At 40.3% G+C, this 68,065-nt stretch overlaps 2 protein-coding genes across 2 annotated transcripts; both read right to left on the bottom strand.

The window, feature by feature from the left end:
* Positions 1–16,355: 16,355 nt before the first annotated feature.
* Positions 16,356–67,473, bottom strand: LOC136872198 (uncharacterized). Its single transcript, XM_067146033.2, has 4 exons — positions 67,143–67,473; positions 57,858–58,091; positions 37,745–37,957; positions 16,356–16,533 (listed from the first exon to the last, which is right to left on the bottom strand). Exons 1-4 carry the CDS (start codon positions 67,471–67,473, stop codon positions 16,394–16,396), a joined length of 918 nt encoding a protein of 305 aa, XP_067002134.2. The 3' UTR covers positions 16,356–16,393.
* LOC136872494 (zinc finger CCCH domain-containing protein 15 homolog) lies at positions 28,673–29,821 on the bottom strand. The gene has a single exon (XM_067146302.2). It carries the CDS (start codon positions 29,819–29,821, stop codon positions 28,673–28,675), a length of 1,149 nt encoding a protein of 382 aa, XP_067002403.2.
* Positions 67,474–68,065: the final 592 nt, after the last annotated feature.

Raw genomic sequence — 68,065 nt, 5'->3', positions numbered from 1 at the left:
AGATGAAAACGATATTTATAGAGCGGAGTAAGGGCATGATTAAATCTTAGACGGATTGCATTGCTAGTAACTCTCTTATGCATAGATATCACATTGATCGGTAATTGTATCATCCTTGGCTCTCGTCATATTTGTGTAGCCTTTGTTTGATGTCATTTCCTGTCAGTTGACTAACAGTATGTTGAGTATGTTCGGTGCAAAATGGCTACTCACTGATACTAGGATCACTAGGAGGCCATGATAAATGTGCCCGAATGTGTCTACTTATTGTTTGTTTGTCCAACCCTTGTCCCGTTTCCCTACGGGGTCGGGTATGAGGTGAGATGAATTTGTCGTGGCGGTTTTTTATGACCGGATGCCCTTCCTGACGTCAACCTCATCAGAGGAGTTAATGAGAGATGAAATGAATGACGTGATATATGATAGTAGGGAGAGGGTGAAACCCGGTGCCGGCACATAGCCTACTCCTGTCGAATAGCACCAAGGGGTCTGCTCAAGGCTTAACGTCCCCATCCGACGGACGAATCACCATCAACAGCGTCATATGCCCTCACTCCATATGAGCACTGCGGAGAGGTTTGGAATTTAATCCAGGCTTTTGGCACGCAATCTAGTGATTAGAAATTGTATACCACCACCTCCCCTACCCTGCCGGCCAACATTCTGATGGTGAAAATTTTTTCGACCAACGGGACTCGAACCGGATAACCTCGGTGTTAGACCGTTTAGACTTCAGCGCCTTAACGATCATGGCCACCAGGCGGGCTAATGTGTCTACTTATTAACTAGTATTATTAGGTATCAGTAAAGTGCTTAGATTTTATAGATAACACTACCAATTATGAATAATTAAATTGACACTGTTCGTAAATTTTCCAAGATTATTATCAGTATAGTTTGACTTTCCCTTTGGACTATTTACTTTCACATGCACAGATCAAATTTAAAAAGTTGCAGTTTTTGCCGAGTCGGACGCAGAAATGGCGCGTGTTTCTATTGTATCAGACAAGGTCAGTCTAGGAAGGGCTGGTCACGCTACCATAATCCTTTGCGGCGGCGGCCATATTGGGTGTTAAATATCGTTGTTATGTGGGCGTGCCCATTGTGATGATGTAAGTTATTACTTGTATTTTGAAGGAAAATGGGATACTGTGTAGCACCAAATTGTCAAAATAAGGCAACTGACGGAATTAGAGTGTTTTGTTTCCCGAGAGATAAGCAAAAGAGAGCTCAGTGGGTACAAAACTGTAGGTATAGACCTTCACAATCGATTCTGGTGATAGTGGTGGTAATTATTGTTTTAGGAGGAAGTACAACTGAGCAATCATCCTCTATTAACACTAATCAGAGAGAAAAAAGTGAAGGGATCCAACGCTTCGAAATGAAGGTAAAGAAAAATAGAGAGAATAGGATTTTTACGATCTAATGGCTGAGGATGGCCTAATATCAATAGCCCGAAACTAGTGTCATGATTAAAACAAACTGAAGTACTAATTTTGTAATGTATTAAGTGGATTACCTCATTTGTCTACAATAAATAAAAGCGTAGCATTAGAAATTTCTTTCCGAATTTTGGGCTGGGAAAACTTGGGAGAAAGGAGACGAGCTGCTCAACTAAGTGGTACATTCTGAGCTGTCAGAGGACAGATGGCGTGGAATGTCATTAGTAGACGAACGAGTTTGAGTGTTTTTTTAAAGTAGGAAAGATCTTAATATGAAGATAAAGTTAGAATTCAAGAGGTAAAATTGGGGTGAATATTTGTTTATAGGAAGAGCAGTTAGAATTCCCAAATTTTTGCAAATATTTAAGAACCCCTCCCCCATGGCACAACAGCCCCGAAGGGCCTTGGCCTACCAAGCGATCGCTGCTCAGCCCGAAGGCCTACAGATTACGAGGTGTCGTGTGGTTAGCATGACGAATCCTCTCAGCCATTATTCTTGGCTTTCTAGACCGGGGCCGCTATCTCACCGTCAGATAGCTCCTCAATTGTAATCACGTAGGCTGAGTAGACCTCGAACCAGCTCTCAGATCCAGGTAAAAATCCCTGACCTGGCCGGGAATCGAACCCAGGGCCTTCGGGTAAGAGACAGACACGCTACCCCTACACCGCGGACCCGGCATTTAAGAAAAGATTCAGTAAAAGGAAACAGATAGGAAATCTGTGACCTGGGCGACTGCCCTAAATGCAGATCAGTGGTGATTGATTGATTGATTGATTGATTGATTGATTGATTGATTGATTGATTGATTGATTGATTGATAACAAGAGTTGACCAAGGGAGGTCGGATAGGATATATGAAAGTGAGGAGCCTTACAGAAGTAGGTGGAAGCAATGTTAGGACTCAGCTAAAAGCCCATTGGTCGTAAACCCAATCTGACAAGTTAGGAGCTCATGAGGCCCCTTTCAGTCGCCTCTTATGATTATGACAGGCAGGGGATACCATGGGTGTTATTCTACTGCCCCCACCCAGAGGGGAAATCTATTCTGGATTGTAACCACGAGGCCCTTAGCTGAATCTTGATATTGCTTTCGCTTACTTGTGCCATGCTCTCACTTTTTTCTATCCGATCCGACTTCCCCTGGTCAACACTTGTTCTTTTCCGACCGCGACGGCATTGGCGGATTCGAGGCCTAGGAAGTTTTTCATACCCACGCACTTTGTGGCCTTCATCTTTCTTTGGCCGATACCTTCATTTTTCGAAGTTTTGGACCCCTTTCATTTGTTTTCTTCTGATTAGTGTTAATAGATGTTGGTTGCCTAGTTGTACGTCCTCTTAGAACAATAATCACCACCACTTTGTACTATATAGCTGCATGGGTCATCAATAAACTATTTAAGAGTAGCTAAACACATCACTCTTGTTGCATTTGTGCAGAGTATTTTTGCCCTAGAACCCAAAGAAATTACCACATGCATTGATAACAACAGTTACGATACATAATTTAATTCACTCAACTCAAGAGGCATTCAGTGTTTGTCAATATACTTGAGGTAACCTTTTAGAAACGCAGTATCGGTAATTACGCTGCATCCGGGAGATTTTGGGTTCGAATCCCACTGTCGGCAGCCCTGAATATGGTTTTCCGTGGTTTCCCATTTTCACACCTTAATTAAGGCCACGGCCGTTTCTTTCCAACTCCTAGGCCTTTCCTATCCTATCATCGCCATAAGACCTATCTGTGTCGGTGCGACGTAAAACAACTAGCAAAAAAAAAAAGAAAAAGAAAGGGGGAAGAAAGAAAACGCTGAAGGTAATTTACTACAACTGTCTTTTAGTACTTTAAGTACAGTACGGCACTTCAAGTTCAGTACGGTATTTCATGTACCGGTAATCATATTATGACACAATTACTGTACAGATTTCTATGTTTCTGTCAATAAGATTACGTATTTGACAGATGATATTAATAAGACCAAGTTGTAAGGAAGTAAAAGATTCTTGTTTGAAAAAAAAATGAAATTCAGGCTATGTTAATTATCTTACTATTCAAATAGCTGTGAATGTATTCATGTCAATTAAGTGTTATACAGTTATATATACATGAACAGTAGATGCCCAATTACATTCTATATGAAAAATAGTTGGAATTTTGTTTTTATTACAATGTACGGTACCGAAATCCCCTAAATTCGAATACACTTGCCTTCGGTTATGTTCGCTTAAAGACCCAATATGGCGGCTCCGTAAGTACCATTCGTGACTTGACTTCCCTAGACAGACCTTCGTATGAGATGGGATGAAACAGACACAGCGGCGACAGATTTGCCGACTCGGCCTGTCTTTTCCTGGCGGTGCAACGGGCGTTTTGAAGAGTTTGTGCGCCCTCTGGCGCGATAGATTCAGCTGAATTTACGCGGCATCACTGGTATCAATTAAATAATATAATTTACTGCAGCCAATGGCCATACGTTACAATAAATAAGGAATAAATAACTAGTCGCATAATTCTTTCAAGGACTTCCTCTTTGTCACTTATCGAGATGGTATCGATCACAAGTATTATCGCAGACAGAGCATACACAGTTCACGATAGGTGTATGAAGCTTGGTTGTGCGGCAAACTTTATGGTGGAAACGATGTAATGCAAATCTAGTAACAAGATGACGTAACTCTTAGTTGGAAACTGACCATAGCGTCTCAGTAGAGTAAAAGTCATTCAAATCTCTGCTTTGTGTTCAGAACAGAAAAAAATGATCGCGCTACACCTCACTCCTCATTTCCTTAGTACGCCTCTTGAGTAATGCCTAGGCAGGGCTGTTGAGGATCGCTGACGGACTGAACATACATACATACATACATACATACATACACATGACAGGTAATGGAATTTAGGGCTCTTCTCTTTGGACTGCTGAGTATCATGTTAAGTAAATGACTACGCATTGAACACGTGCGTTAAATTCAAAAACACCCAACCTTCGAGCTACAAGAAATTTAAAAGAATCGGGTACCTGACTAGGAATAGAACCCGTGGCCACTTTATGGGGCAGCAAACAAGCATGACTGTACGTTCATTTCATTGAAAGACCTGGCATTAGCGCTATAAGGGATTAAAAAATCACCGCACGAATTGGGAACTGATAGGACTAGGAAGATGGCATAAGGTTTAATACATGTGCTTTACTCATAGGGGTCGGAACGCTGGAAGCTGAACTCGGAACAAGATGGCGACTACACAAGGGACTAAGGATATGGTGTACGGCTCAACACATATATTTTATTCATAGGGGCGGTAGCTTTGGAAGCAGAAAATATGGAGGCATGGCACTAGGGAGATAGTATAAGTCTTAATACATATGCTTTATTCATAAGTTGAACAAAAGTAACATTAGTTAACATACGTGACCTACACAGAGATCGAGTCTAGGGCTCCCTTGAACAAAATAAGAACGGACATCGAACTTGGAACTCTCTTCGACAGAAGCTCAACATAACCAGGAAATCGAATACTAGATTTTTCTTGGACCGAAGACTAGTGTAACCTAACAGCTCACTTCGCTACAGGGAAAAGGAATGCTAAAAATGTATTACGAAGCAAACAATGTCACGTCTCAGCAGAATTGTTTCTGCAAGCAGCAAGGGTTACTAAACTAACAACAATTTGCGAATGTACCTTTTTGTGCATTTAGCCATGTGCTCGTACATGCCATTATCCGGTCTGCGTGTGAAAAATATGCATACGTTTGAACTTTGGCTGATTGTCCTTCCCTACACCAGCTCGGGCATAACTTTACACACTAGCTAATTGTGCAGGCTTAGCCCCACGCTGACCATGCGTTAAAATAACGGGGTGCTCTTCCCTACACGAGCTTAGAGGCTACGAATTTTACTAATAGGACTAGGGAGATCGTGTAAGACTTAATACATATACTTTATTCATAGGGACGTGACGTTGGAAGACATCCTTAGGGGGCTTGGAGCTGAACTTAGGATCTTAAACAAGATAGCGACTACACATGGGACTAGGGAGCTGGTTTTAGGCTTAATGCATATGCTTTATTCATAGGGACGTAACGTTAAAAGTCACCCTTAGCTGCTTGGAGCTGAACGAACAAACCAACCTTCATAATGAATACTCAACATGCATGCACAATGAGCAAAAATCTGGTGCCAGAATTTAGTCCCACAAGAACTCATGGCTTATCACGTACCCTAATAATAATTTAGAGGATCCAACCCACCTTCGTACTGAATACTCAACATGCATACACAATTAGAAAAATAATCTGGTGTCGTAATTTAGTCCCGCAAGTGTTCATGACTTATCACGAACCCTAATAATAATTTAGGGGCTGCAACCTATCTTCGTACTGAATACTCAACATACGTACCCAATAGGAAAAGTTATCTGGTGCCTGAATTTAGTCCCGAAAGAGTTCGCGAGCCTTATAGACCTCAGGTTCGACTCCAGTGCTCCGACCCATTTTCGGTGCACAAGAGTGTAAGCTTAACGTAATAGCCAACGTTATTATGGCTAAGAGTGCAATCTTAACGTAGCAGGGAGTTGCGATAAATTATAAAATCCCAATCCGACTGGGAATCGAACTCGGCATTTTGAACAGAATGGAATTTTCACATAGATATGTCGACTCAAGGTGAAAATGAGAAATCACGTAAAACTATCTTCAGAGTGGGGGTTCGCATTTCCTGTCTCTTGTGTACAAGTTCATGGCTAAGAAGATTTGTGTAACTAAATCGCTCTCTATAACAAAAGAGAAGCGTGCTGACTCCGAGATGCAAATAGCTTATGTGAGACATGCTGGTGAAGGATCAAGCTTTGTAACGTTGACTTCGCCATTCAGTGCAAGGTTAGAAAGAGCGTTAACATAAGTCACGGAAATTAACGTGAGTCTCTTAGGTTAAACTTGTACCGTTAGGCCTCGAACTATGATCTGTACGGTTAACGCCCGTAGGCCTGCGGTCGGACCCGAGGTCTCCTAGGTTAAGCCTGGACACGTTGCCACCCTTATATAATGTCATGTGAGGTTAAGAGAGGCCTCAACTCAAACGTTAGGTGCTAAATGATGTAAACATTACAGCAGCAATTACAAGTCTCCAGGGATCAAATCTACAGCTCAGAGCTAAATGAGGGAACAATTAACTTTGTATTCCCTGTCTCAGCAAATAAGGTACTTTCAAGTCTAGCCAACTTGCTCGTATCACCAATTCATTTCTTTTCTGAGATATGCATACTAGGCTAAATGCAAAACAATGAACTTGGTATTTCATGTCTCAGCAAATATTTACAAGTCTAATCAACTTGCTCGTGCATACATTTTTTGCTGAAATGCACGTAATGTCAAGACCTCACTTAAGCTGCATTCTCACTCCGTATTCAAATAACGTACTTTGAACTACAGTTCACACTTAGTCTTCAGTGAAAAAATGCTCGCCATTGATTTTTCTTCTTATACTCTTAAGCTCTATAGTTCTGAGTTCAAGTAAGCTCTGGGTTGGAAACCTCGATCCGGCGATTTTTTCCTTGCTCAGAGTTAGATGTTTGAATTTTTGCTGTTATATATTTGAATACCTCCCCAGTTTTGAGTCCAAGCGAGCTGCAGGTTCGAATCCTATTCGGGGTGCGAATTTTTAAATTTCTTGTAGCTCTAACATAGGGTATTTTGAATTTAACGCACGCTTTCAATGCGCAGTCATTTACTTAGCATGATACTCAGCGGTCCAAATGGAAGAGCCCTGCGTTCCATCCCCTCTCATGTGTAGCTCAAACTTTTTTCTGTTCTGAACACATGTTTTAATCTCTAAGTGATGTGAACAATAATGTAAGCTACTATAAGTCTGTAGAGTTCAAATCTCTAAGCTCGAAATGTTACAATAAAAAATTTAGTGTTCTAAACGCCAAAAACTAATAGCGCGTTCCGCACTAGCTCACACGCTAGCAGCTTTGACTCTGCAGCCGCGCAGCTTCAAGACCTTGAAGTAGCTTTGCTTTCTAAAGTTTTGTCCCTATGAATAAACCACATGTATTAAGCCATACACCATCTCCCTAGTCCCGTACAACCATCGTTTTCCAAGTTCAGCTCTGAGTCTTAGATCATAGCTCATTCCCTTTTGCCCTTTCACCATTTCGCCCTTTAGCCATTTACCCCTTGCCATTCAGCCCCTTTTCCTTTTGGCCCTTTTAGTCTTAAGCCCTTTTTCCCTCCTTCCATTTAGTCATTTAGCCCTTCTGGCTATTTTCTCTTTAACCCTTTCGGCTATTTGCTCTTTAGCCCTTTTGCTCTTTTGCCATATAGCTCTTTTTCCCTTCTGCCCTTTTGCCATTTAGCCCTCTTGCCCTTCTGTCCTTTAGCCATTTAGTTCCTTTTCCCTTTTGCTGTTGAGCCCTTTGGTCCTTCAGCCCTTTAGGCCTTTTAGTCTTTAGCACTTTTTGCGATTTAGTCCTTTTGCCTTTTGCTATTTAGCCATTTTAGTTTTTTTGGTTTGTAGCCACTTATCCCTTCTGCCCTTTTGCCATTTAACCCTTTTGCCTTTAGGTGGTCGTTCAGCTCCAAGAAATAAAGTTGCCTTTAAGCGCTACGCCCCTATGAATAAAGCATATGTATTAAGTTTTACAGCATCTTCCTAGTCCCATGTGTAGCCGCCATCTTGTTCCGAGTTCAGCTTCCAACGATACGTCCCTATGAATAAACCCTTAACTGGTACGGCTGGGTCCTGAGGACCCCACGCAACTTTTGAATTTACGTTACTCTTCCGTCTGCAACGGTAGTTCATTGTTGTTCCATGTGAATTCATTTCAGCTGATGAGAAGCAGCTGTGAGATGTGGACGTGGTCAATTTTTTCTGCACACCCAGGTAAGTAACACAGGGCCCTCGGGACCCTGGGGGTACCATTAATGCAATATTTTTCAGGTATTCCCAAGTTCATGTTTGACATTTTCTTCTTTTACCACACACTTTCGCTTATAGAATGCATTTTCTTTACAGTTGTATAACTGAACAATGGCGCAGGCACATTCGAGAGATCGTCAGAGGCACCCAGACGATCGTGATTTTCTGCAGTTCATTATCAACGCCTTAGATGAGCCAGATACCAGTGCGGATGAAGAGTAGTTTTAAATAAGTGATCACAACACGGATACATCCGTTAAAGAATCTGAAGACGACGTCCAGGAGATTGAGGAGGAAGAAGATGTATGCGACTCGCGATGCTTGAAGGAAGAACAGTTTCAAATGGAGTTCGCAGGAACCTTCAAGAACAGGTAGGCCCTTAGCTCATAATATTGTTTTACAATTGCTTGGGTTAAAAGGAGCAGTGAAGGCTTTGGGGAACAAGGCAGAAGCACGTGAAATTTCGATGAAACTAATAACAGATAACATTCTCAGCGTCATTGTTCTTAGAACTAATGAAAAAATAAAATTGGTGCGTCCCAAGTACAAAGATCAAACTACGTCTTACGTAAAGGGTACAGACACTGTTGAGATCAAAGAGAAATCTTTCGACTAGTGATGTCATTGAAGCGCTTTCTTTTCCACCTGGCCTGTTTGCGTTTCGATGATGCTGAAACAAGACCCGAGAGGAAATCTGATGATCCAGCTGCAGCTATTTCAGAACTTTTCAAATACGTCATTAATAACTTTCAAAGCAATCGCAGTTTAGGTTCTTCCGGGTGTGTCGACGAAATGCTCATTCCGTTCAGGGGCTGTTGTAAGTTTCGCATGTACATGCCGAAAAAACCGGCCAGGTACGGCCTGAAGGTGGGTGATGCTTTGTGATGCACGGACATCTTATTGTTATACTGCATATCTGTATAATGGAAAAACTCAGATGGCTGTGGCCTGCGCCAAGAAAGCAAGAAGTACAAAAAACGAACTCAGTCTGTTATCAGGCTCACAAGCTGCATAGCCGTAATCAACCGTAATATTACAGCGGATAGCTGGTTTTCTTCAAATAGAGCTGGTCAATGTTCTGAAAACTAATAAGCTGACATATGTAGGAACAATGCCAAAGATACCAATCCAGTTCCAGGCTAATCGTGGAAGAACTGTAGGCTCATCTGTATATGGATATACAAATGATATTACCCATTTATCGTACGTCCCAGAGAAAGGGAAAGCTGTGATTATGGTTTTCATCCATGCATCATAACAGAGATCCTACAACTGGAAAATAACAGATTATTGCTTTCTATAATGACGCAAAGGGAGACGACTCATTGGATGAGAAATCATCTAAATATTCTATGAGTCGAAGAACTGCTAGGTGGCCAATGGCAATATTTTTCGCACTCCTGAATGTTGCGGGTATCAATTCGTACTTATTGTACAACTGTTTCCATGGTAATATACCAATTACAAGATTTGATTTCTGGAAGGACCTTTATAGTGAACTGACTGTTCTTCAGATGAACATACTTTCCTACATAAAAAATACTCCGAAGGAAATTAAGATAAGACTTGGAAGAGCTCTGCAAATGGAGGTGCCAGAGGAACGCCATGCTCAAGAACCCGAAACACATAAATCCAAACGCAAAAGGTGTTCCACCTGCCCATACAGCAAGGACGAAAAACGGCTATTGTTTGCAGGACGTGCAGCAAACCAATATGCAATGAATGTGCAAAAAAGGTGTGTAAAGTATGTGCAAATAGTGGGTGACGTAAGAAATCCAGAGACAACTACAACCACAAGTTGGTGGTTTGTCAGATTTTTCCTGTGAAGTGTTTTATACCATAAGACATTATTGTGAATCAATGTAGACATTGTTTTGTCATTATGTGTCATTGTCAGTGGCGTATGCTGAGTTCAAGACGTGGGCTACCACTAGACTTAGGTTACCCCTTTGCGGTGGTGGGTTTAGTGACTGACAAGCCTTTTAAGCGTTTTGAACTGCAACGAAGAACAGTTGCCTTATGGATAATTCAGGATAAACAGGGGCATATTTACCCATACTACATGGCCTTAAGAGTAAAAGAGAAAAGGTTGCACATAACCGGCCATTAACAAAAGGCAAGGAGGCGAAACTCCAACACTCCTTATAGAAATTACTAAAACCCTAAGTGGGCTTACGGCCCAAACATACAGAGGTTAATCCTATACTACAAGAGGGTGACTAAAAGAGGAACCTTTAAAGCCAAGACGAGATTTACAAAATTTAGAGTTTGGAAACTTTTGTCACCCAATTGCAAGGTTGAATAGGAGACAGCAGAGGATCACCACTCTTCTTTCCCTTACATTACATATTTCCCGGTAGGGAATAGAAACAGAGTCTTCAGACTTCGCCGAAAATCCTACATTTAAACCAACAGTTTACAAAATAACATTAAAAGAAAACGGCTAAAACTTTCCCCTCAAACTACCCGCAGGCGCTATCACATGTTCAGGAAAATTCTGCCATTACCTTGTATCGCTGGATATTCTTCAAGCAGGCCGCGTCCCTGCCTCCTAGGCCTCCGTCAAGTCACACTCCCAGGCACTGGAGCAATTCAGACAAGACGGCCCTAAAATGCCCTGCTTATGTAGTTCCATAAGGCGAAGCTTCCCGATTAAATTGAACCACACTTTGCTAATAGGCTGGATTCCTGTACACAACCCCGGTTTTGATTGGCTAGTGAACATATTTACAAGCATCTGATAGTTAGATTACAGTAGAGGTGAAGTGCTGATAATTTCGGTACATTAAAGAAAAACAGTCTGCAGAAAAAGGTTTACTAACAACAAAAATGAAATTTCTTAAGTTCTAGGTTTGTTTTTAGTGCGTGAGAGTGAGCTTGCAAATCGATGCTGGAGCCATCTAACTTTAGAAGACGAAATTCTTTGAGAGTTTACAAGTTAAAGTCCGTTGGCATAGATGGCTGTAGACAAGGCGCGCAGTTTAAATAACCGGGAACCCCTGGTACTATTATTATTATTGTTGTTGTTGTTGTTCCGGGGATTCCGTGGTGGACAGAGGTGAAAGGAGGTGCGGGCATGAATGGGTCAAGATATGACAATCAGAAGATTGATTTAAAACTTTAAAATTATGGTTATATTTCTTTCTCAGCTCTCTTTTTTCTTTCTTCGGAAATAGGAAATTACAAAATTCAGGTACAAAAGATCAAAAGATAGGGTAACAATTTTAGAATATCGAATAACAACAACCTTGAGCTTGAGGCTCACTAATTAAAAATTCTCCAACGGGCGCTGCGGCTCCTTTCAAAAAAACAGTCAAGAAGACGACCCTCCCAATTTCGTTTACAGAGTATTCAAAATATACAATGTTTCAAGAGTACCTTTTGCTCCACAAAATTATCTAGGAGTCTAGGAGACTACTCTCCGAACATTACGCCATTACAGCCTTAAAAGGCATCCTTTCACATTTACATAACACCCAGAGCATCTTCACTCTATACAATTTATATTTTCAACAAAATGTCCAGGCCTGTCAAAGGCACAACCTACATTTTACAATTCCAACAGTATTTACTGTCTTAGATTCTGAACAGTTTAATATATTTACACAGAATGAAATAGAATTTCACAGGGGTATCGAATACCTAATCCGCCGTGCCTTTATGTCAAAAACAACAGGTTAAAGTTACTGGCCCAAAAATTAAAATGACGTGGAGGCGAATACTTGCACTCCTTGAAATTTGCAATTAAAAGATAAAACCCTATTTGGGCTTATGACCCGAAGTTACAGAAGCTAAGCCTATACTACTGAAGTGACTAGATGGAGAGGGCACAAAGGGTCTTCATAGACCTACGTGTGGAGCTCTGCGAAAACAGGGCTCACCCATTTCTTATCTATCTATCTATCTAGATGGAGAAAATTTAAGTTATAAAAGTTACAGACAGAAAACGGTTACAAAGTCATAGTCACCTCAAAGTCAAGTTGATAGGAAACTCGAGAGGGTGTCACACTGTCTATTCCCGAATTTCGTCTAAGTTCTTTCGACTAGTTTGAAAGTTACATTTTAGAAAATTACAGTTACATTAGTGAAGTTTGGAAACCTTCCTCTCGAGCTAGCTTTCAAAGACTATAATTTCTATAGGACTGCCATTACCTTGAGCTGCTGGTCTGCTCGATGATGGACGAGGCCCCCGACTCCTTAATAACCACACACTGTGACTTTAAAAGGGTCAAAAATACTTGTAACTATATATGGATGATAATCTTGAATAAAAATAAAACTATATTAAAATGAAATACAACAAAATGCTCAACCGTCGGACTATGTACTCACACTTAATACTTACCTGATTACTTACACATACAATAGTTGATGGGCGCCAGCTACAAATAGATGTAGCGATAATAGAATGAGAGTCCTGAATATCTCTAGGGCGTGAGGTAATAAGCTTACTTTTGACAACATAACATATAAGTTAGGTTCTGGGAAAAGAAGATTGGCGTTCGGTTCCCCCATTAAAATGTGGGGTTATCTGATCTACTATAGAAATGAAATAATCAATTATATTTGAGACTATCTTAGAGGTGAAGCTTCCACGATATGAAGAATTATTAATTTAATTTCCGGGTTGAACCGTGTTGTAGTTGTCTGTACATCACGTAGTTTGCCGACGTTTCAAATACATTGCAGTATTCTTTGTCAAAGCGACTGAAATACCCCTACTCGATCCGAGGTAATCAGTCTCCCAGGCAGCAATTTACACTACTATAGTGGCCCTGACCTTGGCCTTTTATATCCTAGCCTTTCTGGCTGATGTAAGCTCTGGCTGTCTCGTGAGCATTCTGGAAGTTATGTGTCACAGCCAGGTACCTAACATAGTGGTACTATGCGCAAGTAATAACGACCCATGGTATTCCCCGCGTGGTGGTACTAATCACAATTAGTTTCATGGTTCTAATCCAAACATCCCTTGGTCGCCCCTTTTAGTTGCCTCTCACGACAGGCAGGGGATACCGTGGGTGTATTATTCGTCTGCCTCCCCCCACCCACAGGGGGTGTGTGTTTGGTCCGCGAGAGGTATTTTATTTCCCTCAAGTCCGCTGGCAAACCGGTTAGGACCCCCCTATCTGCCACCTGGGACACGCCACGTGGGAGTATCACCTTTCCCCTTGCTATGCCTGCGTAGCAGGTTCGTGGATGACACTATCTAAGCTCCAATTAAGATGTTTCTTGAAACACCATATGTGTTTTGCAAAGTAACAGCTAGGTCATCAGATGAATCAGGGACGAATAAGGAAGAAGAAATAGAAATACAATAGTGCGTTTTAACCCCACTGTCAGTAACCCTGAATATGGTTTTCCGTGGTTTCCCATTTTTACACCAGGCAAATGCTGGGGCTGTACCTTAATTAAAGCCACAGCTGCTTCCTTCCCATACCTAGCCCTTTTCTAAGCCATCGTTACCACAAGACCTATCTGTGTCAATGCGACGTAAAGCAAATTGTGTGTCTTCTTCGTGAATAGTCGAAATCTTCTTCTGAAGATGAAAGGCATAAAGAATTACACCTTGATTTCTTGATATGGCAAAAGCCGAAAAGCTTATTATCATGTCTGGTTTAAATATTGACATATCTCTTGTATAAATGGGATAGAACAATTCTTAAAACTGAAAAAGTTGGCTTCATGGTTAGGGTCATGAAGCTATGAGCTTGCATTCGGGAGGTAATGGATTCAAACTCCACTGTCAGCAGCTTCGGAGATGGTTTTCCATAGTTTTCCACTTTCACACCAGCCACACGTAGCTCGACAAGACTACAACAGGTGGACCTCTAGGATTGTTCACTGGAGACCATGGGAACACAAGAGAGGCACTGGAAGACCCCAGAAGAGATGGCTCAATGACATAAAGCTGTTGGCTGGAACATGCTGGTTCCAAGTGGCTCAAGATCGAAGACGTTGGAAGAATATGGAAGAGGCCTATATCCAGCAGTGGATTGAAATAGGCTATAAAAGAAGAAGAAGAAGATGCCGGGACTGTACCTGAAACTCATGAACTCTTCCTTCCCAGTCTTAGCCCTGTTCTATCCCATTGTCACCATAAGACCTTTCTGAGTCAGTGCAACGTAAAAATAATGACAAAAAATAAAAATTCTTAACTACTATGTATTTGGTTAATTTATTTAAGTTAAATTATGTATTGGTCAATGGTCATATGTAACATATTTGAGGCAGTTCTGGATGAACTGAAGCCTGTAATAACATGTTATCCCAATTAGCTGTACGGAAACTCGCACTAGTATTGAACATTAAATTTCTTAGTCCAATATAGAAATTTTCTACTCTGGCCTTGCAGTCTTCTTTTGGTTTACCTGTATATTATCTTTATATCACAACAGTTGTATAGGTGAGTTCTAGATTAACTTATAGGGATAATCATCTGGCAATCAAGTATTAGCCAATATCAATCTATGAAACCAGAATCACAACTGCTGAGATGAAATTTATGAGATGCACAGCAGGATATACTTGATGGGATCATAAAAGGAACAAATATGTGATGAAAGAACTAAAATTAGAACCTGTATAATATTATTATTATGATTATTATTATTATGTTATTTACTTTAATTCCCAATAAATACAATTTTAACAGTTTTCAGAGACACCCAGGTGCTGGAATTTCGTCCCGCAGGAGTTCTTTCACGTGCCAGTAAATCTACCAACATGAGGCTGACATATTTGAGCACTTTCAAATACCACCGGACTGAACCAGGATCAAACCTGCCAAGTTGGGGTCAGAAAGTCAGCGCCTCAACCATCTGAGCCACTCAGCCCAGCAGAAATATGTACATCATTGTCGAATGACAAGGAGGAGCCAAGGTAATGAAGGTGTTAGTTCTCTCTAACAGTGTGTTGTTGAGATGTATCTTACTTGGAATTAGTGCTTTATCCTTGAAAAGGAGTAATTTTTTTTTTCTGTAGATATTTCCATGTCATATTCATTGGCGGAGATGATGTATGGTGCATTGTAAGTCATCCTCTGTGCTGGCAAATAGTATTTGATCATCAGCATACAGAAGCGTGTCTAATTTCAGGTAACTGTTGGTTGTGATACTACCGTGCGGGAGACGTCTCCAGTCTTCATTCATGTATATGATAAAAAGGAACCGAGATGACAGGAAGCAACTATATGGCAGTGGAAAAAGTTACACCATCCTGATCATCCACAGAATCTCCCAATCCATGAGGTCCTTACTGACCTACCCCCTTCTTGTCTTATATCAAGGAACCCAATATGGCATGACATAACTGGCTTCAATATCCAGGAAAAATGGCGTCAAAGCTGGAGCTCTGCATGTGTGAAACACCAATGTAGCTTTGTGTGCATCCAAGATCCCACAACTGGACTCCCAGGATTTCACCTGAAGGGACAACAATGGTCTAAACTCAACTGTTTATGAACAGGTCACGCTAGATATAATGCCATGCTACATAAGTGGGGACTTTGAGAATCCTCTGCCTGTGACTGCGGAGCCCCTTTCCAGTCACTGCAGCACATTATTGAGGAGTGCCCTCTGAGGAAGTATGATGGACCAGCCCAAGATGTCATCAGTGCTACACACCCCCTCCCCCCTCTTAGAATGGCTACAGAAACTGGACATTGATTTGTAAATGTGAATGCTACCAACATTCTTGTCCTTGTATATATTGTATTCTTTCCCTTTTCTATACTTGCCATATGATAAATAAATAAATAAGCAGTGGGGAGAGGCCACAGCCTTGGCGTACTCTTCTGTTAATTATTTTCCAGGGTGAAATTGTACCATTAACCTCGACTGCAATCAAGTTGTTTTCATATAATTTTGCTCCTGATCCAATCAACTGTTGTGGTACTCCATCCATATGTAGGGTACTTATTAATTTTGCTCTGTTTATTCTGTCAAAGGCCTTTTTGTAGTCCACAAATGCTAAGTGTGTGGATATGGTTTTAGGTATATAGTAATTTATTTATAATTAAGCTATTATACAGGTTTCATTTCTTATTTACCAATATAAGAGTTATTATTCATTTCACTGACATTGCCTTGCTGATAAAATTGGAAATCTTTCGGACATTGCCCATTTTTTCGTTCTTGGGGATGTAGTTTCTTGGTCTCTTCCCAGCACTCCAGTTTTCTTCCTGAAATATGATTTCAGAATGTAATTAATATAATTCCATCAGAAATGCTAATTTTCTGTAAAAGAAACAAAAATTCAGATGCTCATATCTACATACAGGAAATTATGCAGTAATTATGGTTTGCAGGGCTTCTTGTACTTCGTAAAATTCTACTCTCTCAATTACCCTCTATTGTTCTTATTCCGGGGTATTCTGTGCAACGCAGAGGTGAAAGAAGGTGCTGGTGGGAATGGGTCTATCTACGATAGTCAAAGATTTATTTAAAACTTTAAAATATTAAATCTTAACAAACAACAAGATTTCAGGTACAGAGGTAGTTTTGTACAAAATACGTAGAAAAGCAGAAACACTAAGAATTGGTAAGTTATGATTTCAGCTTCAAGCTCATAATTTACAAAAGTTCCAACATCTCTAATGTTGCATTTAGTTAGATAGGCAAGGAGACGAATCTCCCAATTTCTTTCACAGGAAATTCAAAATCACAATTCTGAAGAGCACTTTACTCCGAAGGTTACAAGATATGGCCTTCCAAAGGCACCCTTCAATATCAGACAAATATCTATTACATTACAAAAGAGCCTCAATGTTCTCTAATTCAACCAAGGAAGCTGCGCTGCCAAATCCTAACGCCTACTCAAGGCAACTTTTAACCTTTACATTTGCTCAATAGACTTTACAATTTCTGGCCTCTCTAGGCACAACCTAAATTAACAAGACCATATTGGTAGTCTTTTAAGTTTACATGAAAGAGATATTACAGGGGTATTGAGTACCTATTCTACCGGGCCTTTGTGGAAAACAACAGGTTGAATTACTGGCCCAAAACTCAAAATGTATGGAGGCAGACACTTGCGATCTTTGAAATTAAGAGGTTAAAACACTACTTGGGCTTGTGGCCCGGCGGTGCAGAGGCTAATCCCAAACTACTGAGGTGACTAGATGGACAAGTTAATTTACAAGTGAAAAACAGTTACAAAATTGTAGTCACCTCAAGATTAATTGAAGGGGAATTCAAGAGGGTAATGCACACTCTATCCCTGGTTTTCAGTTTAAGTACTTTTGACTTACTTGAACTTTTATATGAGAAGAAAGAAAAGTTTGCATTTTAGGAAATTGACTGTTACATAGTTAAAGATAGGAACCTTCCCCTCGAATCAGCTTGTGGAGGTAAGTACTGAGATAGAAATATTGTGGCCATTACCTTAGCTGATGTTCTGCCTGCTGAAGAATGAGGCTTCCGCCTCCTCTCTTAGCACACACACTCAATAGCACGACGATCAATAAGACAAGTTGGCTCGAAAAGGCGTCAACTTTTATACCCGAGAGGAAGGTTTGAGAAGGCTCTGGACTAAAACCAGACACACCCTCTCATTTTTATTGGACAGTCGAAAAGTTACAGCCTATGATTGGCTGAAAATTAAATACACAAAATTTGTGATTGGTCCGAATCCAAAGTTGGCGGGATCAGTAAGAAGTGTTGCAAACCTTGATATATCAGTAACACAGAAAGTCAATTCAGTTTAGAAAACCTATAAACACAAAATTTCCTTTAAATTTCTAGTTATTCCACCACTTTGCAGTAGAGTGCATGACATCAGTTTTTAAACAGAGACATCTATGAAGAAAAGTCCCAACTTTATGAAATAGCTGTTGTAAACTTTGATACACCCCCCCCCCCCAAAAAAAAGACATCCAGTCAGTTTAGAAAACCATAAAATAACACATTACTCTATCACTTTATTAGTGACATCTGTTGATCAATGTCCCAACTTCTTGCACTAGTTGTTTCAATTTTTATGTGATAGATAGAGTCCTTGAAGGCACTTTATCTCCCGTATGCAGTTATCAAACTGTGCCTCTTATAATGGGCTTCTGATAAGTTCACCTGCATACACCCCAGCATCAGTGGGTAGGGTCTGATACATCTCACTCTGATGAGTCTAGTGTCAGACCTAAGACGAAACGCTGGTTAATAGAGCAAACGCCTGAAAAGCCCTACATCTGAATTTTGTTCCGACTTCATTTAAATGCACGGGGTTGAGGTGTACCTCTTGGTACAGACCTGCCCCCAAAGTCTCTCTTCACAGTTAAAGTTGAAATTTACTTGTTAGAAAAAAACTAAGTTGTGACGGACATTTTCTTGAAAAGGTTCATTGTTAAGAAATTACATTGAAAACAAGTCTTGAAGTCTTCTTATAGTCATAGAGGTTTGGATTATACAGTTCAAGTTTGACGGCAAGAGCGGCCGCCGCTGCTGATTCCCGGGTGGGGTCCCCCAAGTACCCTCAGATACACCTCTCCCGCTACTATGACAGGGGTGGTCCTGGTGATGGTCGCCGCAGACCAGATGTAGAGGTACTGTTCGAAGATGGGTTGGCGGTAGGTTTACCACACCTCAGCCCTTGCCGGAAAGGATGGAGCTCTGGTGCGCCGTTCAGAAGGACACTGGACCAGAGTGGAGTGGGCCTTTACCCCACTCCGGCATCGCTCGCCAGATGTTGAGACATGGCTGCCGATGGCTGAGGGGGCACCGAAACAGTAATTTACTCGGTGACAGAGATTGTTTGATGGAGATTGAGAATACTATTTTTTTAAATTGCAGGTTGTGATGAGGCGGGCGGCATAGAGGAGGAGTGTGTGTTTGTTGGCATGGATTTGGAGACGGGGGCTAGGTAATGGCCACCAGGCCATGGACAAGTGGTAAATTTTATGAGAAGGGAAGGTTGTACAAGATAATTTCCCTTGATGTCAGGGCAGAAGGCCTCCATATTACAAATAAGTTACCACATTAAATTTTAAAATTCAACACTTACTCTACGGAATATAACCTTTTCTTACTGCCAAGCTTTAGTGGCCTATGTACTACCACGAGGAATTTATACTTGTTTCACCTGAGAAAGGTGAACCCTAAATATCCTCTCAGTGGCTGGGTTGCTGACCAATAAAGTGACAGGAGTTAAGAAATCCAAAATAATACATGGCCCATGAAATCTGAGGGCAAGCTTGCCCGCAGGTACAAAATTTTTAACCATAACCTGAACCCCGACTTTTAAATTGGTGGGCCTCCGTCCACGATCATATCTTTCTTTAACCTTTTCATGAGAAGTTTTAAGGTTACTTTTAGCCTTTTAACATAGATCTCTAATATTATCGGGATCTATTGTCTCTGGCATTATCTCATTAAGTGACCAAAGATTAGAGAGCAGCATGTTGGGAACCAACTTGAACATGAGAGATGCCGGTGTAAACTTGTGGGACTCATGAACTGCCGAATTTAAGGCAAAAGATAACCAATGCAACAAAGTATCCCACCTGGAATGATCTTCATGATGAAAAGCAATCAACGCCGAACGAAGATTACGATTGACCCGCTCAGCCAGAGACGGTTGAGGGTAATAAGCAGTTGTTACATGTGAAATAGACAGTCGAAACAGAACTTTTGGAATAAGTTGGATGTGAAAGCCTTAGCATTATCGGAAACTATGTATTGACAATGACGAAAAGAAGCAAAGATAGTATTAAGACAAAAAATTGTAGACTGAGCGGTGGCCAGCTTAGTCAGAAACCATGAAAATCTAGTGAAGGCATCTATACACACCAGAATTAATTTATTTTCATTCCCCTTTGATTGGGGGAAAGGTCCAATGTATATAGACGCTCCATGGGGCGAGATGCTTGATGCAACGACCATAGGCCTAGCTTAGTAGAAAATGTGGGCTTACTAAGCAAGCAAGATTTACAAGCTTTAACTATTTCTCTAATTTCACCATCCATACTCTTCCAAATAAACATTTCCCTGATCTTTTCCCAAGTTTTGAAGATGGCTAAATGCCCCCCTAATGGGGGTTTCATGATATTATTTGAAGATCATGGGCACAAGCACAGCTGGAACCACTACCTTCATCTTCTGATCGTGCCTCGAAGGGCAACATAAAACCCCGTTCCTCAATACATAAGGGACAACATGTTCCCCAGAAGAGAGGGTTTCAATAACGGGAGCCAGCACTGGATCTTCGCATTGGTATTTCTATACCCAAATAACATAGGGGCATCAGTCAGAATAGCACTAATACATGAAGGTATGGGCGTGGGAAGAGAAGAACTGTCTTGCTGTTCACTGGTAAACATGTGGCTTAGTCCATCAGCAATTACATTTTCTGATTCACTAATGTGTCACACATCAAATTGGAAAGCAGAGATCCTGATGGCCCAACAGGCGATACGTCCAATACAACGAGGCCTAGCTAATACCCAACTTAAGGCTTGGTTATCAGTCTCTAATTTGACATGTTCCAGATAAAGGCGGAACTTCTCTAGGGCAAACAATACTGCCAAACCCTCAAGTTCATAGATTGAATATTTGGCTTCTTGAGCCGATAAGGTCCTAGAAGCATAGGCGATGGGCCACCTTCTGAGTTCTGGCCGGGAATCGAACCTGGGATCCTCTGGACCAAAGGACAGAATGCTAACCATTTAGCCAGGGAGCTGGACATTTCCTGACTGGTATGTACGTGGCAAAAATCATCGCTTATTTTCAGTTGATATTCCAGCTGAAAACAACGTTGTACAAGCCTAACAGACAGCTCCCAGGATGCCTAACCTCCAAAGAAGAGAGGCAGACAGGACACTTACCTCACGGGCTAGCTCTATGTTGGGATGGGTACCGTACTTAATTAAAAATTCACACGTTAAATACAGTCTCCATATTTAAATGCAGCATTCGAGCAGCTATTGCAAATGCTACATCTGCAATGCAATAGAACACAAGAAGAGTAGTGGAATACAGTTTCAACATCTGTCGCACCATTAATGGTGTGCACATCAAGGTGTTTTAGATATATAAAACAACATTTTGAGTTTCACTATTTGTAGTAACAAACTGCCAATAATTATGTCTATTACTTCTCAAGATATTAATTTTTATTATTATTACAAGACATCAGATTTGTATGCAAATGCATATTATGTTTTTTTTGCAGATATGTAGACTTCCAAAACTGAGAAAGAAGTGTGTTTGAAGATGAAATTGGACAAATTATTAAGTTTAATTGTGCATGTGTTTGAGATTAGTGCATACATTTCAAATTTCTGGTTTATTGTGAACGTTCTCGACTTTTATGATGCATATTTTAACACATTTTACAAGCAGTCTTCAAGAAAATCTACCGGGTAAAGTAATTAATGACATGAATTTTTTTGGCAATGAAACGGTTCAAAGGGAACTGGCACTTATCAAGACACACTTCCAAATTATACGTGTGTTGCATCTAGGTGATTCACTTGACATTATGGAGAATGTTAAGTGCGAACTGGAAGGTATCCCAGGAAACCTCAGATTCCATCTGCAACAAAATATCGTGATGTTCTTAAACGAATCTGGGCTACAACATCATGGTAGCTATAAACAAATATTTGGCTGGTACTAATAATATGGATCTACCAGAATATTTAACATTTAACACCCACACTCACTCCAGAATTCAAGTACTGTCCTATTACATCTGTAGATGTAGATAGATCATTCTTCGCATTGAAGCTAGTTAACAGACAAATGCCACAGATTTATACCAGAAAACTTGGAGAAGACTGTTGTAGTATACTGCAAAGCAAATTACAGACAGAAAAAGTAGGACTTGCAGGGTAAAATGAAAGAGGAATGTGTATTTATGAGTGTTTCTTCATGTTTGTGGTTTTTTTTTTTTTTTTTTACACGGTTTCCTTACAACCATAGTAATTGATAATCATGTGTATTAATTCACTGTGTCTTATCTAGGAGACATGTGCATATTGTTTTAACAGTGACCATTGATAGAATGATACATCTCACAAACTATGCGCAGATTGTTTGTACTAGTGGAACAGCCACAGCTTTAAGTAGTGTGACTATTTGTTTTTATTAGACAGATAGATAGATAGATAGATAGATAAAGCCTTTATTTTCTGTGGTGAAGTTAGGGCTCTTGGCCCTTTCTTACACTTAACCACACACATATTGTTATTATTCCATATAATGACATTGATTAACTTAAAATACCAAGAACTACAAATAACACTAATTTTTAAGACAAAAATATGAATATATACACGCAAAGAAGAAAGAAAGAAAAAGTAACTGCCTACATAATACAGGTTTGAAGAAAAAAAAAAATTTCAATACACAACGAAAGAAATACGAATGTAAAAATACTAGTAAGCTTAATGAAAATATTAAATGAAATTTAACTAATTGTATCCTTGCATGACTAGATCTAAGTTAAATACTGTACTTACTACTAGCTATTTTTAGGCTACTTCTACTTTGTAAATACAATATGGATGTTTTTAATTTAATTTAAATTATCATATTAAACCAATATTTAATTTATTGTGCCATAATCTCATATCATTTTCACACACAATCACTCGTTCCACTCATACAGGTACTGTACCTTGCTGGAAGCACTTAACGAGGAACTGCCGGTAGGAGGTTTTAAATATACTTTTTGATGCAGCATCCTCGATGTCTTTGGGAAGAGCATTCCACCATCCCGAAGCGGTGATAGTAAATGATCGATGGTATGTGGTTGTTCGGTGGACAGGTATTTCTAGGAGGGACACTGAGCGAGTAACATGGAGATGTAAGAACCAAGGTGACGAAAATTGCTGGAGAGATAAGCAGGGATGTCTTCTGAAAATACCTGGTACACAAGAGTATTTGCATGTAGTTTACGCCTGTCGTCAGTTGTTTGTTCATGATCATGATTTTATGTATTGGTGTGGGTGAATCGCATGAGTTGCATTTAATACAAGTGTTTAACAGCATGAAAACAAGTGCCTATTTAAATGCATATTTCACCACTTTTTGCAGCATAGTTGTATGCTTATTTTGGCGATTCATAAAGCATATAAATCCCATGTCTAATTATTACACATTCAAGCTAGACACCCTGAACTCCCAATATGAATTTGTCAATAGTACAAGAATGAGAGCTTCGAAGGGCTGGTATATTTCACTTTCCCTGTGTTGTGAATGAGATGGAGCAGTACCGGTACTCTTATATTTAGAAAAAGAAAGGGCTCTGCACACAGCTAAATGAAAGCCATTATGCTGTGCAGTTGACAGTGAAGTGTCCAAAAATCTTGTGTTGAAAGGCATCCCCACCACTGCTCTCTGACGCACTTAGCTCTATCTTACTTTCTTACTCTCTCCTCCCATCTGATTGATGCTCGATCTACTTAAGGTATGGTCTATTTTGTGCATGATGCACTTTGAATATACATATAGCACTCTTTATGTTTATTTCTGGGTTTGTCATCTTGCAATAATACCAGTAATTTCAAGAACTGTCCAACTGATGGAAAGCCTTAAAATGCTTTTCAGGTTTGTGTCCATCAGACCCAACCGTAGTCTTAGTTTTGTATTTTTCAGGAACACAGATAGGTTCTACAGCAATGACGAGATACGAAAGGGTTAGGAATGGGAAGGAAGTGACCGTGGCCTTAATTAAGGTACAGTCCCAGCATTCTCCTGATGTAAAAGGGGAAACCACGGAAAACCAAGGACCAAGTGAGCCGCTGCGTGGTTTGGGTCACTTAGCTGTCAGCTTGCATTCAGAAGATAGTGGGTTCGAACTGCACTGTTGGCAGCCCTGAGGATGGTTTTTCTATGGTTTCCCATTTTCACACCAGGCGAATGCTGGGACTGTACCTTAATTACGGCCATGCTCGCTTCCTTCCGATTCCTAACCCTTTCCTATTTGATCATCGCAGTGAGAGCTATCTGTGTTGGTGTGACGAACAGCAAATAATAATAAGAAAAATAATAACAATCATCATCATCTAGTGAGGGGAAAGTATGGATTAATGCAGGAAACCACCTCTCTGCGTAAAAAATGTCCCGTTGGCGAATATTACGCTGAAAATTCAGGAGTTCTGATTTCAAGTGTCTTTTACCATTTTACATATATTGAACAAGGAATGCAGTTCGGTTACGAAGAGGTCTCCATTTTAAAATATGAAGAAATAATTAAGTCTTTTGTAAATACTGTAAGCTTCCTTTAAACTGCGTGTGTTCTTTATTCCCCAACCACAAGTCTTCCCCTCCCCTCTACCCAGGCTTCAGCATAGGGTTTACGTTCCATTGTGCAGTGAACACTGGCATGGAGGCTCTCACATGTGCAATGTGTACCATGTGAGTAGCCCTGCTATAAATAAATAGAGGGTTTTATATTAATATATATGAAAATATTGTTTTCCTTTGAAATGTACCTTAATGCAAAGAAAGGTACAGTTCATCGGTAGTCTGCTTACCCTCCCTTGGCGCCATGGTGTCTCAGTTGACAACAGTTGACAGAAAGTAGCTACGGTTTCTAGGAACAAAATATTACCATTCTGCGGCAAGCTGCAGTGGAACACCTAGCAACTACCTGTGGGTTCCAGTGCAAGTTCCACCCCTGGAATACTGTGGAAACCATGTTTAAAAATTAAAGTTAAGGAAAAATGAGCAATGATCATATGACAGACTGGGATGTAGCAAGTAACATACATATACATACAGTACACAAACATTAACTCTTGAAGTAGTGGAAATATATTTGTTTAATTCACCACATAAAAGAATAAATCTATAGGTCTATATGTAAATGTCATTGTATTTGGATATGTATGTATTACATCTCCGAAACCACTGGAGCGATTTCAATGAAACTTGGTATACTTGTGACTTAGTATCAGGAGACAAACCTCGTGGGACAAATACAACCACAAGCACCCTTAAAGGGAGGAGACAAGGGAGCTGAGTTATAAATATAATAAAAAACAGTGTCAAATCCATATTCGGGTTCGCTGAGATAAGTAGTGGTGGTGGTGATTATGACACTTCGAAAACTGAAGGTATCGGCCAAAGGAAGACAAGGGCCACAAAGGGCATGAAAATGAAAGACTCCTTAGGCCTCCATACGTAATACCATCGGGGTCTGAAAAAAACAAGAGTTGACCAGGGGAGGTCGGATAGGATAGATGAAAGTGAGGAGCCTGGCACAAGTAAGTGGAAGCAATGCCAGGACTCAGCTGAGGGCCACATGGTCACCAACCCATGCTCCAAAGTCTAGAGACCCTGAGGCCCCTTTTAGTCACCTCTTACAATAGGCAGGGGATACCATGGGTGTTATTCTACCACCTCCACCCACAGGGGGAATAAGTAGTAACAATGAGGATATTTTTAAGTCAAAGTTCAGCCCCCTTTGGGTCGGGGGAGTGAAATATAAAAGTAATCGAAGATAATGTTGAATCCATAGTTCTCCGGGTCACTGAGATTAATAGTGACACTCCAGATTTTTAAAAGTCCAATTTCAGCCCCGTATGGGGTAGGGGCGAGGAGGGAGTGAGAGAGAAAAATAATATAATCTACCGGTATAGTTTTTGGGGTCGCTGAGATGAAGAGTGACTCTATGGACCCTTTGGGGTGGGGGCGAGGGGGTAGTGAGATATAAAAGTAAATTTCTTAATGCAATCTTTTGATCAATAAAGGAGAACCTCCTTCCTTAAGAGAGTCTCAGCCCTCATATCCAAAGGTAGACTTAGATCCACAGGTAAAGAAAGCTCACCTACTTTTCACACCATTCACTTTTGACCGGATCAGTAAAATTCTCAAATACCATAAAATCAACACTGACTTCACCACCACTACAAAAATATCCCAGCAGTTCTACTCAGCTGGGGATCAATTCACCATTCTGTGGTTTACTGCATTCCTTGTTCTTGTGAGAAGTGGTATATAGAAACTATCAAGCATAAGATTAATGTCAGAATAAGGGGACACAAGCATCAACCTTGGAAATTTGTTGTAGCTGAGCGTGCACTTGTGGACCACAATATGAAAGTTATGGGAACTGATTTTCTTGTTACTACCCACCAGTACCTTGCTTGTTTACATCAAGAGGAGACTGAAATAGAAAAATATTTCAGAAATTTCATTCACAAGGAAAAAGTTCTGATTTTAATCAGTCTGACTTCTAGAATGCATGAAGAAGCAGTCTTTCTGCCAGAAAAGAATCTGCACCGTGAATGCTTCTACCACTATCTATGCAAGAGGTGAATTCCATCAAAATGCCCAATTATAGATAACGGTGTAGATGGAATGTCAACACTATGACTCAATAGGTTTGGGAGAAAACTCAAAATTAGATACCAGTCATGAAGCCTACGTCAGTATAATCTATATATATAAAATAAGAGTTTTGTCTGTACATTGCTCAGAATTTGCAAATAATGGTATTTCTGTATCGGTCATGTCCATAGTAACGAGAAAATGCACTTTTTACTTTTCCGTAATTTCTGTCTGTCTGTCTGTCTGTCTGTCTGTCTGTCTGTCTGTATGTATGTACACGCATCACGAGAAAACGGTTGAAGAGAATTCAATAAAAGTCGGTATGTGAAGTCGGGGGATGAGCCTCTACAATCTAGGCTATAAATCATTTTACCCACGCTGAGTGAAATGGTAGTTTAGGGGAAGGCCTAAAATTGAATTCTCAAGTATTTATGTTATTAGTGGTCTAATGAAAATCGGTATGTGAAGTCAGGGGATGAGCTTCTACAATCTAGGCTATAAATTATTTTACTCACGCTGAGTGAAATGGTAGTTTAGGGGAAGGCCTAAAATTGAATTCTCAACTATTTATGTTATTAGTGGTCGTATTTTAAAGAAAATGGGTATGCAAAGTTGAGGAATAAATTGCTACAATCTAGGCTGTCAATAATTGTATTCACGGTGAGAAAAATGGTAGTTTAGGGGAAGGCCTAAAATTTAATTCTCAAATATTGTTGTTATTAGTAGTCCTATCTTGACGAAAATCGGTATGCAAAGTCAGGAAATAAATCGCTATAGTCTAGGCTGTAAATTATTTTATTCACGCTGAGTGAAATGGTAGTTTAAGGGAAGGCCTAAAATGTAATTCTCAAATATTTCTTATTAGAGGTGTAATCGATGAATGCTACATAGCTAAGGTTATATAGTATTAAATTTCCTATTATTCATGTCTTATACATTATTACCGTACTGGCTATGATCACAAAGATATTCTTGAATTTGGATTTTTGTTACTAAGTCCATATCAGCGCCGAGTAACGAGAAAATGGGTAAACAGTATTTAATGAAAATCGGTATGTAAAGTCGGAGAATAAGAAACTACAGTTTACGGTATAAAATATTTTACAAATCACAGAGTCAAAAGAAAACTAAATGTGTAGGCCTACAATATAGAAAGCTCATAACACTGATCAACAATAACATTACATTGACCATTGTTTGTCGTGATGTGCTTTGTGTCTTCTGTTGCCCCTCATCTCCGGTAGATAGGATTACTGCTGCGTACAGAGTAATTTTTATTTGATTTACGTCGCACCGACATAGATAGGTTTTATGGCGACGATGGGATAGGAAAGGGCTAGGAGTGCCTTAGGCCTTAATTAAGGTACATGCCCAGCATTTGAGTGGTGTGAAAGTGGGAAACCACGGAATACCATCTTCAGCGCTGCCGAAAATGGGGTTCGAATCCATTATCTCTCGGATGCAAGCTCACAGCTGCGCACCGCTAACCACACGGTCAACTCACCCAGTCGTACAGAGTGTAACAGCCTGCCTGAATATTGATGGGAAGTAGCTGGGGAGTTAGATAACTTTCTTCTTTAGCATGCCATTCCCCTGGTTTATACATTTGCTGATACTACTGGTACGTAACACACTGGGTCATCTTAGCATTCGGGCTATTCAATCTATACTCTGAGGACTATTAGATTGGCACCGCAATCTAACCGCAGCACTGTTCGTTATAAAACGTGCAGCTTTCCATTTGATCGAGTATTTTATATGATAGAATTGCTTTTAATCGCTACATTCATACTTACGTTTTTGTAATGACCTATGTTGATTTCAGTTAGGAAAACCACAAAGTCAGTCTTTCTGAGAATCCCGTAGCGAAGCACGGGTACATCAGCTAGTAAACATAATAAAAGTAGAATTTTCACATGCAATAAGCAAATATATATATACACACTCAATAAAAACACTTTTACACTTATACTTTCCCTTTATTTCATTGATTTCACTCAATAGTCTGTTTATAAAGGAAACCATTCATCAGGGGTATAAAAAGGCAATACATCAGTCATTCACACTGATATCTTTTAAGGCTTCATTTAATTCATCCATATTGATATCCTCCATAAATAGATCTATGTCCACTGGTACACTGTCCACATCACCCTTTCCAGATTTTACGATAGCTTTTCCATTCACTTCATCATCTAGTTGGAGTGATTCTAATTTCCAGTCATCAAACCTGATTTCATGGAACTCCTCTGTGCTTTCATCCTGTTCTAGATGATGTAAATCAAAGGTTTCATCACCGTCCTCAACTTGATCCATTTTAGCAAGGTCAGGATTGAAAAAGAACATGTCTCGACCTGAAAGATTTGCATGACGTCCAGCTTTGTAGTCAGAACGCTTCTTTTCCTCTAGTTGTAAACTTGCATCTTGAAGTTCCTTAAGTTTACGCTTCTTCCAGGCAATGAATGTATCCTGAGTAACTTTGGTCAAGTTTCCAGTAAGGGTAGCCATCTCTCGTTCAATCAAGTCCTCAAGAGATTCCTCATCTTTCTTTTCTTCCTTAAGATCCCTCTTAAGCATAAATCCTGGAGGAAGAGCATGCCTATAGATACAGCTGGTACCATTAGGACATGTCCAGAACCAGCCATATTTTCTCTGTTCGACGGCATCAAGAAAATACTTGCATATTATAGTAGTAGGAGGCATCTTCTTCTCAGACTCACCATGTTTCTTCTCCACTACTTCCTGCAGCTTGCTTTCATCCCAGTTTTCCATCGTATCCTCATCATCATCTCGCAAATCAACATAAACACTGCGCTTCTCTGATTTACGTTCCAAATTGAGATCGTGAGAAAATTTGCAACGTTCACCCTTGGTGCATTGTCCCTGCTTGTAAAAAGCACACAATACTGATTTCGGATCGGTTCCTTTCTCTACTTTTTGTGTAGTAACCGGGCGGAAAAGAAGATTCATTTCTTTCTGTTCCTTGAGTTTCTTTTCCCGTTCAAGTTTCCTCGGGTCATCGCTTTTACTGGTATTCGCCTTACCACCGGGCTTTGCTTGATGCTGGATTTGTTGAATGAATCTCTGTTGCTTTGCACCTTTCTTGTTCTTCAAACCAAAAGTTTTATCTTCAACTACTTTCTCCGCTTTCTTTTCCACGACCTTCTTTCCTGGTTGAGAGGATTTTGATTTCGGCGGCATTTTGTATTTTACCGTACAGCCTACAAAAGTTAACGGGTTGAAAAATAGTCTTCTATAGGTAGTTGGACTACATTCTCAACTGGAATCACATCCTTGAAAGCGTTCGGTCTTCATTCCTACGAATATCATTACCGTACTTAGAAATAATACGCACTCATTTTCATCTCACACAATATGCAACAATAACAGAACAATATCACCACTGATTTCAATCCGTTTTGAATCCAACAGTCTGATAAGGCTAAAAAATAACCAACATTTTGATTACCGGTACTACATCATCTTGCTTAGGTCGAATGATGCGTCAACCATATGGTCCAATGAGTTTTACGATGCTCAAGTCAGTCAAACGCCGTAAACTATTACCTCTTTGCACTGAACTTTGAAGCAAATAACGCGATAACATTGCAAAGGATAGGCTAAAAGGAGGCGCTCGCTGCTTGAAGAACCTTGCTTGTTACCACTAACAGAACATGTAGGTTTACGTACACATATAAGTATTTTGACACTTGGCTGTTCATTAAAATCACGTGTGTGCTGCTCATGATTCAAAAACAGTCTTTGATTAAAAATTCTGCGTAATCGCAGGTTTCCTATAGTCCTAGTCATTTTATCAAAATTCCATTGTCTTTTATCCGACGTTCAGTAGCATACTGAATTTTTCGGACGAGCCATTGTCGACAGCATAGGTTAATAGTATTTTGTTCTTATTTCCCTATTGTTTGCCATACTTAGTGGAGGCGTGACTATTTAAGTTTACTGTGCACTTTCTTAGCCACATTCTTCAATTGTGTTGAAATATAATTATTATACCAACAATGATTTATAATACGCTACATTGTTAATATCAATAATAAATGTTATGTCGTCGTTTATATTCTCTGTGTTTTATCTAACAAGGCTGTATTTATAGCTTAACATTCCATATAGTCCACCTATGTGGTCTAGTGGTTAGTGTGATTAGCTGCCACCCCCGCAGGTCCAGGTTCGATTCCCGGCTCTGCTATGAAATTTGAAAAGTGGTATTAGGGCTGCAACATGGTCCACTCAGTCTCGGGAAGTTAACTGAGTAGAGGGGGTGCGATTCCCACCTCAGCCATCCTCGAAGTGGTTTTCCGTGGTTTCCCACTTCTCTTCCAGGAAAATGCCGGAATGGTACCTAACTTACAGTAAGGTGGTGGTGGTGGTGGTCATTATTAGGGATCCAACACTTCGAAAAATGAAGTAACGGCCAAATAAAGACAAGGGCCACGAAGGGCGTGAAAATCAGTGGCGTATGCTGGTATCAAGACGTGGGCTACCACTAGACTTAGGCTACCCCTTTGCGATAGTTGGTTTAGGGAACATCAAGCCTTAAGCATTTTGAGCTGCATCCAACAGCCAACGGAGCTGCCCACTGTGTTGTCAAGGCTGCTTCACAAGCTACTGTCCTGGTCTCTGCCACCGCCAATACTCAACACCTGATCAATCGAGTTGGTAGCCTAAGGTTTAGCAAATTGAAGTCCAGCTTTGAGGCTAAATGGATAGAATGCTTGCCTTTGGTCCGACGGCCCCGGTTCACTTTTCAGAATCAACCCCCTCATACTGTTAATTCACCTGGCTTGGGAACTGGGTGTTTATGACGTCTTCGCCATTCACTTGATCCTTATTAGGTCACCACCAAGCCTATGTAGATGCCATGCACCATTATTATTATTATTATTATTATTATTATTATTATGATTATTATTATTATTATTATTATTATTATTATTGTCATAATCGTTAAATAACAATGTTGAATTTTACAGCGGTCGTACCCATCGTTCAATGGTTAATTATCTTCCTCGGAAGATCAGTGGTGGTGTCCGACCTATGATCACGGGTTCGATTCCAACCAACAAAAGAGAACACTAAACCTGAAAGATTGCGTTTCATTTTAGCAAATCTACCATAAAAAGAAAACTATATTACTCCTATAACAGCAGCCCTGCAGTGTCTTCCTACAAGGATGTAGAAGTAAACAGGAGTGAAATACCAGCACTCCGTTATCTATATATTTAAGACAGAAGGATGAGGTGAGGAAGTACTGTATATACGATGAGTAACGCATGGTGGTAGCAGTGGCGATCTGACGGACCGAAGCCTAGCACAGCTATCCTCCGCCGGTCCCCGCGCCTGTAGGCAGACAGCAGCAAGCCGCGTGAGGCGAGTCGATGGAAAGGGGCGAGAGTCTGGGCTGCAATATCAGTCTCCGAAGCCTTGTTCTCAGAAATACGTGCGACGTGTTTTCTCATTGCTTTCAAGGTTTGCAAATGGAACAATATGTCAGATGCTTACAATATAATGTGCTTTAGATTTCCATCGCTCGCATTTCAAGTTTGGACTTCACTGATAGCCTTGGTAGCCCTAAGTATACGCCACTGGTAAAAATGAAAGACACCTTTGGCGTCGAGTGCTCTAATACCATCGGGGTCGGAAAAGAACAAGAGTTGACCGAGGAAGGTCGGATAGGATAGATGAAAGTGAGAAGCCTGGCACAAGTAAGTGGAACAATGCCAGGACTCAGTTAAGGGCTCCGTGGATGCCACCCCACGCTCCAAAGTTCATAGCCCTGGGATCCCCTAACCGCTTCCTTCCCTTTTCCTTGCCTATCCCTTCCAATCTTCCCATCTCCCCACAAGACCCCTGTTCAGCATAGTAGGTGAGGCCACCTGGGCGAGTTACTGGCCCTCCTCCCCAGTTTTATCCCCGAACCAAAGAATTACGTTCCAGGACACTGCTCTTGAGGCGGTAGAGGTGGGATCCCTCGCCAAGTTCGAGGGAAAACCTAACCCTGGACGGTAAACGGATTTAAGAAATAAAAATATTTCATCTAGACCCGTTTTTGAATAAAGGTACAGTAACTCAGCTTAAGCATATCTCTTGAACCAAACCAATTATCAGATTGTACAGATGGAAGTTAAAGATTAGGCTATCAAAAAATAACGCCACTGTGCAATAAAGGAAACGAGGCTTAAATGTTGGAGGTCAGTCTCATTTGCCATTTGAGAGTAGTACCTATTATTTCAAACTGAAAAGAAGAGAATGGGGAGATACTCTTTATTTCTAGAAATGATGTCTTCTTCTCTCTTACATCGCACAGACACAGATAGGTCTTATGGCGACGATGGGACAGGGAAAGTCTGGGAGTGGGAAGTGGCCTTGGCGTTAATTAAGGTACAGTCCCAGCATTTGCCTGGTGTGAAAATGGGAAACCACGGAAAACCATCTTCAGGGCTGCCGACATTGGGATTCGAAACCACTATCTCCCGAATGCAAGCTCACAGCTGCGCGACCCTAACCGCACGGCCCCTTACTCGGTTCTCCTTTCTCTTGTTAAATTTCCTCAGCACTGTCTATGTCAATCATTAGTGTGCTTTGCTTTAATGGACTGGGACTCATAATGGGCGCTTCGTAATTTCGTAAAATGCTGTTAATACATACAAGTATAATATACAGTATGTTCTCACCCAAACCAAACCCCATGGTGCAACAGCCCCGGAACCCCTGTGGGTGGGGGCGGTAGAATAACACCCACGGTATCTCCTGCCTGTCGTAAGAGGCGATTAAAAGGGGATCCAGGGGCTCTGAACTTTGGAGCATGGGTTGGCGACCTCGGGGCCCTCAGCTGAGTCCTGGCATTGCTTCCACTTACTTGTGCCAGGCTCCTCACTTTTATCTATCCTGTCCGACCTCCCTGGTCAACTCTTGTTCTTTTCCGATCCCGACGCTATTAGGTTTGCGAAGGCTAGGGAGTCTTTCATTTTCACGCCCTTCGTGGCCCTTGTCTTCCTTTGGCCGATATCTTCATTTTTCGAAGTGTCGGATCCCTTCCATATTTTCCCTCTGATTAGTGTTATATAGAGGATGGCTGCCTAGTTGTACTTCCTCTTAAAACAATAATCACCACCACCACCACCACCAACAGCCCCGAAGGGCTATGACCTACCAAGCGGACGCTGCTCAGCCCGACGGCCTGCAAATTTTGAGGTGTCGTGCGGTCAACACGACGAATCATCTCGGCTATTATTCTTGGTTCCCTGGACTGGGTCCGCCATCGCACCGTCAGATAGCTCATCAATTTTAATCACATAGGCTGAGTTGACCTCAAACCAGCCCTCAGATCCAGGTAAAAATCCTTGACTTGGACGGGAATCAAACCCGGGGCTTCCGGTTAAGAGGCAGGCACGCTACCCCTACACCGTGGAACCGGCATTGTATATTCTCACGCACACATTAATATATATATTGCTATTGGCTTTACGTCGCACCGACACAGATAGGTCTTTTGGCGACGATGGGACAGGAAAGGGCTAGGACTGGGAAGGAAGCGGCCGTGGCCTTAATTAAAGTACCACGGAAAACCATCTTCAGGGCTGCCGACAGTGGGGAATATGTATATTGATATCTACTGTAACTTATGCCGGAACCTGGCTGCATTATATGAATAAAGGGAAAGGAAACCCCTAAATGCCCGACGCCTACAGATGTATTGCTCTGGAGAATGCCATCTTCTTCTTGTTTTCCTACCGCTTTTTCCTACACCAACTACGTAGCACATGTGGATTTGGCCCTGTTTTACGGCCGGATGCCCTTCCTGATGCCAACCCTATATGGAGGGATATAATCACTATTGCGTATTTCTGTGGTGGTTGGTAGCGCGGTATGTTGTCTGAATATGAAAAGGAGAATGTTGGGACACAAAGACCAAGTCCCCGAGCCAGAATAATTAATCAGAAGCGATTAAAATCTCCCACCCGACTGGGAATCGAACCCGGGACCCTCTGAACCGCTGACCATTCAGCCAACGAGTCGGACCTCTGGAGAATGTCATATTTAAAGTATTCACCAGGTAGGTGCACAGATTGCACGACAAAACTGACAAGAATAAACCTGAGGCCCAATTCGACGTCAGGAAAAAGGAGGTCAATACTACACGCTGCAGCTAACCTACTAAATGACATTGAACAAGCTCTACGCCATCGACTACAGAAAAGGCTTCGATCTTCTGGACGGAGAAATCATTGTAGAAAAACTGGAATGTCTAATTGGGAAAGATAACTACTGATGCATAATTATCAACAATATGCTGGCTGTCGGCAATCTTGAAGACGGTTTTCCGTGGTTTCCCATTTTCACACTAGGCTGTACCTTCATTACGGCCACGGTCGCTTCCTTCCCGCTCTTAGCTCTTTCCTATCCCATCGTCGCCATAAGACCTTTGTCTGTCGGTGCGACGAAAAGTAAATTTAAAAAAAGTATACCGGCAATAAACGAAGTAACCATCCTCAACAACCTAAGAAATTCATAATCCAGACCAAATGAGTCTAACAGGGGTCTCAACGAGCCCTTTGTTGTCTAATCCCGCTGTGGGTGTGAGCGGTAAAATAACACCCACGGTAGAAGGAATAGAATTAAGTAATTTAATAGATATATACTTACCAGAGTTGAATCATGGCGGAGAAATGATATAATGGATGCACAAATTTTCTCACGGAACTGGAGTGTGTATCATAGAGATAGGATAGGAATGGTAGGAGGGGGAGTATTCACTCTGGTGAAAGAAGAATTTGTAAGCTACGTAAAAGTTAAAGATGACAAACATGAAATTCTAGGTGTAAGGCTCATCTCTAAAGATAATAGGCAACTTGATGTATTTGGAGTGTACAGGCCGGGAAAGGGTAGCGCTGAAGCTGATTCAGAATTATTTGATAAGATAATCAGCTATATGGGAAACGATAAGGAAAGGAACGTGATTGTTGTGGGTGATCTCAATTTACCAAATGTCCATTGGGAAGGTAATGCGAACGAAAGGAAGCCTGACCAGCGAATGGCAAATAAGTTAATATCCAGCTTAACCAGCTTTTCCACAAACAAAAAGTACGTGTTTCTTTATTTTTAAAGGAGACTACAAATACCAATTTTCACGTCTGTAATATGTTACGTTTATGAGACATAATGCAGAAATACTAATTATAAAAACTGTTCCACTCCTTGGCTGAGTGGCCAGCGCTGAGGTCTTCGGTTCACATGGTTCCGGCTTCGATTCCGGGCTAGGTCAAGGTTTTTAATCGCGTGTGATTAATTCTTCTGGCTTGGGGACAGGTTGTTTGTGTTTGTCCCAACATTCTCCTCTTCATATTCACTCAACACACCACATTACCAACCACAACAGGAACACGCAATAGTAATTACATCCCTACAAATATGGTTGCCGTCAGAAAGGGCATCCAGCTGTAAACAGGGCCAAATCCACATGTGCGACACAGTTCGCACCCGCAACTCCACAGGTGTGGGTAAAGCGGTAGAAGAAGAAGATACTCATTTTAAAAATTCACCCGCTTTTTTATTCTTTTCACCGCCTTAAGTGGATTTTCCAAAAAAAAAGTGTGTTCACTTTTAAAGGAGATTCCAAGTACCAATTTTAACGTCTGTAACATCTTCATTTTCTGAAATATATGTATCCTCATATAAATAATTCAACTCCTTCCTCACTACTCCCTCCCCCCCCCCCCCCAAGTGGATTTTCTGAAAACGAACATTAGTGTTCTTTTATTTTTAAAGGGGATTCCAAATACCAATTTTCATGTCTGTAACATGTTAGGTTTCTGTGATATATTGTACATAATTTCGCTGCTTTAGAATCCTGAAGCTGACGTTGCCATGGTTACGGCAGTTGCATTACTTGCTTTATCCGATTCCTAGAGCAGGTGTAGTGTGGTGCCAATATCTCCGTGACGGTTGGTTTTAGGGCCTTAAAACATGGTTTAAAACATGAGCTTTGTCTCGTCCATCTACGACAAATTTGATATTTTGCCTATATTAGCCCAATTAATTTTATATCCCCCCACCCCCCATGCTCCCCACCTCCAATTGTTTTGAAAATACAATACAGCCCATGTTACTCACTGGAAATGTAGCTTTGTATAGGTGAAGTAATTTTTAAAATCGGTTCAGTAGTTTTTGAGTCTATCCGTTGTGTATGTTCAGTCTTCAGCCCTAAGGCTGGTTGGATCCTCAACAGCTCCGCCATCAGCTGTCATAGATGGCCTAGGCATCACTGAAGAGGCGTACTAGGGAAATGAGGAGTGAGGTAGTTTCCCGTTACTTTCCTCACCGAGCCAGAAGTTGCTATTACATATCAGTCTCCCAAGCCCACTGAAATGCATGCACCAACCGACCCTATGAGCAACATTTTCACACCATTCATAGCAGGGACTGACTGCAGAAGGAATGGCATTACTAGCATCGCTCATACCTCAGTCACGTTCATATTGTCAAAGCCAAGTATAAGACTGAGACAGATCAATGAAAGTAACAAAATTACTCTAGCCCATACCAGAAGACATAGTGCACTGTAAACACTAGGTCCTGCCAGCAAAGGCAAGTCTATCCGTTACAAACAAATATACAAATTGTTCCTCTTTATAATATTAGTATAGATATAAATAGACATTTAAAACCAAATATGTATTATTTACAACATTTTGATACTTCAATTTTAAATATCCCAAACTATGTACTTTGAATAACAAAAAAAAAAAAAAAAAAAAGGTTATGCAGAATAAAAGATAAAAGAACACATACGATTAGCCGACAGTCAAAATCCATCCCATCTCCTTATTTCCACACATCGTTCACCAAACTCCTAAATCCCTCACTTAACCCGCCTGAATCTCCTGGCGAGAGAGAAGGCGTTGCCTTCTAGATAGCCTGCCTCACCCTCCAGGGGAGGAATGAAAACTTGCTTAAAATAATCACTACCGTCACCTTCTCTCTTTTCTGGGTGTAAAAGGGCAAGTAATGAGAACGAGACTCGAGACTATATGGCAATTTTTTCACACAATGAAAGCTCTGTATTCCTCGTGAATCATCCGATAGATATTAGAACATGTTACTTACTCATTGTGGGAAGAGAGTGACACATGGTGACATTGGTTATGCTCCTATTGGTGTTCCCCATGACAAGCTCACAAAGGAAGGGCAATTTAAGTCCGCAATTAACAACTCGCCACTCTCGCCTAGTATTCAGAACAACACAGTCATTAGCTTCATTTAGAACACGGGGCTCCCTTGGTGCCCAGGCACGATATTCCACGCAGTTGAGCGGTGCGCCTGCAAGCAAAAATAGAAATAATGAACTAAGACAGTGCGATAAGATCCTAGTGAAAATGTTGTTGTTAGAGTCAGTTAGTGCATGCATTTCATTGGGTTTGGCTCAGCGAGGAGAGCAACGGGCAACTGCCTCATTTCCCTACTTGGAGGACTTTTCTCGCCTTGTATTATCCTTCTTTTTTTTAATGTTGGAAACATTTTTTAGCCGACAAGTAGGAGGAGTCCCCATACTACGAAAAAACGTAAAATTAAGCAATTTCCTCAATTGTGCCGAAGGTTGAAGGGCTATATGGTCCGGAAAGGTTTCAAATTGCGAGTCTTGGTTAGCTCTATCTATATATTAAAACAATTTATGAAAACTCTAGTCAGTAGGTCCGGCCATTCTACCCGGTCGATTTCCTTCATATTTTTTTTTTAACTGAAAGGTATTCATGAACAGATTTGTCATCAGGTACTATAAATCACTTAACTTCCGCCTTCCACAAATTATATGATTTTATAATTTTCTTGTCTCTTTGAAGCAATCGTATCTTTGGTTCTAATTGAGGTACGGAGTTCGTTTTGCCCTAAGAACACTCAGTGGATCAAGCTCTTTCGTTTTAGCTCTTAACTATTCAAATTGGTTGATTCTGAGGAAAGTTATGAGTGCACATTCAATTTGACACCACATTTCTTCAACAATTTTTATCATTGAAACAATCATACCTTTCTTTCTAACTTACTGAGGTATGCAGTTCGTTTTGGTCTAAAAACACTCAGTGGATTAAGCGCTTTCTTTTGAGGTTAATAATTTTTTAATTTCGTGTGGCTATTTCTAGCCGAGTCCAGCCGTTGTAAGGCAGACCCTCCGATGAGGGTGGGCGGCATCTGCCATGTGTAGGTAACTGCGTGTTACTGTGGTGGAGGATAGTGTTATGTGTGGTGTGTGAGTTGCAGGGATGTTGGGGACAGCACAAACACCCAGCCCCCGGGCCATTGAAATTAACCAATGAAGGTTAAAATCCCCGACCCGGCCGGGAATCGAACCCGGGACCATCTGAACTGAAGGCCAGTACTCTGACCATTCAGCCAACGAGTCGGACTTTTGAGGTAATAACTACTTAAATTGATAGATTCTGAGAAAAGTTATGTTCAATACATTTCCAGTGTCATTGAAATCATTTAAGAAAAGGCTAGGAAAACAGATAGGGAATGTGCCACCTGGGCGACTGCCCTAAATGCAGATCAGTATTGATTGGTTGATTGATTTTGCATGACGAAGATCATTGAAGGACTTTTTAACAGTTCGGCGCGTAGTGTTGTTCCAAGAAGCGTTTAATTCAATTTCTTTATGTGATGCATTTTCAAGTGTTTTGTGGATATAATGTTACATTCTATTACCACAGCAGATCATGTGCTCTATTTCATTAACTCGAAACTTTGCAAATACTGTAACCGTACAACAGGGTTACAGATTCCATTCATTATTTATTATTATTATTATCATCATCATTATTATTATTATTATTAACCCGATTCATTTGATTTTTTATATTCTGTTTCTCATCATTTAGACTGTAATAATTAGGTATCACGTATATTATTGTATTTCATCATAGGTTAAGTGAATATGTTTGTAATTATTCTGTATTGTAGTAAGTGAGATTTGTTGGTTTCATATTGTCATGCTGTGGCTTGTAACTTTGGCTAGATGAGCTGGCATAGTATTTTGCAATCGAGGCTATGTTTAACTGGGAATGTTGTGTACAAGGAGATTTCCCGGTGACGCATTCGGCCTAGTCATTTTCGGACCGCTTGGGTACGCTTAGACAACACTTGACTGATGACATCAGTGCGTGGACACGTGATTGCGACCAAGTGTCAGTATTCGCCAGCTACGGTATGTGGAAGTGGAAGGGATGAACAGTGAGTGGGGAGATGAGTCGTCATCGCGAGGTTATATAAAGTCGAGGCAACGGTGGGGAGAGGTATTCTGTTCTTACTCAGTTCATAAGCAGTTCATATCGTGCAGATCATATGTAACAGTCAGATGTATCAAATGGAAGAAGTGGTCTTAGTGTGATGGTCAGAGCTAAGAGTTGTGTTTGAAGAGGTAATCATCGAGGAAGTCTACAAGTGGTGCTTGTATCCGAGCAGAGACGGGTACTATGCTGATAAAGAAACATCATCTTCTTGTGAGGATGGACTTCACAAGATGTTTCAATAATATTTTCCAATTATTTAAAATATATTGAGTGGACGTAATTACATCGGAGCTCCCTACACGCGTACATGGTATGTAGGCCAACTCCCTGTTATATAAGAAGATTACAACAGACGGCTCCCGACTTCAGCTCACAGGTTTTCCCAAGAATTTCAAGTTCAACAGCGGTGTATGCAGACAACAGGTAATTAAAGCATCAGACATGTTATGCATTCATAACATGAAGAAGAGTGTAATCAGCGGCGATATCACATCTCACTTCAAGTTCATGCCAATAGCTTTTTTTTGTTTAGCTTAAATTTTTCCTTTTATTTAGTACCGCAAATCTCACGATATATTTCTTTTGTTAAATTAAAAGACGTCAATGATTGTTCATGGTGACGTAAATTTAGTCATAAACTCAGTTTTATTTTTAATTATAATAAGTGATTCCAGTTCCATGTACAATCCTCAATTGTGGAAATGCAACAGTAATTTAATATTGTCCTGATCCATATCCCTGTATATTGCCAGATATGTGAGTTTATCACCTCACGCCTTGAGATAATTGATATAAGAGGTATGCTCTACCGAATTTTGTTGTTTTTCTTAAAAAAGCAACTGGCGCTCAAACAAATGTTATGTATATTGTGTGAAGGAGATGTAAGTATAAGAGTAGTGGTCGGAGTAGCCACAACGTGGCGCCCAACGTGGGGCTCGAAAGGTTCAGAAAAAGTGTTTCTGAATGGCAATATACATGGATCAGTTCTTTTAATGAGTACGCACATGTTAAATTCACCGAGTAATGTTAGGAAGGTCATTTTGTTGAAGTTTGTATTTAAGGGGTAATGTCAGAGGAATTGCAAGGGGAAATAGCTTTGAGATCGCGAAAAATTAGTAGGAAACCGAAGATGGACAAGGACAGCAATATGCAGTCAGGTGATGAGGCTGAGGTTATTGTGTCCAAGGAAATCCAAGGTGGTAACATAAATAGGAAGTTGGTGACTAAGGTGGGACCTGCTGAAAGTCAGAAAATTGTAGAAACTGAGGAAAACGCTGTCACGAAAGATCAAAGTAAAGGGGTGATTGACCTGGGTTTATTTAATTTGCTGATGTCCAAAATGACTGAGCAGAATAATATCATTAGTGAGAAAATTGAATCTCAGAATAATATTATGAGTGAAAAAATTGAAACGGTCATTAGTGAGAAAATTGAAGCGGTCATTAGTGAGAAAATTGAATCTCAGAATAATATTATGAGTGGGAAAATTGAAGCTCAGAGTAATGTCATAAATAGTATTAATAAGAAAATTGATGATGTTAGTAATAAGATAGATCATAAGGTGTTAGAAATAAGTAAGCAAATTAATAATTTAGAAAGTAAGGTAAATAAGGAGTGTAGTGATATCAGAGCTGAGATGGAATTGGGTCGGAGCAATCTCCATGCGGAAATAGAGCAAATTAGTGAGACATGCATCAAACAGATTGATGAATTAGGCGCCAAGATCGAGTCTAATAAAGGAGAAATCAATGAGTTAGTAGAAGAAAGGTTTGAAAAGATAACCAATACAGTGGGGCAAGAAACTAGGAAATGTATTAGTAGGGTAGAACAGGTGGAAAGAAAACTTGGAGAAGTAGGTGATCTAGAGAGTGAACAAAAATCATTATCACAGAAGGTGAGAGAATCGGAAGAAAAGTTGCAGGAGGAATTAAGAAAAATTCAAGAAAAGGCTGAGGAAACAGTGGAAGAAAAATTTCTGAGTTGCCAGAGAGTACTCCAGAAAGAAGTGCGTGATAGTAGAAATGTACGTGAAATAATTGTAAATAATGGTTTAATCACTAGAGATCATGATTTACCTAAGTTTTCTGGGAAAGAATTTAACCCGATGGAATTTATGAGAGTAGTAGAGAAGAAATTTGCTGTTCAATTAAGAGACAATATTATTAGCTGGGAAACTGTATTGGAGATCTTATCTAATGCTTTCGTAGGAGAGACTAAGTCTTGGTTTCAGGTATATAAAAGCTCGATGTCTAGTCTAACTGAATTTAAGGAGAAATTCATGGCTAAATTTTGGAGTGAAGGTGTTCAGAGTAGAGAGAGAGAGAGAGAGTAATGTTTGGCAGGTATAATTCTAACGAGGGTGTTAGAATGACTGAATACTTTTTGGCTCATGTTTTGGTGTGGAGAAATTTAGAATGTATTGGACCTGAGGCTGATATAGTTAGACTTATGGCTAAGCACTATCCCGATAGAATAAGAGAAGCTGTTTGTATGCAAAGAGTGGAGACTATTAAGGAAATGGAGATTTTGTTGGAAAGTTTTGATGCTTTAGGTAGTAGCTTGAATAATAGTAGGACACTTAATAGGAATGTAGAAGGAAGGGGTAACCAATCTAATAATCAGGACAGGACTATGAATAATCGTAACTACAGAAGAGAATATCAGGAGAGACCTAATAATAATTTCCACAGGGAGAGAAATTATCAAAATAGTTCGGAAAATTTCAGGACTGGGAGGCGTGATTATGGTAATCAACCAGAAGCTGGGAGGCGAGAGAATACAGGCCATAATAATAATAATAATGACGCTAGAGGAAATAGGCAACAGGGGAGGCCGACTGAGGTGTGTAACCAACAAGTCGTCACCGAACCAAGTACTTTAAACGCGCAACGGACTGTATAAACAGGTCACTGAGACAGTCCGTAAATGGTGAGTTCACGTATAAGGTAGATAAGTATGGCAATGTCGACCAGCCTATAGTTGTAAGTGAACATGATTGTGACCTAAGTAGCAATAATTCAAATGTTTTAAGTGACGACTTAATCGTAGACAATAAATTTTATAAGTGTAATTTAAATTTAGATATAAGGCAAGATTTGTTAAGTGATCTTATATTATGTAATGAGGATAATTTAAGTAGTGTTACTGTTACACCGACGATTGAACTGCTGATATGGGGCAGAAAAGTTAAGATTTTGTTGGACTCTGGTAGTGAGAAGTCATGTGTAAATTCCAAGCTGTATGAGGAAGTTTTAAGAGAGAAGTATGAGGTAGCGGAAATTCCAGTGAGGAATACGTTCATCGTAACAGCTGTTGGAAACAAGTCTCAAAGAGTGAATAAACAAATAGCTGTCCCCATTAGCATAAGTGGAGAATGTATTTTCCAACCATGCTTAGTCGTGCCTAATTTAGTTTATGCCGTTATTTTAGGTACCGACTGGTTAACGTGTCACAAGGCTAAATTAAATTTTAATCTGTGTAATGTCAATCTTATTTGGGGAAAGAGTAGCAGGGAAGTCAGTTTACCATATGATGTTTTGTCAGAAATTAGTGCGAATAAAGTGTGTTCTAGTACGGAAGGATCTTGTGAAATTCCTAATATTAGGAAAAATATTGATGTCTGCCATGTGTCCATACAGAGAGATTCTAGAGATGAATTGTATGAGACAGTGGAGAAATGTAAGTTAGCGGAAAGTCAGAAGGACGAATTGTGTGAATTATTGATATCACATAGTGATGTTTTTAGCGATCGGCCTGGTAGAACACATCTTTACGAACACAAATTTAATGTTATTGATAACTCAACTTTTGTAGGACCGAAATATCCCATTCCGTTAAAATACGCTAGCGCTGTTGAAGAGCAGATTGACATTATGCTAGATTATAATATAATTGAACCATCATGTAGTCTTAATTTGAATCCACTTGTTATTATACCTAAGAAGGGTAACACGGTAAGATTGTGCATGATAATTTTTGTAAGACTATATTGGATGAATTTGAGCTTGGTGACAAGGTATTACTCAGAGTGCCACTCCCGTCATCAGCAGAAGCTGGTCAATTTTCTAAGTTTTTCTTGTTATATCAGGGATACTTCACCGTAGTGAAACGGATTGGGAAATGTGCTTATTCATTAGAAGACAAGGAAGGAAATATCGTAGGCACATACAATATAAGGAATCTTAAGAAATATATCATGTGAGTTTGTTGATTAATTTTCATTATTATGTTAATTCACCATATTTTATGAAGCTGGCATTGCGAACAGGACTTCAGTGAAATTAGCGTGTGTTGTGATAATAAGTGAGGCACGGCAGTGCAATAAACTCCAGTGCTTGGAGACAGTGTATATAATGAAATGTCTTCGAGAATTACTTTTGAACACTCAATGAACGTTTGAAACGACAGAAGTGAGAAAGAAATGTAATCTGTATGTAAATAATACTGTATAATCAAAGTGAAAATGATAATTGATAAATGTTTTATATGTGTAACAACGAACATCCAGATGGATGATACTATGTACCAAATTTGTAAAGGGCATTTTTATACATGTATCTATGGTGTACTCGATTTCAGGTGATTGTGTAGATATTTCATGAATCAATCGATTCATTTAATCGATTATTTCATGAGGGAGGCGTTCTGTAACCGTACAACAGGGTTACAGATTCCATTCATTATTTATTATTATTATTATCATCATCATTATTATTATTATTATTAACCCGATTCATTTGATTTTTTATATTCTGTTTCTCATCATTTAGACTGTAATAATTAGGTATCACGTATATTATTGTATTTCATCATAGGTTAAGTGAATATGTTTGTAATTATTCTGTATTGTAGTAAGTGAGATTTGTTGGTTTCATATTGTCATGCTGTGGCTTGTAACTTTGGCTAGATGAGCTGGCATAGTATTTTGCAATCGAGGCTATGTTTAACTGGGAATGTTGTGTACAAGGAGATTTCCCGGTGACGCATTCGGCCTAGTCATTTTCGGACCGCTTGGGTACGCTTAGACAACACTTGACTGATGACATCAGTGCGTGGACACGTGATTGCGACCAAGTGTCAGTATTCGCCAGCTACGGTATGTGGAAGTGGAAGGGATGAACAGTGAGTGGGGAGATGAGTCGTCATCGCGAGGTTATATAAAGTCGAGGCAACGGTGGGGAGAGGTATTCTGTTCTTACTCAGTTCATAAGCAGTTCATATCGTGCAGATCATATGTAACAGTCAGATGTATCAAATGGAAGAAGTGGTCTTAGTGTGATGGTCAGAGCTAAGAGTTGTGTTTGAAGAGGTAATCATCGAGGAAGTCTACAAGTGGTGCTTGTATCCGAGCAGAGACGGGTACTATGCTGATAAAGAAACATCATCTTCTTGTGAGGATGGACTTCACAAGATGTTTCAATAATATTTTCCAATTATTTAAAATATATTGAGTGGACGTAATTACATCGGAGCTCCCTACACGCGTACATGGTATGTAGGCCAACTCCCTGTTATATAAGAAGATTACAACAGACGGCTCCCGACTTCAGCTCACAGGTTTTCCCAAGAATTTCAAGTTCAACAGCGGTGTATGCAGACAACAGGTAATTAAAGCATCAGACATGTTATGCATTCATAACATGAAGAAGAGTGTAATCAGCGGCGATATCACATCTCACTTCAAGTTCATGCCAATAGCTTTTTTTTGTTTAGCTTAAATTTTTCCTTTTATTTAGTACCGCAAATCTCACGATATATTTCTTTTGTTAAATTAAAAGACGTCAATGATTGTTCATGGTGACGTAAATTTAGTCATAAACTCAGTTTTATTTTTAATTATAATAAGTGATTCCAGTTCCATGTACAATCCTCAATTGTGGAAATGCAACAGTAATTTAATATTGTCCTGATCCATATCCCTGTATATTGCCAGATATGTGAGTTTATCACCTCACGCCTTGAGATAATTGATATAAGAGGTATGCTCTACCGAATTTTGTTGTTTTTCTTAAAAAAGCAACTGGCGCTCAAACAAATGTTATGTATATTGTGTGAAGGAGATGTAAGTATAAGAGTAGTGGTCGGAGTAGCCACAATACATCTGTGAGGATAGTAACGAACAACACCATACTTTGTACACTGGGGACGGATCCAGCAGGAAACTGCTAGTCAAATTAAAAAAACACATTTCTAAAATCACTTTCGGCCTAAATGGAGTTTCGGAAAAACAGCCTAAAATCACTCGTTTGTTTACCCGTTTTCTTTTTGATTCGTATCCTAGCCAAATTATTGTATTTACATAATTCTTTCTGTAATGTGTTCCTTGGTTCAATATTCTCAGAAGTTTTTTGATTTTTGAAAAATGTCCATACCGAATGTAATATTATAAGGGCTTAAGTGAAACTCTGCATTGACTCACATTAGCGCTTGTCGTGGCGTTTAAGTGAAACTCTGCATTGCCTTATTAGCACTCGTACTGGTAAAAAAAGGAAAACTGCTAATCTAATCGACCAGATAACGCTGATTAAGAAAAGGATTGTAATTTTTAGGAATATGTAAAGAATATATTTTCATGCTTTATTTTTCAGTATTCGGGAGATAGTAGGTTCGAACCCCACTGTCGGCAGCCCTGAAAATGGTTTTCCGTGGTTTCCCATTTTCACACCAGGCAAATGCTGGGGCTGTACCTTAATTAAGGCCACGGCCGCTTCCTTCCCACTCCTAGCCCTTCCCTGTTCCATCGTCGCTATAAGACCTCTCTGTGTCGGTGCGACGTAAAGCAATTAGCAAAAAAAAAAAAAAAGCATGCTTTATTATATTATATTTACCTAAAATTCGTAGCAGGGTAAAGGCGTGCTCGGTTCGCCCGGAAGGACGTGGGTTCGAATCCCCGTCAGGAATTCGTAAAAATTTAAGAAACGAGATTTCCACTTCCAGAGGTGCATATGGCCCTGAGGTTCACTCAGCCTACACCAAAAATGAGTACCAAGTTAATTCCTGGGGGCAAAGGCGGCCGGGCGTAGAGCTAACCACTCTACCCCATCACGTGCCGCGATTAGCAATGGTGGAAGCCTTCACCTTCCACTCCTCCAAGGGCCTTCATGGCCTGTACGGAAGTGTCTTTGTCTTTTAAAATTCGTAGCTCATACCCCTAGGTTGTTTTCAACATTGAGTTACTTGCCTAAAGGGCTATCTAGAAATGTGGATTTTTTTTAGCTAATACTTTGAATAGTCAGATCATCTCTTTTTTCTGTCACGAGAGTTAAGAAGGAATGCTTTTTCGATGTCTTATGCTTCTTGGACTATAGGGTTCGTGGCGAAGTCGTGGCGAAGTCGTGGCTTGGCATTCCTGCAACTCGCACACCATACACTGCAATAGTATAATGTTACTGACTTTACGTTCCAATAACTACTTAGGAGTGGAAAAATAGTTAAAACCAAACCAAACCCCACGGCACTTAACGCCCTTGAAAGGGCCTTGGCCTGCCCAGCGACCGCTGCTCAGCCCGAAGGCCTTCAGATTACGAGGAGTCGTGTGGTCAGCACGACGCATCCTCTCGGTCGTTATTCTGGGCTTTCGAGACCGGGACCGCCATCTCACCGTCAGATAGCTCCTCAATTCTAATCACGTAGGATGAGTGGACCTCGAATCAGCCCTCAGGTCGAGAGAAAAATCCCTGACCTGTCCGAGAATCGAACCCGGGGCCTCCGGGCGAGAGGCAGGCACGCTACCCCTACACCACGGGGCCGACTGGAAAAATAGTTAGATGAACGTAAAACCAATAACATACACATCCTAAACTACTTTTACGGTTTTTGAAGATGCCGAGGTTCCGGATTTTTTCTTGTAAACGTACGTACTTTTTACATTATTATTATTATTATTAAATCCGTAAACTTTCCAGGGTTGTTTTCCCCCCGATTCAGCGATGAATCCCACCTCTACCGCCTCAAGGGCAGTGTCCTGGAGCGTGAGACATTTGGTCGGGTATACAACTGGCGAGGAGGACCAATACATCGCCCAGGTGGCCTCACCAGTTATGCTGAACAGGGACCTTGTGAAGGATGGGAAGATCGGAAGGAAAAGTCAAGGAAGAGGGTAGAAACCGGCTGTGGCCTTAAATTAGGTACCACCCCGACATTTGCGTGGAGGAGGTGGGAAACCACGGAAAACCACTTCGAGGATGGCTGAGGTACGAATCGAACTGCCCTCTACTCAGTTGACCATCAGAGGCTGAGTGGACCGCGTTCCAGCCCTCGTATCACTTTTAAAATTTCGTACCAGAGCCGGGAATCTAAACCGGGTCTCCGGGGGTGGCAGCTAATCATACTAACCACCACACCACAGAGGCGGACGTACTTTTTACATGCTGGTAAATATACTGACGCGAGACTGACGTATTCTTCAATTGTCATAATAACGAGTTAAATGGTGATGGTGATCTTTGTTGTGATTTTTTTTTTGCTAGGGGCTTTACGTCGCGCCGACATAGATAGGTCTTATGGCGACGATGGGGTAGGAAAGGCCTAGGAGTTGGAAGGAAACGGCCGTGGCCTTAATTAAGGTACAGCCCCAGTATTTGTCTGGTGTGAAAATGGGAAACCACGGAAAACCATTTTCAGGGCTGCCGATAGTGGGATTCGAACCTACTATCTCCCGGATGCAAGCTCACAGCCGCGCGCCTCTACGCGCACGGCCAACTCGCCCGGTGAGTATGATTGTTTTTTATAAGGTACAAAAACCGCGTGATCATCATCCTACGTTGAAGTGGAAAATAATTAGATAAGCACCGAAAGGAGAAAGAAAACGCGAAGAAAAGTTATACGAGAAAATATCGCGAAATAACTTTAGTTATACGTGACTGTTGATATCGTGATCGTAGCCACAGGAACTTCAGTTTTATGTGGATTTTGAACCATATGTACTAAATTTTCATTTCAAAAATCCCATACACATTGGTGGAATTTCGAACCACAGCCGCCTTGGTGAGAACCCATTGACCATGTCAGTCAGCTATACAGGGAGGTCGGGAACAACGTGAACCGCTACATGAGCGTTTGAGGATTGGTCAAACTGATTAATAATTTGAAAAAAATCGATATATTACGCCGTTGTAATTTTGTCAATTGCTGAAGTTCATCAATCAGATCGCTCCGCGGGCGACTTCAGATGGGCTTTACGAGGCGGTGTTGCTAAATATGCATGTGGCTTATGACCGGCTTGAGAACGCCAGTACAAGAAATAAAACTTCTCCAGGGGAGGGATTTGAACACGGACCTCCGTGCTGATAGGATCGCTCTACGGTGACATCGACTGAAACCCACGGTGTGTTTATGTTTGGTGCTGCTTTCTCGGCATGGCTCTCAAACCGGTGTTAAGCCAGGGACAGATTTAGCAAGATCACCTCGTAAAGCTAATTTGAATCGTCCGCGAAACGATGTGACAGACTAACTTCAGCAGCTGATAAAATGACAACGGTGCGAGATATCAATTGTTTTTCCAATTATAATGGGTACATAGACATCCTGTCCGCCTCTGTGGTGTAATGGTTAGTTTGATTAGTTGCTACCCCCCGGAGGTCCGGGTTCGATTTACGGCTGTGCCACGAAATTTGAAGAGCTGTTCGAGGGCTGGAAGGGGGTCCACTCAGCCTTGGGAGGTCAAATGAGTAGAGTGGGGTTTCGATTCCCACGTCAGCCATCCTCAAAGTGGTTTTCTGTGGTTTCTCACTTCTCCTCCAGCAGGTGAGGCCGCCTGGGAGAGGTACTTGTCCTCCTCTCCAGTTTATCCCCGACCAAATGTCTCACGCTCTAGAACACTGCCCTTGAGGCGGTAGAGGTGGGATTCCTCGCTGAATCCGGGGAAAGAAACAACCCTGGAGGGTAAACGGATTAAATAATAATAATAATAATAATAATAATAATAATAATAATAATAATATGGACATATTCTCAGAATGAGTAATCAGAAAAAAATGAAAATCCACAGCCTCTTTCCAGTCATTCGACAGGTTCAGGAATTGAATGAATGAAGCTCCCATCTAGCGGCGAAGATAGTAATTGTGCCGGCTGCCGAAGCCTGTCGCACTCCTCTGGGGCAATGATTAATGAATGACAGATGAAATGAAATGATATTGGAGGGTGTTGCTGGAATGAAAAATGACAGGGAAAACCGGAGTACTCGTAGAAAACATGTCCCGCCTCCTCTTTGTCCAGCACAAATCTCACATGGAGTGACCGGGATTTGAAACACGGAACCCAGCGGTGAGAGGCCGGCGCGCTGCCGCCTGAGCCACAGAGGCTCTAGTAATCAGAGATTGGACGAAGGAGTTTTGAACCTAGCCCTATCAATGAAAGCAACAAATAACTGGCTGCTCGATGTTGGAAAAGATCTTAAGGAAATAGGCATCACAGATAACATTCTATTAGACAGATCTATGTTCAGAAAATTAGTCGACAATCACCGCTTTAAACATCATCCAAGCACTACCATCAACAAATCCTGGTCAGAAGATCGCAAGAAAAGCCACAGCAAGAAGATGGACAGATTTTGGGAGAAAAAACGCAACTACATCGGCTAAATAAGTTCAATCGCGCTCCTTAGTTGGGCATGACGAGGAAATAATAATAATAATAATAATAATAATAATAATAATAATAATAATAATAATAATAATAATAATAATAATAATAATAATAATAATAATAATAATGCCGCCTCTGCGGTGTAGTGGTTAGCGTGATTAGCTGCCACCCCCGGAGGTCCGGGTTCGATTCCCGGCTCTGCCACGAAATTTGAAAAGTGGTACGAGGGCTGGAACGGGGTCCACTCAGCCTCGGGAGGTCAACTGAGTAGAGGTGGGTTCGATTCCCACCTCAGCCATCCTCGAAGTGGTTTTCCGTGGTTTCCCACTTCACCTCCAGGCGAATGCCGGGATGGTACCTAACTTAAGGCCACGGCCGCTTCCTTCCCTCATCCCTTCCAATCTTCCCATCCCCCCACAAGGCTCCTGTTCACCATAGCAGGTGAGGCCGCCTGGGCGTGGTACTGGACATACTCCCCAGTTGTATCCCACGACCAAGAGTCTGAAGCTCCAGGACACTGCCCTTGAGGCGGTAGAGGTGGGATCCCTCGCTGAGTCCGAGGGAAAAGCCGAACCAGGAGGGTAAACAGATGATGAATGAATGAATAATAATAATAACGTAGACATCCGCAGAAACCGGCTGCATCAAACTCCTTCGTAACACCTTCAGCGTTTGTAGATGTTATAGAACAGAGAATGAGTTCCCTCATTGAAAGAAGCGTTAAGCAAGCTATTCACAGCCGAGTTAAGATATGACTATATCTAAAGTAAACTGGCACGAAAGGGAATCCGAAGCAATGGAAAAATGTGAACAATCTGACATTTGCGGATGACATCGTACCACTGGCTAATGACTATGAGGAACTCCAGTCCTTAGTCAGCGACCTCGCATCGACATTCCGAGAAGTGGGCCTGACAATAAAGCTTCCAATAAAATATAAATGTAAATTTCCCCGCTACACGGAAAAACATAGAATCATGGATATGTTTTGTGGCTTAGAAGATGAGAGAGCGAGTTGGTTGTCCCCCTCTTAGCAGCCTCTTACGACATGCATGGTGTACAATACAGATAATGCATCATTTGACTCCATCCACAGGGGAGATAACGAGTTCCGATAAATCGAAATAAATAAATTTCTCTACCTTCTGCAGTGTTGCCAACGGCCGTAGCCGTGTTGAAACACCGAATCCCGTGAGATCTCCGAAGTTAAGCAACATTGGGCGTGGTCAAGATTTGGATGGGTTGGCAAGCGCTGTTGGTGGGGGGTAAGGGAATGGAGGAGCGGAAAGGAACTGGCCACCCTGCCGTACGTAAACTCCGGCTCAGGTACACATCTGCGGAAGTTCGGACCTGCCTTCGGGCAGAATACACCCTTACCGCAGTGTTCAGAATCTTAATTAATGTTTTCCCGTTAACATTATTCGCTATTGTTTTGTTTACAACCTGTCGTTTTAGGTCTAATATGTGCAACATCAATATCTTCCAAAAACATGTATTTCCCTTCACCAAAATGGCGCCATTCTTCCATCCATTTGGTTGCCTGGTAACAGTGTTGGCTTTTTGTCCCCGCAAAGATGTCCACGCTAATGTCAGTTAAACCCCCAGCTCCAAAACATATCCATGTTAAAACGAACATTATGGGTAAAAAAATGGGTCCCAGTACATGTTGAAAACATCCTACATCCTACTAGAACATGTCAGCGAATACACCTACCTTGGGCAACTTGTCAACACGAAGGGGGATCTAATACCAGAAATATGTCGCCGCATCAAGCTGAGTTGGAAAGAGTATTGGGGTTCTCAGACGTCTTTAAGTCAATTATGTCAGTAAACCTGAAAAGAATAGCTTTTGATCAGTGCATCCTCCCTGTCCTAACTTACGGGTGTTAAGCCTGGACGCTGAATGAATTTGTCAAACAAAACTTAGAACAGCTCAAAGAGGAATAGGAAGATCAATGTTGGGTTTCTCAAGAAGAGACAGAAAGAGAGCAGACGGCATACGCTCAGATTCTAAGGTTCCTGACATCGCTCAAAGAGTGGCAGTACTGAAATAGCAGTCGGCTAGACCTATGGCTCGCAGAAAGGACTGTTGATGGATAAAACTTGTCCACCGTATAACATCTGTACTTTGAACACAGGTAGTGCTGTACTGGACACCTCTCTTTCACTGTACGACCTGGGTATATTTAGCGTAAATGAAACTTTTCTGACTCTCAAAGAAAGACCACAATTTACTTTATTACACTTTGACAGAACGGACAGACCAGGGCAAGCTCGAGGAGGTGTGGCCAACCAAATCTTTCTCTTATAATTTTTGGAATAACTTCACAGAATTATTAATAATAGAATCCTTCCTGGAATTCTCTCCCGACTGAAATTAGAGACATAAGCAACCTAAAGCTATTCAGAAGAATGTGCTGGAAATTTTACCTACACTCAGATTGATTTACTCTTAGAAGTACCCTTAAATTTTAGATTATTAAGTTAAATGAATAAAATGTCAATGTAAGGTTAGAAACATTATAGTTTATATTTTTCGAGATATAGCTTTAATAATAGTAAATATTATAAATTAATTTTAAAATGTTAAAATGATTTTTATGATGCTTTACATTTCACATTAACTTTAAATTATAATTAACTTATTGTTTAAGTAGTTATAATGTTCAGTATATTATGTTTATGCAGGTGCATAATTATATGGTTTGGCATAATAGCAGGCTTCATAGCCTGAGCCCCGCCATGTACAGAAAGACATTAATAAATAAATAAATAAATAAATAAATAAATAAATAAATAAATAAATAAATAAATAAATAAATAAATAAATAAATAAATAAATAAATAAATAAATAAATAAATAAATAAATAAATAATACCACTATAGCAATAGTAACAATATACCTCCCACCCAGATCTCCTCTTCCAATCGATTTCATCAAATTCATAGATTCAACCTTTCGTAATTACGTCTTTGTGGCCGATATTAATATTGATTTGAACAACGTAACACAATCTAATGATTTTAATACAGTAATTTCTCAAGTCCGGGGCGTACAGATTCCTTTCCTCTTCCAGACCCGTCCTGTTTCCAACTCCACTCCTGATGAACTCGTTTTCTCACCCTTCCTCTTCACTAATTCAGCAATAGAAAAAGCTCTACATATGGACTCAGACCACGTCCCAGAACTCATTAACATCCCTAACACATCCTATAACTACGTAACCAATACACTCGCCCTCCTCCCACTAGACGTAATTTTCAAACAAACTGGCAACAATACCGCCAAACAATAAGAGATCTTCTTAAGATCACCCCTCCCCCTACTTTCTTGACAACCTACTGATCAGTCTAGAGAGCACGCAATAATACCAGCCAACCAACTACACATTCCACGACATTCCTATCACCCTACCAAACCCCCATTTCCCCCTAAAGCGCTATCGTTATTAAAACGTACGTACCCGTGACAACACGGCTTTACGTGAACACAAACGAACACTAAGACATGCATGCTCATAAATATTAAAGCGATAAAACAAAAGCCAATGGACTACCGCTTGTTTAGAACTTTCTGATATGCACGATTGCAAAACGTTCTGGACTACATTTTGAAGATTGACTAAAACTCACAAACCTCGCCCTACCTATCCCATACATGCTGCTCCCAATCCTCCTAGCTACAGATAAAGGAAAAGCAGACGTCTTTGCCGACCGCTATTCTAATGTATTCCCCCCCACAAATACCACGATACGAGCATCCTGATGAACCTACAATGCTGCAATATAATAACTCAGATCATCCCCATTGCCGGCCCCGTGGTATAGGGGTAGCGTGCCTGCCTCTTACGCGGAGGCCCCGGGTTCGATTACCGGCCAGGACAGGGATTTTTACCTGGACCTAAGGGCTGGTTCGAGGTCCACTCAGCCTACGTGATTAGAATTGAGGAGCTATCTGACGGTGAGATGGCGGCCCCGGTCTAGAAGGCCAAGAATAACGGCCGAGAGGATTCGTCGTGCTGACCACACGACACCTCGTAATCTGCAGGCCTTCGGGCTGAGCAGCAGTCGCTCGGTAGGCCAAGGCCCTTCAAGGGCTGTAGTGCCATAGGGTTTGGTTTGGTAGATCTTCCCCATTTACAACCTTCCTTCAGTAAACGCTCCAATTACTCCTCAAGATATTCTAAAGTTTTGCGTTACCGATCGCGGCCCTGATAACATCACTTACCGTCATATTAAAGAAGTTCCATATTATTTGTTCTATTTATAATACTATGCTGTATACCGGAGTTTCTCCAGAACACTGGGGCATATCTAATCTCTTATTATTCCTAAAACCAAAAAGCTTCCGTCCGACATTCACTCCTATAGGCCTATCTCACTCCTCGCCGTTCTCAGTAAAATTTTTGAAGGAATATTATATAACAGAATGTCACGATACCTACATTCTCTCAATCTCCTCCCATCTTCTCCGACCCCACTTTTCCACCCACGACCACTTATTCCATATCACGTCCTCCGTAAACACCTACACCAAATCCCGTAAACCAACCGCCCTAATATCCCTACATGTTAACAAAGCCTTCGATTCTGTCTGGCACGAAGGACTTCTATACAAAATCAGTCATCTCCCCTCCCTACCACCATTATAAGACTGATATTTAATTACCTTAAATCTAGGAAACCGTAATTAATATTAATGGAACCATTCATATACCTTCCCCATAACCTCCGGTCTTGCGCAAGGCTCTCAACTTTCTTCTTTCCTTTATACACTATACACATACGATATCCAGCACCACCACTACAACTATATCAATATGCTGATGAACTTTCCATATTAGCATTCATCCCTATCTATACCTTCCTTAACAATATACTACAAAAAATACCTGAACACTCTTGAAGCATGGCTCAACCAGGGGCACATCTCCATCAATCCTACCAAAACCCAATTAACAGTTTTTCCAAATAAATCCCGTCTCTGGCCTCCACGTCACAAAGTCCATATAACAATGTATAACCTTGATTGAAACCAACCTACTAACATAGCTAGGAATTGAACTTCCAAATAATCTGCGATGGAACCACCACCTAGCAGATATCCATAGAAAAGCTATTAACCGTTTCCGAGCCCTTCGATCCCTGACAGGTTACACCTGGGGATTAAAAGCCACCCAAATAATTAACGTTTATAAGAGTTTCATCCGACCCTTAATAGCCTACGCCTCCCTGACATGGATTAATGCTCACTCAACTGAACACGTTAGACTCATTAGACTCGACCGTCACGCCATACGTATAGCACATCGTCTACCTTATGACATACCTTCCGCCAATTTCCTTCCTTATAATACCTTTCCAAAAAATCATGTCAAATCTACATACACTACGCCTCCAATATCTGACAAGAAGCACCTTCCATAACAACCTTATAATAAGAGAAGCCCTCACACTCTCACCTCTAGCCATCGCCAACCTAAACGATAACCGTACACCTGAATATTCCCATCATGTAACTTTCACCTATACTCCATTGTCACCGTCCCAAATCATTTCAATAACTTTCAACAATCACAACAATACAAACGTTTAAGATGCTCCTGGCCACGGTGACACACCACCTGTTCACTGTACCGGCCAAGTGTGTGCTGTCACAAATACAGATCTCAAAGTGAAGTGAAGTGATACTACCCGCAATACCGCAATAGTAAGCAATAAATTCAGCGCTAAATTCAGTAATAATTTTACAAAACAATGCCAATATTTAAATTTTACATAACCATTCAATGAAAAATAATTTGCTCAATATATAGCAATTTAAAACCCCAATTTCTCTTCAGGCAAACGTATGTAAACAAATTAATGGACAAACTCTCTTTTTAACTCAGACTGAAAGTTCTTTCTTGCTTTCTTTCCTTTTATTATTCTTTTTTTTCCTTCTTCAATTTCCAATTCTATCCGGGTCAATAAAATATGTTAATGAAAATAATGTACAAAAAATATATAATTATAATGCAAATCAAATGTTTGCCAATTCACGTGTTATAAAATAATAATGCCGAAGAAGTGGCACTAAAAACTCAGCTTCAGACTACCTACTCAAATACGACAATGTATATAATTCAATAACAGTTGTGTATATATATATGTAAATTTTGATAAACGTGAAACAGCCAAAGAAGAGGCAAAATACATTTTCAGAAGAAAAACAAGTAATAAATACAAACCTGTACATGTCTGTATATATAAAAATATAGTAAAAATGTACACAATTTTTGCTCAATAAACGGGAGGCTAGTGGGGCCCACTATAGTGGGTGCGGTGTTACGCGGTTTTGCCCTGGGTTGACCCTTGGTTGGTGGTGGTGATCTCTGCGCCAGAGGATAAAATAAACTCAACAAGAAGTCACTACGTATGTACAAACATACGACTAATCAAAATTAAGAAAAAACAATAGTAGTCCTATTACAATGGTCCAAGAGCCACTGGTTTGGCTGATAACCCGCCTACCCTAATGGGTAGGAACAGAAATAACATGGTTCGGTTCTGTTCTTGGAGAAGGAGTACAAGATGAAAATAAATACATCCAAAATTAAAGTAATGGGGTGCAGTCGAATCAAATCAGGTGATGCAGGAAATATTAGATTATGAAACGAAGTCTTAAAGGAAGTAGATGAATATTGTTACTTGGGTAGTAGAATGACGAATGATGGCAGAAGTAAGGAGGACATAAAATGCAGAATAGCACAAGCAAGGGAGGCTCTTTTTAAGAAAAGAAATTTGCTCACTTCGAACATTGATTTAGACGTTTTTGAAGGCTTTCGTCTGGAGTGTGGCACTGTATGTAAGTAAAACATTGACGATAACTAGCTCCGAAAGAGAATAGAAGCTTTCGAAATGTGGTGTTACAGAGAAATGCTGAAGGTGAGATGGGTAGATCGAATTACGAAATGGGCCGATGACCTTAGATTTTAGGCCCCTTTAAACAACAAGCATCATCATCATCATCATCATCATCATCATCATCATCATCATCATCACAAGTGAATTACAAATGAAGAGATACGAAATCGAATTATTGAGAGGAGAGCGATTTGGCGAAATTTGACCAGAAGAAGAGATAGAATACATCTTAGCACATGATAGGGTGACATGCAGAGCTGCATCAAACCAGTCTATGGACAGATGATCCAGACAGCAACAATTATCTTGTTGACAAACTTGAAGAGTCCACATCATATAATGATAGATTTGACTGATGATGATGATGATGATGATGATGATGATGATGGTGGTGGTGGTGGTGATGATGTCCTAGAGATCCTTAGATCGTTTGTGAAGTACTTACCCCCTGCAGAAACAAATCGACCTTCTTCTGCCATGTCATCCATCCCAACATACACTTCATGAATGCCTTCCTTCTCAATCAGTCTGGATAACCCATTGGTCCGAACTTCGCTTGTCACATCAGCTAATGTTGAACCTTCTTTGAGACAGACTTCGAACGCCATCGTGTAATTAAGTCGATGTTTGTGTAAATGGAACATTCCCACATTTGGAACACATGTGTAGTTCGTCAGTTCTAAAAGGTAAAGAAATAGAAATAAGAAAAACAACTACATTTTTTTCCAAGTAAACCGTACAGTAACGTCTGTGGTTTTTAGTTTGCTCTGGATCTTATACAGACTACCTCGTGAATAAGTCAAGAATACCAAATAAATCCCATTTTTACTCATCATCACGCTAATTGCAATATATACGGAATTTCGACTCCTTTGTATCATCTGATCTCCAAGTATGAAATGTTTATCGTGTACACATATTATATTATAATATGTCAATTAATATAAATTACCTAATGTTATTGTGCAATAATAACATTATAAATAATATACGTAATTTCCCAGTTCTTGTAAAGACTCGATGTATTACTTATTTTGTGTATTATACAAAATTTTCAAGAAAATTAGAACTTCATTAGTTTTGTTAAGGAAATTTAGTGGCTCACAGAGGGATATAAAGCGTGTGAGTTGAATGGCTGGACAAGGAATTACCTAGAGCAGAACTTAACAAAACAAATTTTGAAATTTTATTTATTTTCTATTTTTCTAATTTAAAATGGAGAAATAGAAAATCTGAATGAAATCAGAACAACATTAATGAACTCGTCAGATCTAACAATAACAGGGTCTTAGAAGGCCAAAAATCAGGTACAAAAGTGTAGATAATGAACTGTTTGGCTGGTTTACATAGAAAATAGCGTTATTGCTCTTGACAGGTACAGAATTTACAAGAACACTATTAGCTCCGATCATTTACACTACATGGGAGTCTATGCTCCAAAAGTACCCTTGTCCAGCCTCGCACAGGCATCCATTTCTTATGGCGCGCTCAGGTCCCACCTGACAACCTATTGGTGGTCCTCAATTAAAATATTTACACCCAGTTGCCCCAATGTGGGCATATATATTGCTCAATAGTTATAGGGTTCACTGTTACCAAAGGGAACTAACAGCAGAAACACATTACACACAGAAATAAACGTACAGGGGCATAATCGCTCATACTAAGTGGCCTTAGTGTAAAAAGAAAAAGGTTGCACATAACCGGCCATTAACAAAAGGCTAGAAGGCGAAACACTTGCCATCCTTATAGAAATAGTTAAAACCCTAAGTGGGCTTATAGCCCAAAGATACAGAGGCTAATTCTATACTACACCGGGGTGACTTAAACATTAACGCCAAACAAGATTTAGGAAATTTAGAGGTGTTGAAAACTTTAGGCACCCCATCCAAGGTTGAATGGGAAACGACAGAGGATCATCACTCTTTGTTCCCTTACGCTACATATTTCCCAGTATGGAATAGAACAGAGTCCTCAGACTTGCCGAAATTCTACATTTAAACCACCAGATTTAGAAATTTACAATAAATAAAAGAGGTTGAAACGTTCTCCTCAAATTATACACAAGAGCTATCACATGTCTAAGAAAATTCTGCCATTGCCTTGAGTCGCTGGGCCTTCCAAACGCAGGCCGCGCCCCTGCCTCCCTTCGGATACGCCGCACTCAATGACTGGAGCAATTCAGACAGTACGGCCCTAAAGGATCCTGCTTTTATAGTACTTTAAGGAGAAGCTTCCAGAACTCTTTACTGATAGGATGGATTCCAATACACACCCCCGGTTTTAATTGGCTAGAAAAAATATTTCCAAATTTTTGATAGGTTGATTACAATCGAGGAGGTGCCAGCTGAAGTGTTAACAACTTCAGAACATTAAAAAAAAGAAAACAATCCTCAGAACCAGGTTTATAACCATCGAAAGTAAACATTTATTTATGAAATAATTAAAGTTTAGCCTGCTAGAGGGAGCAATTAAACCGATGGTAGAGACATCTGACAGTTGAAGACCAAAGTACCTTGTAGTACACAAGTTCAAGTTTGTTTACATAGATGTCCTTAGAGGAGGCGCGCAGTTTGACTGCCCGAGGAAGGTGTATCCCCAATACAAGTACAATGAAAACTTATTATATTTTATTCATACACGTTGTACTGTATGTTGCCGTGCTTTTATATTTGTATAGTGTTAGTATTTTATTTAAGTCATTCTAATCATTCTAGTTCGCAAGCACTGTCGAACCACTGGGGAGATGGATTCATTATCTGAAGTGCAATCATAATATTATAAATAGTATAAATTCTTAGTATGGTGTTTGTAGAGACTTATTTTACTAGTTATTTTGTGTATAGTTAGTAGAATAAGCATTTCATTTTATCTTATATTTCGTTCATAAATTTGTAAGTTGCCTGTCCTCGTATACAAGTTGTATTGCCTTTTCTGAATGAGCTTTGGCTCGTAGAAGCCTTGAATAAATAAATAAATAAATAAATAAATAAATAAATAAATAAATAAATAAATAAATAAATAAATAAATAAATAAATAAATAAATAAAGCCATCATGAAAAACTTGAGATCCATACAACAGGCGAACCTGTTTTATATAAGAATAACCGTTGAATAACTTTTTTTTTTGCTAGTTGTTTTACGTCGCACCGACACAGATTGGTCTTATGGCGACGATGGGGCAGGGAAGGGCTAGGAGTGGGAAGGAAGCGGCCGTGGCCTTATTTAAGGTACAGCCCCAGCATTTGCCTGGTGTGAAAATGGGAAACCACGGAAAACCATTTTCAGGGCTGTCGACAGTGGGGTTCGAACCTACTATCTCCCAAATACTGGACACTGGCCGCACTTAAGCGACTGCAGCTATCGAGCTCGGTATTGAATACAATAAGCTATCTATAAAACTCATTCACTCGCACATATTCCCATACAAAGTTATGAATTACTGTGCCAACTTTAGTTCTTGTAGACTTACAATCCATTCTCCCAGAGATTTACTGCTAGAGAGAAGTTAATATTAACTACAGAGGTTTACTTGACTCTGAAATTTCTTGCACTTGTTTGTGTCTGGTTTCTCCCTTTCTTATTTGATCTCGATCTTTCTCTCTTCTCCTTTGACCCAGCAATTTCCGGTTTGCAAAGCCTGCGAAGTCTTATTTCGCCAAGGAAACATAACTTCTAGTCTCTGAACTCATTCCATTTCTCTCCATAATATTCGAAGGTTCTCATCTGTCTCACCTCTCCGGCCAACGCTTGTTCTCTCCTGACCCCGACATCGTTAGATTTACGAGGGTGAATTGTAGCCTATATTATACTGAAGGAGTTGGTCGCGCTGTTAGGAGCGCGTAGCTGTGAGCTTGCATTCGGGAAATGGTGAGTTCGAATCCCACAGTCGACAGCCTTGAAGATGGTTTTCCGAGGTTTCCCATTTTTACACCAGGCAAATGCTGGGGTTGTACCTTGCTTCCATTTATTTAAATAATAAAAGTAAAGTAAAGTCATCTCCCTACAGGCCATGAAGTCCCCCTGAAGGGGTGGAAGGTAAAGGCTTCCACTATCCGTAACTTCGGCATTTAATGGGGTAGAGTGGTTATCTCTACGCCCGGCCGCATTTGCCCCCCAAAATTAACCTGGTACTCATTTTTGCTGCAGACTGAGTGAACCTCAGGGCCAGGTGCATCTCCGGAAGTGCACCTCCTGAGAGGGATTCGAACCCACGTCCTTCCGGGCGAACCGAGCACGCCTTTACCACCTCAGCCAGGCAGCCCCTCTTTAAACAATAACTTCATTAAAGTTTACAAGCATCCTAGGCTTTCTTCACTCTCTACGACGCACTAGCCGCCAGCATCTTGGAAATATGCTGATGTGCCCACTGCCATACTGGGGTGAAACACTGGTAATTTCACGACTGAAAAGCTATAAAGAGCTTGAATAAATTTCATGTTCTCAATCGGAGAAATTAAATTACGGTTCTCTTCTGGGAATTTCACCTGACATCTCCCGAATGCAAGGTCACGGCTACGTGACCCGAACCGTGCAACTAACTTGTTCGGTCATAGAGAAATCGGTTGACTCTGTGAGAATGGGGTTTCGGGTTCGAGTCCCAAGGACAATCACATTTTCTGTTCTTAAACCTCTTTAGGAGAAGGTGTCCCCGAAAACCACATCTCAGATTCATTAGACGAGGTTACAGTTGGAATACACAATTAGTCACTGGAGAAATACTAATACACTGCTCAAAAAAGGTCACTTTTTTATTTGTAAGGCAAGTTGAAAATGAGTTGGGACAAGATCAGTTTGACTTCAGAAGAAATGTAGGAACACATGAAGCCATCCTGACTTTACGTCTGATCTTAGAGGATCGAATAAAGAAAGACAATCCCTCGTACATGGCGTTCGTAGATCTAGAAAAGGCATTTGATAATGTTGATTGGACCAAGTTATTTGAGATTCTGAAGGCGATCGGGATCAGATACCGAGAACGAAGAATTATCTGCAATATATACAAAAATCAGTCTGCGGTGATAAGAATCAACGGCTTCGAAAAGAAAGCAGCAATCCAGAAAGGAGTGAGGCAAGGTTGCAGTTTGTCCCCCTCCTTTTCAATGTTTATATAGAACAGGCAGTAAAGGAAATCAAAGAGGAATGAGGGAAGGGAATCACAATCCAAGAAGAGGAAATCAAAACCCTGAGATTTGCTGATGATATTGTTATTTTATCCGAGACTGCAGAAGATCCGGAAAAATTGCTGAATGGTATGGACAAAGTCTTGGGTAAGGAGTACAAGATGAAAATAAATAAGTCCAAAACGAAAGTAATGGAATGCAGTTGAACAAAGTCAGGTGAAGAAGGAAACATTCGATTAGGAACTTGAGTCTTAAAGGAAGTAGATGAGTATTTGTTATTCGTGTAGTAAAATAACTAGCGATGGCAGAAATAAGGAGGACATAAAATGCAGACTAGCACAAGCAAGGAAGAACTTTCCTAAGAAAAGAAATTTGCTCTCTTCGAACATTGATACAGGAATTAAAAATATGTTTTTGAAGACTTTCGTCTGGAGTGTGGCATTGTACGGAAGTGAAATATGGAAGATAACAAACTCAGAGAGAAAGACGAAGAGAAGCTTTTGAAATGTGGTGTTACAGAAGAATGCTGAAGACGAGATGGATAGATCGGATCACAAATGAAGAGATACTCAATCGAATTGGTGAGATCGATTTGGCTAAATTTGACCAGAAGAAATGATAGAATGACAGGACTCATCTTAAGACACCCAGGACCTATGCAGTTGGTTTTTGAAGGAAGTGTAGGCGGTAAGAATGATAGGGGTAGACCAAGGTTTGAATATGACAGGCAGATTAGTGGAGATGTCGGATGCAGCAGTTATATAGAAATGAAAATGTTAGCACAGGATAGGGTGACATGGAGGGCTGCATCAAACCAGTCTAACGACTGATGACTCAAACAACAACATACACGGGGTTGGACTTGAGTTTTCCCGTTCTCTTGGAAGGATCTCCTTCGGTATTTTTTTGAATTCATTATTGTAAAGTGTCATATCGCTGGTACAAACGAGTGGGAACAATGGCAGGAGGGTACTCGGAATGAAGAGATACAGGCTAAGTTAGGAATGAACTCGATGGATGAAGCTGTACACATAAACTGGCTTCGGTGATGGGTTCATGTGAGGCGAATGGAGGAGGATAGATTACCTAGGAGAGGAATGGTCTCGGTCATGGAAGGTAAGAGAAGTAGAGGGAGAACAAGATGGCAAGGGTTAGACTCAGTTTTTAATTTTAAGATAAGTGGTACAGAACTAAACGAGGCCACAGAACTAGTTACAAATAGAGGAGTATGGCGTCGTTTAGGAAATTCACAGAGGTTTGCAGACTGAACACTGCAAGGTATAACTGTCTATAATGAAGATGTGTGTGTGTATGCATGTTTAGTCATCAGCCCGAAGGCTGGTTGGATCCTCAACAGCTCCGCCATCAGCTGTCATAGATGGCCTAGGCATCACTGAAGAGGTGTACTAGAGAAATGAGGAGTGAGGTAGTTTCCCGTTGCTTTCCTCACCGAGCCAGAAGTTGCTATTACATATCAGTCTGCCAAGCCCACTGAAATGCATGCACCAACCGACCCTATGAACAACAGTTTTACACCATTCATAGCAGGGACTGGCTGCATAGGGAGTGGCATTACTATCATCGCTCATACTTCAGTCACTTTCGTATTGTCAAAGCCAAGTATAAGACGGGGACAGATCAATAAAAGTAACAAAATTGTTCTAGCCTATACCAGAAGACACTAGGTCCCGCCATCAAAGGTACAATGTGTATATAATAATAATAATAATAATAATAATAATAATAATAATAATAATAATAATAATAATAATAATAATAATAATCTTAAGCCTCATATATGAAACAAAAACAACAACAACAACTCGAAATACTGTACGTTATCGGGCTCTGAGTCAGAAATTTCACTTTCTCATAAGGAGTTTCTCACTTATCTACGTATTTTGATGAACGTCATTTAATACCAAATTAAGTAGGACTACTACTACTACTACTACTACTACTACTACTACTACTACTACTACACCCTGGAACACCACAGTGGGGTCTGAGAAACCCGACGGGAAATATATCATTGCACATCTTTCGTATTTTCACAAGTAGAATTTAGGTTTGTTCATGTAAATTAGGTTAGTACCTCTCTGTATGCTACAATGAGTTCTTCCAACATGTCAGTTGGAATGAGGCATTCAGACATGTCAACTGTAATGAGGGCATTCCGACGACACCAGAAAATACAGGTCAGGGTCCCAGAAACCCCAGCATGCCTCATGCGTCAGTAATTTTCCCCTGCAGTATTGGCGCATTTTTTTAAATATGCTGACATCCAATACTTATTACGTGTGTCTGGTTTATGGTGAGTATAATGTACATGAGCGATGTTTAAAATGGCTAGTTCCAGATTAAGACTCTCATAAAGAACTGGAGGATGGTGACAATGAAAGGGATGTAGGTGGTGATCGAGAATTTAGAGACCGACAATGTAATTGAGGACATTGCAACTACCAGAGTTTTTGTAACAGAGCCATATTCTGTGTCGAGGTCCTCCAGTTAAGGAGTTGGAACCCCAATGGTCTGCATTTAGGGCAGTCGCCCTGGCCTGGTGGCAGATTCCGTATCTCCAGTCCCTAACTCCTCTTCCTATAAATGACTATCTGCCCCAATTTGTCCTCTTGAATTCCAACGTTATCTTCATATTGTGACCTTTCCTACTTTTAAAAACACTACTCAAACGTATTCGTCTACTAATGCCATTCCTCGCCATCTACCCATTGACAGCTGGGAACATACCACTTAGTCGAGCAGCTCGTCTCCTTTCTCCTAAGTCTTTCCAGCCCAAATTTGCAGCAATTTTGTAACTCTACTCTCTTGTCGGAAATCACCCGGAACAAATAGAGCTGGTTTTCTTTGGATTTTTCTAGTTCTCGAATCAAGTAATCCTGGTAAGGATCCAATACACTGGAACCGTACTCTATTTGGGGTTTTACCAGAGACTTATACGCCTCCACCTTAATATCCTTACAAACACCTAAATACCCTCATAATCATGTGCAGAGATAAATACCCTTATTTACAATCCCGTTTATGTCATTACTCCAATGAAGGTCTTTCCTTGTATTAACACCTAGGTACTTACAATGCTCCCCATAAGGAACGTTCACCCCATCAACGCAGTAATTAAAACTGAGGGGACTTTTCCTATTAGTGAAATACACAACCCGACTTTTAACATTATTTCTCATCACACCATTGCTTGCTGTCAATCTCACAACATTCTCGAGGTCTTTTTGCAGTTGCTCACAACCTTGTAACTTATTTATTACTCCATACAGTATAACATCAAAATAAAACACTACAACACAGTTATAAAACCGGAAGCTACATATGCAGCAGAAACATTTTTTTCACCTGAATAAACAACCAAAGACTGACAGACTTCAGTAAATTGAAAGGAGGATTGGACGAACCTGCATCAACAAAAAAACCAGAAAGATGGACAGTGGCGGATAATACCTAACAAAGTCGTGTACAAAGAGCTAGAACCCATTACAGATAATATGGGTAAAATGAGACTGGAATTCTTTGGACATATCATTAGGATGCAGGACTCGAGACTTCTGAAACACAATCTCGTCTCAAAAAACACCACAACAGGATGTAAATGGATCAGAGAAGTAAGAGAGGATCTGAAGGCCTTACAACAGAAGACACCACAAATAAGATAAAATTGAATACAAAACTCAAGAATACAATCCTCCGCTTTACCCTTACACGAAACAAACCAACAACACGCATATTTTCATTTGAGAAAAGGGCACGAAGTTCGGAACGTCTGAAAAAGTACTGGGAGGACCCGTTTTTTTTAACAGTGTATTAGTATTTCTGCAGTGACTAATTGTGTATTCCAACTGTAACAATCCCTTCAAAGAGACCTGAACGATGGACTTACTAAAGTGATCCTATGTGGTCATAAAATAAGAAGAAGAAGAAGAAGAAGATGATGATCACTCACAAAAAGCCTTATTTATATATATATATAAGAAAACACAAAGGTCCAATAATACTGCCTTGAGGAATTCTCCTCTTAATGATTACAGGATTACTAATGCTTCACTTACACCAATTCTCTAAATTCTATTTTCTAGAAAGAAAAACCTGTCAAAGATACTTACTCTAAAATATGGATTTATTATTAGGAGAATTTTTTACTGTGAGTACAGTATAATAACTCGAAAATATCGATCTACAGAGTTGGTGAAAAGTTAACAATCTTGTACAATTATTTTTCAAGTGTCATTGGTAACATTACATAAATGGTTTAATTAACAAGAATACACAAATGTACCAAGCCCTTAAAGTTATTTTACTGCATTATTAAACTGTGCGGTAGATAATTAGAATAATAATAAGCGTAATAAGTCGTACACTATTATATGAATCACTAAATACTGACAAGGTATGTCAGGCCCCATTGCATTTCCCATGCATGAGCTTTAGAAGTGCGGTGTTCCTGGGTTAACAATGCTTTTCGTGAGGGAATGGTTTTAAAGTTCTAAAGAGATCCAAAATAACATTTTGAAACACAGTTTTAACGACAGTGAATTTTCCTCACTTGATTATAGTGGGTGTTTTCACAATTGGTACTTACTATCTGTTCTGAGGTACCGGCTATAGTAATCATATCCTGGATCGGGCAGGAACGTCTCACTGTCTTCGGTATCAGGACATCCGTAAACACGACATGATCGTAATTGTGGGTTAAAATTGAAGGCTAGTCCGTTCTTGCGACGCGCCAGTAGTTCACAATGGTAGAACGTTGCTAATCGTCGACTGTTTGCCACAGTTGTCTTTAGAGATAGCGCACAGGCTTTTGACAATGAGAATTGGGGCGGTGTTTCTCTTTGTACTTCGCTACAGCTCTGAAGATGGAGGTTCTCCGCTTCCGGAACCAATATCATGACGAGTGCCAGCAGAGACATATGCAGAAAAAGAGAACAGTTAACTTAAAGTCTCAAATCTGAAGGTGTGTTTCGTGAACAAAATCACATCTGAAATAAAGAAAAGGAGCAGTTGTCAATTTTTTGCGTGAATTTTAATTTTGGGCACAGTCTTCGAGAAGAAGTACAAGATAAAAAATAAAAAAGGATAGACAGGTAAATAAATAAATAAATAAATAAATAAATAAATAAATAAATAAATCAATAAATAAATAAATAAATAAATAAATAAATAAATAAATAAATAAATAAACACACAAGAACCTCGTTTATCCGGCCCTCACTACTCCGGATCTCCGGTTTATCCGGATCGAAAATAGTAAACATTTATTTTTACTTGTTCAGTATTTCTTTTACGGAGTCGATTCTTCTTGAATGTTTTTTTTCCCGCCAAAGATAGTTAAGAACAGCAATTGGAAATAAGTCGGCCGCGGTCTATCAAAGAGTATTCGCGTGGAATTGAGAACGGGAAACTGTAGACTCTTCTGAGTTCCTTGACACATTTGCACGCATTCCCGGATGCTCGGACGTAGATGTGAACGACGTAAATGACTGGTTGAAAAATGACTGTAAT

This window comes from Anabrus simplex, chromosome 4 (assembly GCF_040414725.1).
Source record: "Anabrus simplex isolate iqAnaSimp1 chromosome 4, ASM4041472v1, whole genome shotgun sequence".
Classification (NCBI taxonomy): domain Eukaryota; kingdom Metazoa; phylum Arthropoda; class Insecta; order Orthoptera; family Tettigoniidae; genus Anabrus; species Anabrus simplex.
The sequence above is the reverse complement of the archived record's forward strand: the minus strand, read 5'-3'. Positions and strand labels throughout refer to the sequence as shown.

What these genes read in the sequence shown, in the direction of transcription:
- LOC136872494 (XM_067146302.2), bottom strand. Translation starts at nt 29,821, where the DNA reads ATGCCGCCGAAATCAAAATCCTCTCAACCAGGAAAGAAGGTCGTGGAA.
- LOC136872198 (XM_067146033.2), bottom strand. Translation starts at nt 67,473, where the DNA reads ATGTCTCTGCTGGCACTCGTCATGATATTGGTTCCGGAAGCGGAGAAC. An exon ending in CCGGTACCTCAGAACAGATA is followed by an intron (nt 58,092 to 67,142) that starts GTAAGTACCAAT and finishes TTTACCTTTTAG; the next exon opens with AACTGACGAACTACACATGT. An exon ending in TCGATTTGTTTCTGCAGGGG is followed by an intron (nt 37,958 to 57,857) that starts GTAAGTACTTCA and finishes TTTTGCTTGCAG; the next exon opens with GCGCACCGCTCAACTGCGTG.